The 72,089-nt window shown below is 38.6% G+C and overlaps 1 protein-coding gene across 1 annotated transcript; it reads left to right on the top strand.

Moving 5' to 3' along the window:
* Window positions 1–21,155: 21,155 nt before the first annotated feature.
* Window positions 21,156–71,476, top strand: Elovl2 (ELOVL fatty acid elongase 2). Its single transcript, XM_026384628.2, has 8 exons — window positions 21,156–21,184; window positions 55,695–55,758; window positions 59,623–59,810; window positions 62,644–62,721; window positions 66,245–66,416; window positions 68,582–68,706; window positions 69,166–69,300; window positions 70,845–71,476. Exons 1-8 carry the CDS (start codon window positions 21,182–21,184, stop codon window positions 70,968–70,970), a joined length of 891 nt encoding a protein of 296 aa, XP_026240413.2. The 5' UTR covers window positions 21,156–21,181; the 3' UTR covers window positions 70,971–71,476.
* The last annotated feature ends 613 nt before the right edge of the window (window positions 71,477–72,089 follow it).

Genomic DNA, 72,089 nt, shown 5'->3' with positions numbered 1-72,089 from the left:
AGTACCAAGAATAATATAGTGCTCCCTCAGCAGTATATTCATTTCTATGGATGCCTTTACTTAGGTGATAGACCCTAGAGGTTAAAGACATGGACTTTGGAGTCAGAATGACATGGGTTTCAACATCTGCTCTGTTTCTGATTAACTGTGTGTTTCAGGCAAATTACTTCACCTTTCCAACCCTCAGCTTTCTGTGTATAAAAAGGGGCTGACAATACCTAGCTGGCTGTGTTATTATAATGATTAAATGACATAGTAGGGGCCAGGAGCATAGCTCAGTGATAAAACCCATGCTTAGCAAGCATGAGGCCCTGTTCAAATCCAGCATAGAATTAAAATCTTTAAAAATAGTTGAAAGGAGATAATATATACAGACAACTATTAGTTAGCTTTCTGCTACTGAGATAAAATACCAGGGAAAATAAACTTAGAATAGAGAATATTTATTCTGGCTTATGATTTCAGAGGTGTCAGTCCATGGACGTTCGGGCTTCATTGATTCTGGGACTGTGGGGACGCAGAGCATCATGGCAGAGAGCACATGGTGGAAAACAGCTGCTCACCTGTGGTGACCAGAAATCAGAGAGGAGAGGGAGGGAATGAGGGAGGGAGAGAAGGAGAGAGGGGGGGGGGGAGTAAAATCTACCCTTCAAAGGCATGTCCCCAGTGACTCATCTCTTCCAGTTGGATCCCACTTCCTAAAGGCTCTACCCCACCTCCCAGAAACACCATCAATTGGGAACAAGTTTTCAACACACAAGGCTTTGGGGGACATTCCAGATCTACACTGTAACAAATGCTTACCATAATGCCTGGGCAATAAAACTGCCTGAGAAGGCAGCTGTCATTCCATCATATGCATTACCAAAGGCTCCTGAGACTGAGACCATGAGCATGACATCACAAACTTTGAAAAGTATACTATTTAGGGCTGGGGATATGGCTCAAGTGGTAGCGTACTCGCCTGGCATGCGTGCGACACGGGTTCGATCCTCAGCACCACATACAAACAAAGATGTTGTGTCCGCCGAAAACTAAAAAATAAATATTAAAAAATCCTTTCTTTCTCTCTCTCTCTCTCTCTCTCTCTCTCTCTCTCTCTCTCTCTAAAAAAAAAGTATACTATTTAAAAACTGCCTAACGAGAGAGGAAAAAAACCATAAGTCAAAAGAAAATTAAAAGACTTATAACAAATGGCATTGCATTGGAACTTATAGAGATCCTGATGCAAACCAACTGAACAATGTTATCTGATGAGGAATTATTATTAACTCTTAAAGCTATAAGAATGGTATTGTGGTTATGATCTTTAAAAAAAAAGTCCATATCTTTTACAGATCTTGATACATCGACAGATTAAAATGTATAATAACGTAGGATTTGCTTCAATATAGGATAGAATGGGGACCATGGGAAACAAGGGTTTTTAGTTGGTACTTTAGCTGGAGACTAATTGGATAATAGACTAGGTGGATGATGAATAATGATGAATATTGGTCAGTAGCAAAAAAAAAAAAAGCCTTTTTTATCCCATCTAGCATACAATGAACACATTCTAAATATTTTCCATGAACACTCGCTGGTTGCAGGTGTTTCCTTTTTGCTTATACTTCAGGAGGTCATCCTTCTCTTCCTTACTCTATCTACCAGCTACTGCTCAAGGGGAATGTTTCTTCCACTCTACAAAATGGGTGCAAGGGAGTTAGGCATGTGTACGTCTATGCAGCAGGCTGAGTTAGGGTTTGGATCTTGAGTGTCCCCAGAGGCCCAGGGGCCAGAGACTTGTTCCTCAGCTTGGTGCTGTTGGGAGGTGGTGGACACTTTAACAGGTGGGGCCTACTGGGAAGTTTCAGGTCACGGTGGGTGTGTCATCAAAGGGGACTGTAGGACTCTCATCTTTTTTTCTTTCTTTCCTTTTCTTCCTGGCCATGAGGTACGGTGCTTAATTCTACCATGCACTCTCCATAATGGTCACCTCGCCTTAGGCCTTAAAGCATCAGGGCCAACTGACCATGAGCTAAAACCTCTGAAGCGGTGAGCCAAAATAAGTTTTCTCTTTATAAGTTGATTATCTTAAGTATTTTGTCACAGTCATGGAAAACTGACAATTTGATAATGAGCGTCACTTTAAACCTTCTTTGAAGGGACTCTAGGGGAAGTTGATAAAAACATTAAATGTTCCTTAATAGCCGCATTAATTAATGGATTATCTCACCAGTTTTATTTTCTCCTAAGGCTAAACAGCAGGCTTCTGATTTCATCTCACAAGAGAGTTTCAACTTGCTGAGACCAGAAACAATACTTTGGCCATCTATGTGCATCCCCATTTAAAGGCTTACAGCCAAAGAGCAGTGACTCATTTCAACTGAGAATTACATACACTCACACACACACACACATACACATACACAAACACAATACACACACACACTTATTCTCTTTTGCTATAATACACCATCACTTTTAAAATTTGAAGGAAGAAAAATAGGCAAGGTTTTTCTTTTCACTCAGTGAAAATGCTAGTAGATCCTAGATATCTGAAATCGTGGCAAGACAACCGAAAAGGAGGCCTAAGATAGTTTTTATGAAACTCTGTTAGTTAAATGTACATGGAAAGTTAAAAGATAAGCCCTGGTATAAGAAGAGGCAAAGTAGACTCTATCTGAATGTACCTACCAGGAGAAAAGGAATCCATGGTGTTCACCTTCATACATTTATCTGCCGCAGGTACAGCATTTGAGACAAAGAAGAACTGAGAGAATTCATTGCTGGAAGACTTGTGCTACAAGAAATAGCCAAGGAAAGTCTACAGGCGGGGGAATATGATGGTGGGCATAAAGTTGGATCTATACAAAGAAATGAAGTTAAATTGGTTAACCTGAAAGTACAATATAGAAGTCATTTTCTTTTAAATTGCTCCAAAAGATAATTGATTTTCTAAAGGAAAAAACCCAGAAGTAATAAATTGTAGGATTATGACACACATAAAAGTAAAATGCATGCCAACAATAGCACAAAAATAAAAATGAGGAAGTGGGAATATACTGTCATAAAGTTCTTATGCTATTTGAGAAGCAGTATAATATTATTTGAAGTTAAACTATGGTTACAGATTAGGGAAACGTATGTATATAGAAGACCTATGAACTTGACACAGCTGACGTTGGCTAAAAACAACATTTCATTCAACAGGAGCAGAATACACATGGAACATTCACCAATGTAGGCCATATTCTGAACTAAATGAATAAATTCATATTCTGAAATACTTCCACAGATTTTAAAGAATAAAAATAATACTATGTTCTCTAACTATAACAGAATCAAACTACATGTCAATAAAAAAGAGATATCTGGTAATCTGCCAAATATTTAAAAATGAAAAAGCCCTCTTCTATGTCATTCATTTTGAACTGAATAAAATAAAATTATAATATATCAAAATGTATGGGATGTAGCTAAAGTTAAAAAGGGGAAAAATGTAGCATTCTGTGCTTATATTAGATAAAATGAAAATCTATATTGCTATGGTCTGAATATTGGTCACCCGACACCCGGCCCCGTATCAGACTTATCTGTTGAAACCTAATGACCTATGTGATGGCATTTGGAACAAGGCCTTTGAGAGGAGGCTAGGTCCTGAGGGCTTTGCCTTCATGAACAAGACATAAAGGAGACCCCAGTGAGTGGACACACTCTGTCTCCTATGTGAAGGCACAGTGAGAAGGTGCTATCCAAGAGATAGAAAGGGGTCCCTCACCAGCAACCAACCATCTACAACTTCCTTGATCTTATCCATTTCTGTTGCTTATAAGCCTCTCAGTTTAAAGCATTTTTTGTTACAGCAGCCCAAATGGACTAAAACAGCCGTCTCAGTTTCTACATTAAGAAAAGCAACTTAATTCAAAGCAAGAGATGGAGGGGGGAAATCAGAAGAATAGAAATCAATGAAATTAAAAAGAAATATATATATATGCCAAAAGCTGGTTTCTTGGAAAAACTCAATAAAACTGACAAACCTTTAGCCAAATTAACAATGACTATTAGGACTAAAACTACCAATACTAATTAGGAACAAAAGAAAAGACATCACTGCAGATCCTATAGACATTTAAAGGACAATAAAGTAAAATGACACACAACTTAATGCCAATAATTTTGACAATTTAGATAAAATGAACAAATTATTTGAAAGATACAAATTGCTGAAATTCACTCAAAAAGAAATAAATGATCCAAATGGTCTATTAAGGACATTGAATTTATATTTTAAATTTTTTCTAACAAAGAAATGTTCTGGTTCATATAAATTCAGTGTTTTGTAATGCCAAATGTTTTAAAGAAGAAATAATTCAACACAAGTCCTTCCATAGAATATAAGAGCAGTCTACCCAACTCACTTATTGAGGCCAGCTTTATTCTGATACCAAAACCAGACAAGACATTATCACAAAACAATATTGTTAAGATGCTCAGGAATATAGATGCAGAAAAAATCTCAATAAAATAGTAGGTGAAACCCAGAAACATATAAGAATGATAATACTTCATGTCCAAGTGAGCCTTCATAGGAAATGACAGGTTAATTAAACATTCAAAAGTTAATTAATGAAATTTGCCATATCTACAAACTAAAGAAGAAAAAATATAAGATTATCTCACCAAATTCAGCAGCATTTATGACAACAATTTTTTAAAACTCTCATTAAATTGGGAAAAAGGGAACTTTCTCTACATGATAAAGAATATCTACAAGACAAAGGAACAAAAAACCTACTATCATTGAACTTCATGGTGAAAGACTGAACATTTTCCACCTAAGCTAAGGAACAGGCCCAGGATGTCTGCTCTCACTACTCTTAATCAGCCCCAGAATGGAAGTCCTAGTCAGCATGAGGAATCAAGCAAAGGAAATAAAAAGCACACAGATGGGAATCTAGGAAGAAATACAACATTCTCTATTAACTGACAACTTGGTGGTATATGTAGAAAATCTCAATCTGTGAAAGAGTTTCTAGAACTAGTAAGTTCAGCCAGGCTACCAGATTCAAAATCAATATAAAACTCTATGGTAATTCTAGATAATAGGAACGAAACAAAAATTTTATACTTCTATTCATAATAGCACCAAAAAAATGACATACTTGGGTATAAAGCTAACAAAATATATGCAAGATGTGCTTAAAATTATAAAACACTGATGAAAGAAGTAAAAACAAATGATGTAAATAAATGGAGACATGTGTCAGTACTGAGAGTGGGAAACTCAATATTGTTAAGATGCCAATTCTCCCCCCAAAGGACTTAGAGTAAACAGAATAAAACTGTATTAGTCAGATTTCCACCACTAAGACAAAACACCTGACAAAATAAAAGGATGAAAGGTTTATTTTGGTTCATGGTTTCAGAGGTTCGCTCCATGGTCAGTTGGTTCTGTTGGTTTGGGACCTATGATGAGGCAGAACATCATGGTGGGAGATGTGTGGTGCAGCAAACTACTCACCTCATGGTCAAGAAAAGGAAATAAAAGGCACACAGATGGGAATCCAGGAAGATTTCCACCACTGTAGAGAGAAAGGGGGTCGGGGTCCCAATATCCCTTTCAAGGGCACCACCCCAGCAACCTCACTTCCTTCCACTGGGCCCCACTTCCTCAAGTCTCCACTTCCTCCCAACAGCTGGGGACAAGGCCTTTAGCCCAGGGCCTCTAAGAGACATTTAAGATTCCAACCATAACAGGAACTTTCAGTGAGATTTTTCTGGTAGAATGTTGTCAGGCAGATTTTAAAATTTATATGGAAAAGCAAAGGAGCTGGAAAGGCAGAATCATTTTCAAAAGCAAAATGGGAAGTTTACAAAACTTGATTTTTATTTATTTATTTTAATTTGGTGCTGAGGATCAAACCCAGTGCCTCATAAATGCTAGGCAAGTGCTCTACCACTGAGCTACAACCACAGTCCCAACATGTACTCTCTTAAATCTGAACTTATTGAACAAGATTATCTTTACAAACAATGCAAATATGCAGAAAACAAACAAACAAAAAGCCAACTTCCTTAACTTAATAAAAACTTGATTTTAAAAGAATTATCATATGGAAACAAAAATCCAGACAGTGTGATACTGGTGAAACAAAAACAGACACATAGGTTGAAGGAACAGAGTAGAAAATCCAGAATAGACCCCTACCTGTATGGTCAATCGATTTTGGACAAAGCTCACAGTCAATTCAAAGTGAAAATGGTAGTCTTTTTAACAAATGATACTAGAATAACTGGACAGCCATATGCAAAAAGAAAAAAGCAAAGGAGAAGAACCTTGACCCATCCCTTGCACCATATACAAAAACTGAAAATGAATCATATTCTAGAAGGAAAAATAGGAAGAAAATCTTTGTGACCTTGGAAAGGCAAATGTTTCTTATACACGACACCAAAAGTAATAAATTATGTCATGCAAAAATAAATAACTTGGTAATAGATGATGACAAAGAGAAAGATGCATTACCATACAGAGTAAAACAAAGCATTTTAATTTGTTGAAGCATACTGCAACCCTTAGCCATTTGTGTTAGTTTTTCAGGGAAGCCACTATTTAACCATGCACTCATATATTTTACAGTTACATCATGGGCCACTATTTGTGTATATTTATTTTACTAGCTGCAGGAGAGAAAAATATAACAGCATAAGTTTTTTTTAAAGGATCCAGCAAATTAAATAAAATGCCACGACCTTTACTTCTCTCTTGTAGGTTTATTTTAAATTATCACATTATCCTGTAAAAAGGAATTTTCAAATGGCATGTGATTTTTCCATTCTAATAAACTTCTTCAGAATACTATCATAAACAAAAGAAAAAGAAATAACTTGGGCTTTATCAAAAATTTGGAACTTCTCTTTGAAAGGTACTGTTAAGAGAAAGAAAAAATATACCGTGAATTAGAAACAAATATTTGCACCATACTTACATGATAAAGGACTTTTCTCCAGAATGTAAAATTCAATAAGAAAACAAGTAACCTAATAAAAAATGAGCAAAAGATGTGAAGAGATTCTTTTTTTTTTTTTTTAATAAGAAGGCTTTCTATGAACATATAAAACAAACCCCTACAAACCCAGTGCCTTACACACATGCTAGGCAAGCGCTCTGCCACTAAGCCACAACTCTGTCCCCAGGTAGATATTTTTAAAATGTGTCATTGTGCTTTATTTACTTATTTACTTTTCTATTTGATTTTTTCTTTTTTCTTCTAGTAAGGGCTACTGACCTGTTCCCAGCCAATTTCAAAGGATGTGAGTTTTTTTTTTCAATTGTTTGTGTAATAAATTCAAAAGGTATTTCCACTCTTGCATATATAAGTATGCTCTGAATGCTATTACAACAGAGCATGCTAAAGTTCCAAGAGACAGTCTGGCTACTGAAAACAGCTTACTTAGTCTGGATGATAAAAGTATATACAGTCATCAGCAGAAGTTCATTTAGCAAGGACCAAAGCTACTTAATACTTTGTAGAGTCTGATGACGGGATGAGGGTTGGGTTTGCAGGATAAGTTCAAAGTTGAGTGCTGAAAAAGACCTTACTACAAATGTGGGATCTCTGGTAGCTTCTATGTATCAAAGATCAGGAATTTAGTGACTTTGGTTCACTAAAAACAGTGCACTATAAATTCCATTGCCTTCAAAGCTATGGACATTACTATAAAAATGCAGGTGGGCTCAAGTTCAAGTGGAAGCATTAACTTGCTTCTTTCAATAGGGAGACTGAAATGCAAATGAACTAAACCTTACTTCTTTCATTGATACTAAGAGAAATAACTTAAGTGGCCCCACACATCTCAGGCTCTCATGTATGTAAGTTTTCTAGAAGTCAATTCCCAGCTCAGTGATTGCAGCTGATATTGCAATGATTGCAGTTTAATATTTCAGCTGATATTGGGTTTCAATTGGCCCCCAGGCACTAGTCGGGTGGCAAGGTGATTTCCTCACTGTTAGTACCATGTTTGGTGTAATCAGCAGAAACATGGAGAAAATGCTTAAATCTGCAAGACACAAACTCCAAATGCAGCCATGCACTTAACAAATATGATTTTCATGTTTTGTGTTATTTAAATGTTCTATGCCTATATATTTATCTCTATTTTACCTGGAACTATGTGTACAGAGTTTTCTGCAAACATCTCAGTTCTGGCAGGGTGAAGGCCTCAGGAGAGTAATAGCCACATTCGTTTCACAACATTATTTATATAAATGATATCATTAAAATAGGATATCAGAGACTATTTTTCTATTAGTGAATAAAACAATATACTTTTCAAAGACCTTTGAGTCTAATAAAATTCTTTTAAAATTGTCACAGAAACTTTAGGTAGCGTGGGATTAAAAAAATTTTAAAGGACCAGTTTGTCTCAAATATTAATTGAATGTCTACTCTGTGACAGAAGGTATGAAGACAGTCAGGATTAACATTTTAAGTTAAAGCTGAAAATAAGCTGACGTATTTGCAGAATTAATTGCAAAGTTACCTTCAACAGAATGAGTTATAGATTGATGACAGACTATATTTCGCCTCAAAATTACTACAATATAAACTTTTCCATGTAATTAGTTTAAGGAGGTCACCAAACAAGATTTTATTCAAAAAATCCCTCACTTCTCATTCACCTGATCTCTGACCTAGCTCCCCTTGAAAAGGACCAATCACATTAAAGCCTTTTGTTAATTTTTTCCTTTTTCAGAGCTTATGTAAACAAAGAAAAATTCTTTGAAAGATTCACTCTATTTTCAGATAGAACATAAAAGATGTGAAAAACAAGTTGGGCAATAACAGTTAACGTGGCACTGTTGATGTTGGCAGCAGGTGTGAGTATTTCCAAATACTACTTATTCTTGACCTAACCTCATATCTAAATTTTGGACTTGCTCTCTGCATTTTTACTTTGTTAATGAACCATGTGTCTGCTTTGTGACTGGCAGTTTTCTCCACTCTCCTATACAAAGTGTTCCTATAAGTAACCAAAGAGTACACATGGGAAAGTTTCTCTTTAGAATGTTCTAGCTAATAGCAAAAGGAATGTAGAGCTAGTAGATCATAATCCTGTAACTCATAATGAACTGGTGGATGGAAGCATTGTACACCACCTGTTGTCTAGACACCTCAAAAGAGACAATCAGGTCTACTCTACCTCCCAATAGGAAAAGACACCACCACCTACTGAAGTATTCTTGCCAATTTTTTTTTTCCTAACGTGATTCTGATCAAGCCTTACACAGCAAGTTACAGTCACCAATGTACAAAATCACAGAGGTCAGAGGCACATGTTAAAGTGTACTGCAAGGAGGCCATCAGCAAAATCCAGATTGCTGGAAATTCTGCAGTGCAAACAAGTTGAAAGAAAATAAAAAGAGATGGAAGGGACAGGTGTAGAAATCAAAAGAGACTTGAAAGATGTATGAAGCAATTGCAATAAAATCAATGGTCATAAAATCATAAAAGTTGTATACACAATGCTTGTGTTCAATAACATTAAGAAATTATAGTTAATTTTCAAGGTATTATAATGGTATTATGATTGTATTTTTTAAAAAGAATTTCTGTTTTTAGAGATACATACTAAAATGGTTATGGGTAAAATATTGTATTTGGGGTTTACTTCAAAATAACACAATGAGGGGAAGTAAATAGTGATCTAGATAAAACAAGACTGGTCATGAGGTGTTAACTTTTTAAAGAAAGATGTTAACTTTCTTTAAAGAAAGGTGTTAACTTTTTAAGAAAGATGATGGATGCAGTTGGGATTCATTATTATTTTGTCTACTTTCGAAGTATTCCATAATGAAGAAAAATATAATCACTGAAAGGCTCACACTTTATCTGCCCCTCTAGATTTTAGTACTGATAACAAAACAAGACCAGCGACATGAACTCACCTTCTGGATCCTTCAGCAAACACTATAGGAAAACTCCCCTTTCACTGTCTCTCGGAAATGAATTTACAGATCTATCAAGGTCAGCTTTAAGCCATTTGGACAGAGTTATCCACCCAACCCTTGTACCAATGCTATGCGAATCTCTTAGAGTCACTGTGGGCCCATTGTATAATCAATTGACCCCCAATAAATGCACAAATGATCCACAGAAAGTGTGTTTCTCTGCCAGGTTTATGTGGATTCCTAAACAGCATAGGATAATAATAGTCCTTGGATTGAATACTGGCTCTCCCAATCTCCAACTGCCGAACTGTGTGACACTGTGTACATTATTTAACCTGTCTGAGCCTCAGGGCCCTCATCTGTACAATGGGACTAGTGACTGAAGTATTGTGAGGATTAAATAAGCTACCGTTGCCTGGTGTAGTTAGACATTCTGTATGTGAGTATCAGACTTGAACTAAAAGAATAATGAGGTCATGAGGCTGCCTGCAACTTTAATTTTAGGATCCTTTTAGGATCTGTTTATCAGACATCAAAGAAGATGCTTAGGGCTGAGCATGGTGATGGACACCTATAGTTACAGTGAATTGGGAGGCTGAGGCAAGAAGATTCCAAGAAGATTCCAAGCAACATAGGGAGACCATCTAAAAATAAAAAAGCAAGGAGCTGGGGATGTAGCTCAGGGGTAAAGCGCCCCTGGATTCAATCCCTAGTATGTAAAAGAAAGAAGCAGTTAACGTATAGTGTCTAGCCATTTATATATTTGGTTATGTGTACATATGTGTTTTATACATTCATTTAAACATATGAAAATATTGGTACTGTGCCAGGTACAGTGGAGCATACCTATAATCCCAGCCACTCAAGAGGCTGAGGCAGGAGGATCATGAGTTCAAAGCCAGCCTCAGCAAAAGAGAGGTACTAAGCAACTCAGGAGATCCTGTCTCTAAATAAAATACAAAAAAGGGCTTGGGGTGTGGCTCAATGGCCAAGTGCCCCTGAGTTCAATCCCCAGTACCACCCCACCCAAATATATTGTTACTTGTTTTCCAGTTACATTTTAGATCCCAGAATAGTGCAGAATAACAGCCTATATATTTGAAATATATAAAATATTTCAAATATTTTGAAAACACTTTCATTGTAAAATTTAAAACAAAAACCTTGACTTTTGTTTTTCATTTTAGTATGTCTTGTAATTGTTTTCTTGATAAAAGGAACTGCTAAGGAGGACATAGAAAATTTAAACAGATCAATTTCAAGCCATAAAATTGAAGAATCCGTCAAAGGACTACCAACAAAGAACAGTCCAGGACCAGACGGTTCTCAGCCAAGTTCTACCAGACCTTCAAAGAAGAATTAACACCAATAATCCTCAAATTATCCATGAAGTAGAAAAGGAGGCAACCCTTCCATACTCATTCTATGAAGCTAGTATCGCCCTGGAACCAAAACCAGATAAAGACACATCAAGGAAAGAAAACTTTAGACCAATATCCCTGATGAACATAGATGCAAAAATTCTTAATAAAATAAAAAAATTCTTAATAAAATTCTTAATAAAAATTCTTAATAAAATAACTGGCAAATCGCATATAAAAACATATTTAAAAGATAGTGCACCATGATCAAGTGGGTTCATCCCAGGGATGCAAGCTTGGTTCAACACATGGAAATCAATAAATGTAGTCGCTTAGGTTGTTGTGACACGTGTGGTCGAAACCTGTGATAACAAAAATGCTCTTCATACTCCTGACCATTATTTGAATTCTCCCTCTCTCTCCCTCTCCTAGAATGTTCATTCACTAATTTATTAAAAAAATAAAATGTTAACTACATTTTTATTTACTGTTTCTTATTTTGTATCCCATTAAATATCAGAACAAATATAAGAATGCACTAGCTCTTTTTCCCCATTAATATAACAAAATATCTGAGGCTATGAACTAAAGTTAAAAAGGTTCATTTATCTCACAGTTCTGGAAGTTCAAGGGCGAGGTGCTGCCAGCTTCTCCTCAGCTCTCCTGAAGACCTCGGGGCAGATAGCATCATGTCAGCTTAGGAACCAAATTCCTGTGGGGCATCATGGCAGGAACATGTGCAAGAGGGGGAATCGAATGCAGGACATGTCAGAGACCCAGACAGCAAAGACAAACCCACATAAATATAGTATCTCATACTAGACAAAGGCTCCATAAACATACTTTGGAGAAAAGCCTCTTCAACAAATGGTGCTGGGAAAACTGGAAATCCATGTGTAGCAAACTGAAATTAAACCCCTATCTCTCACCCTACTTTGAAACTCAATTCAAAGGAGATTAAGAATCTAGACCAGAGGCCCTGCACCTACTAGAAGAAAAAGTAGGCCCAAATCTTCATCGTGTTGGCTTAGGAAACGAATTCCTCAACAAGACTCCTAAAGTACAAGAGGTAAAATCAAGAATCAAAAAAGGGGATGGTATCAAACTAAAAATCTTCTTCACAGCAAAGGAAACCATCAAGAATACGACAAGAGAGCCTACGGAGTGGGAGAAAATCTTTGCCACCTGCACCTCAGATAGAGCATTAATCTCCAGAAAATAAAGTTAACACCAAAAAAAAAAAAAAAAAAACAATCAAAGGAACTGAACAGGTACTTCACAGAAGATGAAATATGATGGGTCAACAAATATATGAAAAAAAATTCTAAATTTTGGCAATTAGAAAAATGAAAATTTAAACTACACTGAGGGGCTGGAATTGTGGCTCAGTGATAGAGCAAAATAAATAAATAAATAAAAGCACTGTGTTATGTCCATCTACAAAAAAGTTTCTCTCTCTCTCTAAAAAAAAAAAAAAAAAAACTACACTGAGATTTCATCTAACTCCAGTCACAATGGTACTTATCAAGAATACAAGCAACAATAAATGTTGGCAAAGATGTGGTACACTTATACATTGCTGGTGGGACTGAAAATTGGTGCAACCACTATGGAAAGTAATATGGAGATTCCTCAGAAAACTTGGAATGGAACTACCATTTGATCTAGTTATCCCACTCTTCAGCATATACCCAAAGGACTTAAAATCAGCATACTAAAATGATACAGCCACATCAATGTTTATAGTGGCTTAATATCCAATAGCTAAGCTATGGAACCAACCTAGGTGCCCTTCAACAGATGATTGGATAAAGAAAATGTGATAGATATACACAATGGAATATTACTCAGTCATAAAGGAGAATGAAATTATAGCATTTGCCAGTAAATGGATAGAACTGGAGACTACCTTGCTAAGTGAAATAAGCCAATCCTCAAAATCCAAAGGCTGAATGTTCTCTTTGATATGTGGATACTAACACAAAATATGGGGGTGAGGAGGGAAGAATAGAAGTTCAGTGGATTAGACAAAGAGGAAATGAAGGGAAGGGAGGGGGTATGGAAATAGGAAAGACAATAGAATGAATCAGACATAACTTTCCTATGTTTATATATAAATTCACGACCAGTGTAACTCCACAGCATGTGCAACTGCAAGAATGAGAAGTTATAATATATAGTATAATATGTCAAAATAAGTGTTATTGTCACTTATAACTAAAAAGAACAAATAAAAAAGTAATTGTGAGGTACTAGTCTAGTCTCTTACACTACTCTCATTCCAAGCAAGAATGCTTCTGGTAAGGAAGAATGTGTGGCTAGTCAACACTCTCTACCCACAGTGTGTCCTCCTGAATTTTTTTTTTAACTCATGCTAGGAGCTGCACTTCATTTTATGCTATTTGCTCACTTTTTATTGGTGCATCACAGTTGTACCTATTGATGGGATGTGTTGTTACATATGTTCTGACATGCACACAATATGCAATATAATTTGGCCAATTTACCGCCCCCCCAGCATGTCCCCGCTTCCTCCCTGCTTTCCACCCCTTATGAATGGCTGGGTTTTATAAGCATTCAGTTGATTTTTGTTATGATTTAAATTTTAGATGTCCCCCAAACGCTCATGTGAGACAGTGCAAGAAAATTTAGAGGTGAAATGATTGGGTTACCAGAAGCTAAATGTAATCATTGCATTAATCTGCTGATAGGTATTAACAGGGCTGAAGCTGTAGGCAGGTAGGGTATGGAAGGAAGCGGTGGTCTCTGGGGCTATGCCTTTGGGGTTTAATTTTGTCTGTGGTGAGGGGGAACACTCTCTCTGCTTCCTAGTGCCATGTCCTGAGCTGCTTTCCACAGCCATATGCTTGCTGCCATAATGTTATGCCTCCCTTCAAGCCCTGGGGAATGGAATCAGTTGTCTGTGGACTGAGACCTCTGAAACCATGAGCCCCCAATATACTTTCCTCCTTTAAAATTGTTTTTTGTCAATCCTTTTGGTCACAGTGGTGAAAAGTTGACTAAAACAGAAATTGGTACCAGGAGCACGGCCACTGCTGTGGAAAAACTCATCTAATTGTTCAGAAGTTTTGGAGCTTTTTGGAATTTGTGGGAGGAATTAGGAGACATTTAGAGATGCAACCTGGAAAAGTTTTAGGTTATTGTAAGCAGAGCTTAATGGGCAATGCTGGTGGGAGCTCCGAAGACCAGAATTTTAACAGGTCAATGAAGAGTAGGATTCATGAGATTTCAGAGAAGAATGACTCTGGTGGAAATTGGACAAAAGTCCATTCATGTTACATTCTGGCTAAGAAATTGTCTACATTTTGCTCATTTCCTGAGTCTTTTTGTGAGGCTGAATTCAAAGGTGATGGACTTCTTTTTTTGTAGGGTAGGGTTCTTTCCAGTTATTCATGACAGTAGAATCTATTTTGATATTTATACAAGCATGGAATATATCTTATTACTAATTAGAATCCCAGTCTTGTGGATGTACACGATGGTGAGATTCACTGTGGTGTATTCATATAGGTACATGGAAAAGTTGTGTCATATTCATTTCACTGTCTTTCCTATTGAGTCTCCTTTATGCCCCTTTGTCTAATTCACTGAACTTCTATTCTTTTCCCTCCCTTTGTGGGTTAACATCCACATATCAGAGAAAATATTTGACCTTTTTTGGGGGGGGATTGGCTTATTTCCCTTAGCATTATAGAATCCAGATCTATCCATTTACTGGCAAATACCATAAAGTTGTTGTTGTTCTTCTTCTTTATTGGGGGTGGGGTGGGGTACCGGGGATTGAGCCACATCAGGGGCACTCAACCACTGAACCACATCCCCACCTCACTGAGTTGCTTAGGGCCCTGCTAAGTTGCTGAGGCTGGCTTTGAACTTGTGACCCTCCTGCTTCAGCCTCCCAAGTTGCTGAGATTACAGGTGTGTGTCACCACACCCTGCTAGATGGTGGACTTCTTAACCTGGCAGAAGAAATTGCTAGACAGCATAGCCTTCAGGTATTGGCATGGATTTGCTGGTGACTTTTAGTCAAGTTTACAGTGATAATCAGGAGCAGAAACAAAGAGCAGAAAGATTTGAAAAATTTGAGGTTTGGCCATAAAATTGTAAGTAAAGCTGGGGCTAAGGAAGGTGTGGTTGTTAAAGACATTACAGACACTTTGCTTTACGACTGGCAGTTTTCTCGACTCTCCTATACACAAATGGGAATCCACTAAATACTAAAAATGTGGCTTGAGGACATTGCAGGAATTGGCAAGACCACAGCCTCTCAGACTCAAGGATGGAAAATTCCTTTGAGAAGAGACCATGGGGGCACCCTGCTTGTACAGGGGTCCTGGCAAGTTGTTTCACCAGGCTCAGCTGCTGAGGCACTCAGAGGCAGCTGCAGCCATGGTTCCTAGAGTTTGGGTAACTACTTGTGATGGTGGCAGATACTGGCATCAACCGCATGGTACTGGACCTGCAGGATGATTGCAGGATGCTGAAATTAGCGGGTCACGGAGGCTTCCATTGAGATTTCAAAGGAAGTTCTGTGATGCCAAAGTGCAGCAGGGTCAGAGTCCCTGTGGGATGCCTCTGGGAGGATAATGCATGGAGATGTGAGGAGGAGGCTGAAGCTGCAGTGGAAACCCCCAAGATTAAGAGATGATAGTAACATGGGATATGTGCCAAGGGAAGCTGCAGGAATTGAACAGAAATAAGCCAGGAGTGGGCTATAACCAGCAGAGCCATGGGGACAGAGCCACCACAAGCCCTTTAGAGAGAACATCACAATGCCCTGAGCCCCAGAGGCTGGATGTGAAGCTACAGAATTTGTTTTCCCAGCTGGACTTCAGATTTGCTTTGGCCCCATCCCTTCTTTCTATGCCCCTATATATTCCTTTTGAAATGAAAATGTTTTCTCTGTGCCTTTGTATATGGGGTATATGTAACTTGCTTTTGATTTTTACAGAGGCTCACGCTGAGAGTTTGCCTTGTGTCTCAGGGGAGACTTTGAACTTACTTGAACGTTGGGGCAATGCAAAAACTGTTAAGATTACGGCGACTTTTGGAATAGACTAAATATATTTTGCATTGTAAGATGGGAATGTGCTTTTGGGGGCTAGGTGTAGAATGTTATGGTTTAGATCTGAGGTGTCCCACAAAAGCTTTATGTTGTGAGACAATGCAAGAAAATTTAGAGGTGAAATGATCGGGTTATGAGAGTTTTGACCTAATCAGTGCAGTAATCCCCCAATAGGAATTAAATAGTTATTAACTGGAGGCAGGTAGAGTGTCACTGGAGGAGGTGTGTCATTGGAGGGCATGCCTTTGGAGTACATATTTTGTTCTTGGTGAGTGGGGTTCTCTGCTTCTTTGTGTCCTGAGCTGCCTTCCTCTACCACACCCTTCTGCCATGATATTCTGCCTCACCTTGGGCTCAGAACAGTGGAGTCGGCCATCCATGGACTAAGACCTCTGAAATCAGGAGTGCCCAATAAACTTTTCCTCCTCTAAAATTGTTTTTTGTTGGGTCTTTTGGTCACAGTGGCCAAAAAAAAAAAAAAAAAAGGCTGACTAAAACAATTTCTGAGCTTTAAGTTTGGTGGAGAATAAATAGAATAAATACACAGTACATGTAGACTGGGGAACTACTATATAGAGTTAATCTCAGACAGAGAAGACACTTGAGAAAGGAAGAGCCTGTGCATGGTGTGTGTTGGAAAGGCTATTGTGGGTCACGTTGAGGAATTACGGGCCCTCCCCTTTCTTGTGAAGGAGGCTGTCCCACTTGATGCCCAGGCTACTTGTCATGTACAAAATGATCTTTTAAAAAAGAATATCAAATTGAATTAACAAATTCAAGTAAAACAGCATCTATGAAAGATAATATGGTAAAGTGAATAAAGTGAATGAATGTGTAGAGGAAAAAGACAGTTGAATGAGTGTGATAAAAAGATGAAAGGAGAAAAAATAATGGTTCCACCAGGTGTTTTAAACTGGGTTTTAAACTGGGGTGGCTGCAGCTGTAGAAATCAGGTGCGAATGTTCAACCCAGACGAGGCTCTTGGGGCTGAGGTTCTCAAGGCTTGGGGCTAGGGGCTCAGGCTAACCACGGTGGTGTCAACAGACACACAGATCTTAATCTCCAGGAGTGGGTCGGAGGGTGTGTCATTACAACTCCCGACTCACAGATCTCTGGCCCCTTTCTGCTCCTCAAGAAAGCCCACCTGCTCATCAAGGACCCCCACCCTGGTCTCTTCATGCCCTTCTGCCTGGCTTGTTTTCATCATTAGTTCTCGACTCAGACATGATCTAATCAGCGAGGCCTTTCCTGACCATTCTACTCCCCAAGTCACTCTCTGTCGTATTATTTCTTTCTGACACGTCTCCATTTAGAATCATGTTGTCTTCTCCCTTCCCATTACAGTCTAATCTTTATAAAAGGAGGGAGACCTATCAATATTGTTCAAGGCCATAGATATATCATCTAAGTTCTAGAGAGATTCACCTATGTTTTTTGTTAAGGGTCAAATAATAAATATTACAAGTTTTGTGGACCATATAGTTTCTGTCACAACTAGGCAACAGGGCTATTGTAGTACCAAAGCAGCCATGCATAGTAGGAAAACAGATGGCCATGGTTGTGTTCTAATAAAACTTTATAAACAAAGACAGGCAATGGGATTTGTCCTATAACTGCAGTTTGCCAACTCCTGCTCCAGAATATTTTACTAGATCACAGTACTATGATATTTTTAAATGAACAAACAAACATAATTTTTAAAAATCTGATGGATATGATATTATAATTGTCTACTTGTTACTCCATCCCAACCAAATGAGCAATATGTTTAGATATTGCTTTTTCATAAACCCTTAGTCATGACAATATTGAGAGAAGGATGTGATAAATCTGTTGGAGGTAACTCAGTTGTGTCAGTGTGGCTTTGTCAGGGTATATGTTTTGTCTTATAATTATTTTTCATTTCTAAACTCTTAGGTGCAGAACTTACTCAGAGTAGAATATGTGGCCAAGGAGGGGATTTGATTTCTGGAATTTGCTTCTACTATTACACTAAAAATACAAATACTCTGGAAAAAAAGTGATAGATAGGTTTAAAGTCATAATAAGTCATTAATAAGGATTTTCCTAAGATTTGTGGTAAAGCATGTCCCTAGCATGTACAGGACCCTCGGTTCATCCTCAGTACCACCAAAATAAACAACAAAAACACCATGCTAGATGTCAAAAGAAGAGATGCTTCAGAAGAAAACCATGCAGAAAAAGGACCAGACTCACAAAAATCAGTTTTCCTCCTTCATAATTTTGAAGAGAGCTAGAAGACTAGTAGGATGGCAATTGAGATGATAAGAATACTGGCCCAGGATTCAAGAGATCTGGGCTTTAAGACAATCACCTAGCAGTTGTCAGTCTTCTCTAACTTCTCTGAGATAGTTTTTTTCACCTGTAAAATATAACATGTACATGAGAAAATATAAAATTTAAAGAGATAAAAATAGAGTCTGATCTTTTTTTAGGTTTAAGATTCTTATATTAATTATGACTTTATATCATAGCACATGATGAAGCTATAATTACGTTATTGTATACACATTCAATATGAGCTAAGAAATACCAGCAGATTCTAGCTTTTATATACAAATAGAAGAGAATAAATAATAAGAAAGAAGTATTATAAAGTTATATTAGTGATGGCATATTAAAACCTTCATATTGATAAATAGGTGGGAATTCATATTATGTCTAATTAAGACCTTTCCCTGTTATATCTAGTTAAGACACTTTCCCAATTCTGTTTATAGAAGTAAAACTGCTTCTTTTCTCTATTTAATGAATAGTGGTGAGAAAAAATACCCTCTGACACTTGCTGTCTCTTGTGTTTCTTTATTGTAGTAATGGGGGAAACCATAAAATAGTAGTTTAAGAAATATAGATGACTTTTTAGACTTCCTTCTTGCCCTGTAGGTTGACATGTTTTTAGGTAATAAAGGCAAAATAATAATCATCAGGCTAAATAGGTAATGGAAATAGAGTAAATTCAAAGTTTAAGAGTTCCTTCCACATTCTAATGTGGTGTGCCTTGTAAGGTATAGGTGACATCAATCAAGATTCTTGCAAGTAAACAGCAGCAGAGTGCTTGGAGGTTTATGTCACTTAACTTTTTTTTTTTTTTTTTTTGGTGAGGTCCTTAGTTCAATCCCAGTGTGTGTATGTGTGTGTGTGTGGGGGTGTCCCCTTACATTGTTAGAAAAATCGACTAAAACTTCCCTTGAGTAGATGATAGTATTATGTTTCTCAAAAGATAGTCCATGGACCACCTCCCTGCATCAGCATCATTTGTGGTTTGTGAAAAATCCCTATTCCTGATCTGTACCTGAGACCACCTGGACTCCTGGGTATCTGTATTGAACCAGACACCCTCTGTAGCTATTTATACACAGTAAAGTCTAAGAATCACTATCTAGAATCCTAACTGTAGAGTATGCATTGGGGGTTTGCTCATCAATGCATTACCAGCTCCAACCACAATGCCTCAATATTTGTTGAGTGAACAAAATGAATAACTGGACTCATTTTGAATGTTTGATTTTGGCTCCCTGGACACTTCTTATAAAAATATGCCTGGACTAAATATAGTATTACTTTTTGATTTTCACTGTCATCAAGTCAATAACTAGTATTTTTTTGCACTGGACATTTTCCTAGAGTTTTACTCCTATTAATTTCATCCTAATGTTATACAGTGTAAGTGCTATTTTATTCTCATAGAGGAGGAAACTGGAGCACAGAGCCCAATAACTCACAACCAATATGTGGCAGAGGTGAGTCTTGAGATTTTTGAGTCTTAGCAAATGTATACCTGTTTATGGTCATAAAGTTATCCATTTCTTATGGACAAATATCTACTTGATGTTTATCGCTCCAACTAAGGGAAACTTTAAAACATGGAGTGATTATGCAAGAGTTAAGACTCAGCCCGGGAACCTGTAGTTACTCACTTTGCTACTTTACAAAATTCTGCAAACAAGTCCTGCGTCAGGTGTGAAATATGAAACGTATGTCACCTCCGTGCACATTCTGAAGCGTGTGGCATTCTCAGCTACAAAACACACGTCGGGCTTTGGGCGCTATATAAAAAAGCAAGTACACATTCTTATGGCCCAAAAGAATGAAAGGTCAAGTAACACAGGTTTACCTTTCTCTAGGTCTTTCCTTTAGCGTGCCCACACTCACACAAAATAAAAATTCCAGGGCATCAGATTCCACACCTTCGGTTCGCAGAGTTGAACCACTAACAATGGAGATCACTGGCAGAGAAGCCCTGGGGCTAAGATTTCTGGAGGACGTGCCAGACCTGCGGGAGCAAGAGCCAATGCCCCTGAACGCGAGCTTGAAAACACTTAGCCAGACTTGAAGAAGAAGCGATCGACTCTCCTCCCCACGGTGGGTTCTCGCGACGGTGGCTTTCATCCGAGGGCTGCAGGTGGGTCCTCGACGGGCTCCGCGATCCTGGAGCAGCCGCGCACAAATGGCGCCAGCTGAGCCTGCAAATCTCCGCCCGACCGGCAGGAGGCGCACGAGGCAGAGGGTCCGCCGCCCGGCGCGCCCGCGTGTCCCCGCGCGCCCTCCTGGCGCCGCCGCCCGCGAGGCCCCCGCGGCTCGCTGAGCGGGGCGGGGCGCGGGCGAAACGGCCCTGAGTAGGGCGCGCCGCGCGGCAGCGGCGCGAGCCCGAGGGGGCGTGGAGGCGCGGGCGGCGTGCGCGCGCCGGGCGTGGGCGCGGGTTCGGGTAAGAGGAGCCGGCGCCGAGCGAGCGCCGGCAGAGGGACGCCGGCTACCCTGGACAGCGCATCGCCGCGCAGCATGGTGAGTGCGGGCCGCGCGCCGCCCCTCGGGCCGCGCTTCCTTTCTCTCCTCCGCCCGCGCACTCGGCGGGAACCGGCGGCGCGGGCGCTGGGGGTTCGACTGCTAGAATCCGCGGCTGTTGGCGGGGCCCGGCCGGGTCCGCGCGGGCGGGCCGGGGGAGGGGGCGGTGGACGTTGGGGCGGGGGCGCGCGGGCCGGAGCGGGGCCTGTGGTCACAGAAACTTTGTCGGGGTCGCTCCCCGGGACCTCGAGGCGCCCACTCGCGTCCAGCCCCCTGTTGCATGCACGCGGACGCCGAGGACCCGGCCGCGCCCGCCCGCCGGAGCCCCCGACCCGCTCTCGCCCACCGGGACCGAGGACCGCTTTTCCCGCGCGCGGGACCCACGCCGCCTCGGGAGATTCTGGGGCCGGGGCCCTAACGGTTGAATCCCTGCGCCCTTCTCGCCTGCACCCGGGGGTGTGTCTGCGCGGCCGCCCTCCCCGGCCGGCGTCGGGTGCTTTGGGGTGAGTGTCGGGGGGCCCTGCCCGGGGGACCCCGCCCGGCCCCGTGGGTAACGCCGGCTCCTCCGCCGGGAGCTGGTCTCCTGGAGAGGGAGGGTGTCCCGGCGTCCAGCGGCCTGCCCGAGAGTTTTAGCAGCACAGCCCGGTTCTCGATACAAAAAGAGAAATGGTGTTGTGCTTCGCACGCAAGAACAGCCCTTGGCAACATGTGAAATCCACATTTGTCTTCCGAGGCCCATCTTCTGCCTTCGCCTCCCTCCACTTGAGGGCTTGTTAAAATTCACTAATCTCCTTTTCCCTACTCCACCTGACCCTAATCAGCCCCAGGTTTTGCCCCCGCTACTGTTTCAGGCACACAAGTGCCACTTGATTGTATGTGAAGTCCGATCACTTTTTTTTCTGAAATTCCTCCTTTCCCACCATGTTCATATTTTGTTTACCTGCTTCATTTTGGTCTTCATTTATTATTTAGCGTGCTGTATATTTTGTTTCTTGTTTATTGAGCATCTCCACCAACATCTAAGTTTCAGGAAGACATTTTTTTTTTTTTTTCACACACACACACCACCAGTGCTGGGCACACAGTAGGTGTTCAAGAACTATTTTAAAAAAAATTAATCCCAGTAAATCAAAATACTTTCTGTTCATGCACAACTGGGAAGCAGCATTCACTTTGTAATGACTGGGTAATCACTTCGAGGATTATCCCATTGACATTGTGATGATGAGAGTCTCTAGTGATGTTTGGGAAGAGGTAGATATTCTGGGACAGTGGGGATTCAATTTTGTGACCCTCAATGGTAAGAGTATAGGTGATCATCTCTTATTCTTGGTCTGTCACTTGATGCTCTTGACATCTTGGCATCAGAATAGACAGGTATTTTAGGGCTAATTGGCTCTCTCCTTTGTTCCAAAGTATAGGTAGGAGATTACTTGAATAAGGGAACAAATTCAAGGGTATCTCCTTAACTGAATGAAAAAGTTGTGAGAATTAATCTAACAGCCAGAATCAAGGATAGGCTCTTCTAAATTTTATCCTATACAGTTGTGCTACTACTTCTTTTGGTAGGCATTTTTCAGTAATGTATCTGAATCCAGATTATCTCACTTAAAAAATGACGCAGGGGGTTGGGGATATATAGCCCAGTTGGTAGAGTGCTTGCCTCACATGCACAAAGCCATGGGTTCACTCTGCAGCACCAAACACACACACACACACACACACACACACACACACAAACACACAAATAATAATAATGGGGCAGGGAGGGAGAAAGATTGGGGGTTGAGTTTATATACAGTGGGTCAGTGAGAGAAACCCTTTTGAATTCCAATAAGAGCTGTATGACATGGTTTGTTCTTAATCTAGGGAGTATGTTATTATAATTGAAGACCAACTGCTTAATGAAATTTAGAGGAGCAAACTTTTGAAAATGATGTTTTTTTTAATTGTGACCTCATACAGGTTGGTTGTTCTGTGTTAACCATCTTGTCCAGATAGGTGATAGAAATTAAAGGTGAAAAGGAAGGGAGGACAAGCCTGTTTTTGAAATCAAAGCCAAATAACCCAACATAAATGAAAGATACCTTATTATTTGGTTCTAATTGATATTTGTTGGAGATTTTACTGTAAGGATTCTGGTCAAAATATCAAGTCTTTTTCTATCCCTTCAAAGTGTAGCATTTTCAAGAAGTATAAGATTCATTTTAAAGTATCCAGTTGGGTAGGCTTAATTTTTTAATCTTTAGCAAATGGTTGCAATTTAACTTAGCTTCCTTCAAAACATTTTAGTCAGTTTGGGCAGTTCAGGTGCTGTCATAGTCTGAAAGGGACTGCTGAAATTTTTTTTTTTTTTTTTTGGGACTGCTGAAAATTTAAGCACATGCATTTCATATCTCTAGTTATACTCAGAAAACAGGGTTCTCCTCTTCAAGGTAGTGCCAGTAACCCATCTTCATTGTATAGTTAGGTATGTACCATTTAACTTGGCAGGTGGAACTTTTAGGAGTAAATGCTGATAAAGGGAAACAAGTGGAGACTTATTTGGTGACTCAACATGATGAAAGTATGCCAACAGAAGTAGCTCATCATAATTCAAAAGTAACACTCTGCCGGATGTTGTGGGGTATGCTTGTAATCCCAGCTGCTTGGGAGGCTGAGGCAGGAGGATTGCTACCCTCAGTAAAAACAAGGCACTAAACAACTCAGTGAGACAATGTTTCTAAATAAAAAGTACAAAATAAGGCATTGGATGTGGCTCAGTGGTTGAGTGCCTCTGATTTCAATCCCTGGTACAAACACATTTGTATTCTTCTCAAATTAGGGCATTACCAGTTAATCACTGACTCTGATAAGGAACCATTTTTAAGAATTGTTAGATTTTCAAAGGCTGTAATTAAACTGTTTAATAACTGGAGAGAATAACTTGTTTTGGAACTTGAGATCTGGTGTCATTCATGGGTTTGCATCTCAATACCAATATTTCACTGTGACCTTGGATCTCAGTATTTTCTTCTATGAAAGATAATATTTTTTCATAAGGCTGGGAGGAACAAATAAGATGTACTTTGTGTCAAGCATAGTGCTTAGAGTGCTCAGTTAATACTTTTAAAAAATGTTCTTATTTTTTGTGTATCTGTTTTTGATTGAGACACTAGATGGTATCTCTTATCTATTTCATATTTCTCTGTCCTTTATGTAATTTTAATATATATCTTAAACATTGTTCTGCATCAACACTGTACAATAGGAACATAATGTAAACCACCTGTAATTTTCTAGTAGTAACATTTAAAAAAAAAGACTAGTAGAATTAATGATGTATTTTATTTAACCCACTCAATACAAGAATCAATGTAAAAAGGTTGATAACTTATTTTACTTGTTTTTTCCATAAAAAAATCTTCAAAATCTGGTGTGTATTTATTCCTATAGCACAGAGCAATTCAGACTAGCCACATTTCAGTTGCTCAGTAGGCACATGTATTTAGAGGCTACTGTGTTGCACAAGACACCCTAAATAGCACACATCCTTCAAATTTACATATCTGCTAGGCCCTTTCCACTGGGGAGAGCCTCACTGCCACCTAAACCCAGCATTGCACAGAGGAAGCTACTCATCTTTCAGACCCTCCTCTCTGTTCCCTCTCATTGCCAGTAATTCCACCAGCTCTTTAGTCTACTGTGTCTGAAATCTGATTCTTGTTCTCTTTTCTTTTATGTTTATTGTCCTAAAATTCTTAATATTCTTGTTCAAAAATTAATTCTTTTCAGCTCTTTCTGTCATTTTTACCTTTTCTACAGGTGTCCAATTTTATTGTCTGTTTTAAATTTCTGCCTCTATTGAAAAATGTAGTTCTCTATATAAATCACTGAACTCTACATTCTATTCTTTACTTAGCCCTTTTCATGTGAAATTATAAAATGGGTTCTGTTTCATAGCTTATTCCTATGCTTAACCTCTTTCCTTTATGAAATATCCAAAGAAGAATACTGAATATGATAATCTGGTATTAAAATGATCCACCCAAGAAAAGGATAAAAATAAGCCACAAAAGGAAAAATGAAATTGTTTATTGAAATTTTATTACCTTCCAACAGGCGTAATAGAACTAATAATAACAATGACTATCACAACAGTGATGACACCCTACATACTTTATAAGAAACAGCACTGTCCTCTTTGCCTGGTGAATGAAGGCACAAAACAGAAAACAGACACTGGACCAAGAGTCAGCACACCCAGTGTCTAGACCTGGCTTTAGTATTTACTAGATCTATTCCCTTGATTACCTACCTGCTAACTGGGTGTTCTTTTCTACAAGATTGTTAAAATCCCAAGGGGCCTGTGCCCCTTTTTACCTCCCTTGGCTGCATGGCTTTTCCCCCCAGAGAGCTGGATGTTTGTCTTAATCCTTTCACAGTCAGACCTGCCCTGATTATGCTGCTCATCAGGTTACTCATTTACATACACTTGAACCTCTTGTGGTTTTTTATTTTTATTTTTTTGATTTTTTAGTTGTAGATGGACACCATACCTTTATTTATTTTTATGTGGCACTAAGGATCCAACCCATTGCCTCACACATGCTAGGCAGGTGCTTTATCACTAAGCTACAATTCCAGCCTCCATCTATGTTTTTATTTATCAAATCGTTTATTTCTTACCTGAATGCAAATTTCCTGAGGCCAGAGTTTTGTTCAGTAGTGTATCTCAAGCACCCAGGTTGTTGCCTGGTGGGGAGGAAGTGGCTAAGCTCTTTTGGCTGAGAAGCTGAATGCCAGCTCTACTGACCTGCTGCACTGCTGTTCTCTTCACATCCCCCATGGTGGTTTGAGAAATGAACATTGGCTTTGCAAAGATACTGTGTAGTTCCTTCAAATTGCAGACACTCTTGAGGCAGTCAATTTTATTTTATTATAATCATGATTCAGCTTAGACACGTTTCAGTAACATAGCTGCTTCATTAATGCACATGTGCCAGTGTAACTTTTAGTAAAAGAGAAAGTGCATACACTCCTACAACTATGTTTACACTTCAGTCATATTTGTGGAAGGAGCCAGGTTATATAATTATAATCAAATGATGAAATCTGTAATTTTATTATAAATTCTTACAAAATTAAAACATGCATTTCCATATTTAAGTTTGCATTTCATGGTATAATTTGTTGAAGGGGCCAGGTTATGTTATTTTTACATCATGAAATCTATAATTATAGCATTAAGTTCTTACTAAAATGAAAAAGTCTCAATGTAACCAAAGATGTGATACATAAATTTGCAGAATAATTTTTACTTTATATGTATTTATAGTAATTTTTAGCATTAGTTATATCTTAAATATCTCATTTTATATTTATTAATCAGTTAAATATTTTCAATGCATTTTTGTACACATTCACTCTTTTGAAGCTTCCATTACAAGAAAACAAATGCTGTATCAAAATATCTCCTTTACAATTAAGAAAATTGAGTTTCAAAAAAGCTAAATGAGAGCTGGGATTGTGGCTCAGCAGTAGCACACTGGCCTTGCATGTGTGAGACACTGGGTTTGATTCTCAGCACCACATATAAATAAATAAAGATCTATCAACAACTAAGGGAAAAATATTTTTAAAAAAAAACTAAATGATTTGTTCAGAGGTACACATACTGTGGGTAGCAAAACCAGGTCTTAACCTTCAGATCTAAAAATGACACCGTTTCTACTATTCCATATATTCTAGCCATTGCCAGCCTAAATATACTCATATAAATTAACAAAGTACTTTGGGAGAATCACTGTGACTTCTCTGTGTAGTTTCCTCCCCATGAATTATAAGAATAGACAGATATTTATGGATTTTACATACATATATGTACATACACATATATATATATATAAATGCTCACATATGTATATGTGTATTATAAATACGTATTATATACATATGTATTTATATATATATGTAATACATACATATACATACATACACACAAACACACAGGTTGGGTGTTCTTTATCTGAAATGCTTGGGACCAGAAGTATTTTGTATTTTTTTTAGATTTTGGAATATTTGCATATAAATAATGAGATATCTTGGGGATGGAATCCGAGTCTAAACATGAAATTAATTCGTGTTTCATGTATTCCTCATATGTACAACCTGAAAGTAATTGTAATATTTTTAGTGCAACTGTGTATTAACTGTGACCTATTATATTAGGTGAGGTGTGGAATGTTCCACCTGTGGCCTCATGTCAGTGCTTAAAAATTTCAAATTTAATTTTAGATTTTGGATAAGGATGCTCAAACTGTAATATGCACATATTTACTTAAACATATTAAATATACAAAAATCTGTTTCCAGTTTGTATGTATAGAAAATGGGACCTACAAGGAAAAAGTGTTGTTTGTAATGGAGGTGTTCATGAACAAAATATGCACATATTAAACTTATTAGAATAATAAATTGGAGCACCCTTAAACTAGACTAATAATTTTCAAGTCACTGTTTTTTAATAGAATGCAATATTAAGACATTGATCAGAAAGAATAGCAGTAGCTTTGCACATACATTCTTATTTCAAAATGAAATTTTATAATTTGGCTTTATTTCTAATACTTTTAACCATTGAAACACATTGAATTTTTCATGTGACTAAGCATAATTTGGTTTGTGAAATCTTTTGAGTTTCACAGATAATAGGACTACCTTATTTCTTCGATAGGGTCAAAAATTTATTGACCATTAAGGAGTTAAAAATTAACTCATGCCCTTAAAGAAAAAGACAATGTGTCCATAATGCAAAAATAAGTTTGAGCCATTTTCAGTGTTCCTGGAAATCCAGTTCTGTTCCCCTGACAGTCTCTGCCTCTGGAAAGTCTGTGTAGTGCTGAGGCATGGCAGGAATAAAGGAAGTCTGTGCTTGGAGCCTCTGCTCCTGTTCTTTTCTTAAATTGTTATAGGGAAGGCAGTCTTGGAACAGCAGCTTCCTTGACTTTGGGACATGAGATTTTATGGCTGTTCTAATGTCAGTCATGAAGTTATGCTTAAGAGGGAGGGTGCTTTGGGCTGTCAGGAAAACTCTCAGTGGGCTGTACTCTCCTCTAGGGCAACCCAACCAAAATTGTTCTTGGGGCCTCTTTACTTCCCTGTCTCCAGAGAGGAAGCCATTATCCTACCTTCCTTTGGCCTTTTCTGCTTTCAGACTCCTAAAAAGAAATGACACAGATCACAAGTCAATCTGAGATTTATTGCCTGAAGTCTTTTTGAAGCTCACAAATGCAAAGAGCAACCAAGCTAGTTTCATTGTTTTGTTACTCTTTCTCTCTTAAACAAGAGCATAGTTATGACATCAACCCCTAACAAGTCCTACCAGTGCCACTAAAATGCTGCCAGGTTCAATTTGCAAACTAGGTTTATTGTAATAATTGTTAACCTTTACAGTTTAAAAAGTCGATGGAAACATCCCTGTATTAATACATTTCTGAAAAGAACACTAATCTTATGAATGCTTGCCTCATATAAGCCAGAACAAGTATCTCTAATAGTCTTAAGCCCTTAGTGTGAACTTCGAAATTAATAGTTTTCATTTGTCCTTCTTTTGAAGGAAAGAAGTATGTTGTCTACATTGTCTTTAAAATTGCTCTTCTTACACATGCAAATACATTGCCTCAATCATTTTTTGATTAGATATATTCAACACTTTGTTCATTCAGCATATACTCAGTACTGCTCATTACAGATTGTGTGTAGGCACTATCAATTTAAAATAAAAGACAGTCTCTGCTTCAAGAAATGTGTAGCAAAAGTGATGATTTGTTTCTTCCAGTGCAGTATACCTCAAGTCATCAGAGAGCCTTCATGTCCTACTCAGGCTACTAAATGTGCTTCCATGTCTATATCCTTCTATCTAATAGAAATACCGAGTCTAATAACATGACTGATTATCATACAAAAAATACAGATTCTATGGCATGGGTAAATTTTAATTTATCATAACAAGTATGTGGTCAAGGCATGCAGAGGACTGGTAACTAAGAGCCAAAATATCAAGGATTAATAAAAAGACAAATCTGTGTGACACCAGAGTACTCGGTAGACCAGGCAATTCAGTGAAGAGGAAAAAAGACAAACCAGTGGTCTGAGAGATAGTATTGATGAGGTAGTGTGGGTTTGAACAGGGCCCCAGGAATCTGACAGACATGTTTAAATGCACATGTGCAGACTGGGCGTAGCCAGACCTGCTGCATGAGAATTTCTGAGGGAAAGGCCTGAGAATCTGTATGCTAGGAATCACCTGCCTCACATTTGAAATCTGATGCTCTAGGAAATACTTTCTAGCCGAATGTTTAGAATATGCTTCCTGAAGGAATTGGGATCAATATTGAATCACAACTGGGTTATATTTTGATAGGCAGGAAAAGGGAGGAGTGTAGGATTGAGCTGAACATCCTGGTTAGAGGAAATAGGTGGGTAATGTCCCAGAAAGTAGTAACAGATGTATTTGAGAGATACTATACAATAAGCATTTTATGGATTAGGTGTCCGCATGGAGCTAGCTCACATGTAGGTGTTCAGTAGTTGCTTTTTGGATATGTAAAGTCGATGTATCACATGGTTATGGGGCTTATACCAGGGAGAGATGAAATCAAGTCAGATTCTGAAGTTTTAGACTAAGATGTTTCTCCTAGATTTTGTAGGTGGTAGAGAATGGTCCAGTTTTTGATATGGAGAGTCCACTGATAGCAGCATCATTCAGGAAGATTAATCTAATTCCCATAATCCATGGGGCTGGAAGGGCCTGGGTAAGGAGGTTATAAGGGTTCAAGTAACATTCTCTGCCTTTCACTTATTTTCATGTTGTCAACTTTTGAAAAAAAATCTTGCTGCACATTCCTGGGTTCAAGTCCCTATTCCATGTATTACTAGGTTAGTTATTTGAACGTCAGTGGTCTCATTTATGACATGTATAATAACTAGCACATAGTGAAGGTGGGTCAGATAGGATAGGACATTTTAAGATTCTCATGTTACACAGGCCAGCTGGTAGTAGACTCTCAGCTGGTGCAGATACCCACAGAAACTGAACCATTTCATCTTTACAATCTTTTCCCCAACCCCTCTATGCCTAAACAGGAGATATTTTAAAACTATCTTGATTAGTGTATATGCATTTATGTTTTTAAAATTCTCAAATCAAATTCCTATGATAATGGATTTGAATTTTAACATGCAGGATTTTTTCTTAGAAGAAAAAAAAAGTAAAAATGATTCATTACCTGATTTCTGATCCTTATCTATAGGATTAATTCTGCTAGAGTAATCAGTGAACAATAGTAATTAGTGAGCATAGTTCATGTTTGTTTCAAAACTATTTTTGTCATGTTCTCACCTATAGATGCATTGGTATTACAAAACTGAATTTTTTTTGGAAAATTTTCATGGATTTGAATAACAACATTGAAAAATCTCAAGAGACCCACATAACCATTAAACCTCAGTGATCTGCCCAACCACTGGCATCAAATTGTCCGTCTTGAGCTTCTTAATCATCTTTAATCTAGTGCCTTAACCCCTAAAAGTTACACTGCAGGAAAACATATCTTCCATTCTCTGTCTTTCCCACCTAAATATGATAAATAATTGGATTTGTGTATTGTTTTGGAAATAATAAAGAGGATGCATATATGCATTTAGCTTCTTGTCTATCAATTTTGAAGTAATGCAATTTGATTACATGTTTAAGTGGATAAATGGGAACAATAAATGAAGAACAGGCAGTGTTAGATTAAGTGGAAAAAGGAGGAAACACAGGGTGGGTGTATTAGCAACTAATAGACCAACTGGACTGGAATGAATTCCTGTGCAAGGGACTGACTGAAGACAAGAAGGGAATATTTTGAACCAAACAGAATGACGTTTCTAGGTCTCTGGTCAAAGTCCATAACTCCCTCCAGTGTAAAATGTTTTCCTGCTTGGTAGAATAACTTTGTTTTATACCCTTTGAATGGAGGGCAGAATTTAAAGATACAATCAGGCATCCCTTGCTGAAGACAAACTAATAGGAGGAGAATTTTTGAACCATATATTTTCAGAGAAACTTATTTAAAAGTAATATTTTTAAGCCCTAAGTCATGTTCTTTTGTACTTTTTATTTTGTAGGGCTTCTGCACACAAATATCTTTGTGCAGTAAGCTGTTTTATAGAAACAGAAAATAAGATGCAAACTACTTTGAGAAAGGCAGAGTCAAGTTTCTGAATTTGGTACATGTTTATAATAATATATGTCGGGGGGGGGCAATGTATTTTTAGATTTCCTATCTCTGGCAATGCTTTCTTAGTTCAGTAAGTAATTTCTTGGTTAAAGACATTTCAGTAGAGTACATGAACTTTGGAGTAATATAGTAAAAATACCAACTAACCATCACCACAACAAAACTGTCATTTTAGCCATTTGGAATACCCAATATCTTAATGGGGTTAAAAAAAAAAAAAACAAAGACAATGAAAATTTTCTTAAGAGTTTATTGGTATTTGTCTTCCTTTCCAGAAGTCACCTTGTTTTACAAGTTTGCAAGTTCCTCTCCTGAGCTAAGTGCTCAAATAGGCCAGTTTGCTAATGTCAGAGGTGTCTTGAATGCTTGATTTATTTGTAATGATTCAAGGGATATTTGATTATCCTTTGTTCATGTGAAAATAGATGGTATCTGCTACTCGAATTCCCTAGATTTGCCAATGATCTTGTACATACGGTAGAAAAAAAATAAGGGTTTAACTCTAGATTTTTGTGGCCTTGTAGAGGTACTATCCAGGTCTCTCTTGCTTTTTGTTTTGGTAAAAACTTTTATTCAAAGTGGTAAAAAAAATATGAAAATTAATTGTGGCAGTTTTTAGAATAAATTCTGCAATTTAATAGTGTTGTCACTATTTTTAAGACCTTGAAGTTTTTTTCATAGCTAAGACCTCAATCTTATAAGGAGCAAAATAGACAAATATTTTAAACATCCTGTTAGAGGTATGACAGAATCGAAGCATAGAAAGTCACTTCTCCAACACATCTGTGGCAGACTAAAACTGGAGTCCAGGTCTTTGACTTTTAGTTCTTCCCTGTTTATAATAGGAAAACATCTTTGGTTTTGCCATAGAAATGTGGAAATTTCTGAATAGACATCTGGATCAGTGAGACAAAAAGAGAAAGTCCGTGTAGATGTGGGACCTTGCTACCAGAGAGGTGGCATTATAAACCAGAGGAGACTGCTCAGGGAATAGTGTTGGATAGATTAAATCTCTACTTGACATCTACAAAATAAATTTCAGACCACTTAAAATACTGAAGAAAAGTGAAGCTTTAAAGTATTAGAAAATATAGGTTATGGAAGGAATAATGTCTTAAATGAGACTAAAAAACATAAATGATGATAGATTTGGACTGAGGCCATACCTGGAAAAGGAAAAAGTGATAGGTTTGACCACATCAAAATAAAAATAAGGGCAGGCTAGAAGAAGGTATTTTCAATGTACATAAACAAAAAAAGTAACACCTAGGATATAAAAATGACTTTTAAACACAAGACAAATAATCCATTAGGAATATGAATGAAGGATATTCAAGACAGCTCACTGCTGGGCGTGGTTACACATGCCTGTAATCCCAGAACGCAGGAGGCTGGGCAGAAAAATCACAAGTTTGAGGCCAGCTTTAGCAACTTAGACCCTGTCTCAAAATAAAAAATAAAAAGAGCTAGGTATGTGACTCATCTGTGTTCAATCCCTAGTATCAGTTAATGAATACATACATGCATACATTCACACATACATAGGTAGCTCACTGAAGAGGAAACTATATTATGTGAGTAAACATTTTAAAACTTGCACAACTGCAATAGCAATATGGAAATGCAAATTAAAACCATGGTAAACACATGGACTTGGCAAAAATTAAAAACAGTAGCAGGTTCTGTAAATTTTTCAGAGCAATGTGAGAATTTTTACAAAAATTAAAAATGCATTCTTTAAACAACATAGCAGCTCCACAACTAGATTTATTCCTAGAGAAATTGTGACTTGTGAACATAGAGATTTGTATAAAGCAGCACTTTTCATAATGACAGAAAATTGGTAACAACCTAAAATGTCCACTAGTAAAGAAATGGACACATAACAGTACAGAGCACCCACGTGGTGGAGTGCAGCCAGCAAACAAGACTGGGGCAGAAGGAGCTACAGAAAGGCCAGTGTGTACGGTACAATGTATATGAACCCAAATGCCCAAAGCCTCTTGTGAGTGTCTGGAAATCTGTAGCAACAGGGAATGCAGACAGAAGAAGGGAAGCAAGGTCCAGGGATGTGCTGAGGGAATGACACCCCTATCCATTGTCTTATTTCTCAGTGTCCAGCACATGACAGATAACTCATAAACATTTTTTTTTTAAAGAGAGAGTGAGAGAGGAGAGAGAGAGAGAGAGAGAGAGAGAGAGAATTTTTAATATTTATTTTTTAGTTCTCGGCGGACACAACATCTTTGTTGGTATGTGGTGCTGAGGATCGAACCCGGGCCGCACGCATGCCAGGCGAGCGCGCTACCGCTGAGCCACATCCCCAGCCCTCATAAACATTTTTTGAATTAATTAATCTTAAAGGATTTGGAGCAAAAATGATATAATTTTAACATGCATGTGTTTGTCTTATTATTCTCTTCATTTCTATGCTTCACATCTCCCCTTCCAAGTTAAAAATAGGTTTGGATTTGGGATCTGCATTAGAGTCTCAGATCAGAATTCTATTAATTAAGAACTGCATCCAGGACAGATGAGCCACAGGGTAGGAGACCTTCTGTTGTTCTGTTAAACCTTAATCCTGTTGTCTTGGCTAAATGAATCGACAGGTTGCCTCCATGCAGCTGTAGAGAACTGATAACACAGAAGGCTGGGTTTGTCATTTTCAACATCTGTGAAAAGAATAAGCCAATTTCCCCATCATGGAAAGACAGAATGACCAAATATAAGCAGTAATAGCAACGAATACATCTGATCGAGTGTTCCTTACTTCCCAGCAGCTATAGGAATCTCTTCTTTGCTCACTCAACTTCACAGCAACTCTGGACGTTGCTACTGTCATTCCCTTTTTACAGATAAGGAAACTGAGGCAAGTCCAGGTGAGAGGGATATAAAGGAATAAGGAGAGCATTTTTACTCCAATTGTACACCATAAATATTTGTTTCCTAACCAGAAGTCAGTTGTGAAGGGCTCTCAGGAACCGGTAGTGTCCTCTCCCTTCTCTCTTTTCATATGCACACCTCATTCCAGTGTTGTTTTTGAGAATTGTATATTGACTATCCATGAATCGCAACTCTCCTTTTTACACCACTGAATTTCCTCTTTTATTTTTATTTTTTTCAAGATGTCATTCTTGACAAAAGCACTAAAGGAGGATGCTTCTCTAGGATGACATTCCCCTTGGAGATAAGTCTGATGGCAGTGGGAGGGAGTGGAAAGCCGTGACAGTGTGTGCCTGCATTGGGATGCGAAAACTTAGAACACTGAGGTGCTATCTGTTACCTTCCATGTCCTGCCTGTCATAGATGCCTTTACAAATATGAGGTTGTTGACTCTTCACAACAACACTGTGAGGTTAGGGTGATTAGCCCCATTTCCTAGATAATAAAGATGCTGCTCAGAGATAATGGTTTACCCAAGATATGCAGTTACTTGGAGTCAGAGTCACGACTGGGACTTGTGTAAACTCCCATTCTTTGCAGTGAACCGTGCTGAATGCCATGCTACCTCTTGGCTATAGCCTGAAGTGACCACTAGACTCAGGTTTGGCTGAAAATAATCACAAAGTGAGTGACTGGCAGGAAGACACAGCCGTCCTATAAACAAGTCGCTCATCATTAGCTCTATGAAATGGGGCAAGTGGCTTTATTTCTCCAAGCCTTATTTTACCAGTCTGTCAAGGGGGAAAGAAAATACCTACCTTATAGAGCAGTTAAGAGAAAGAAAAGAGATAATAGGATGCAGTGTATCCAGTACAATGGCCGGTGTCTAGTGACACTTTCTTGCTACTTTCACTTGTTATTCCTGTTATCATCATCTTCTGTAGTGTATGTAATGAAGAAATAAGTGATGACGGAATTCTAAAATTGGGAAGTTCTTGATGTATTCTAAAATGGAAAAAAATAATAAAGAGTTAGCTTTATGACTGCTGTAGTAGCTAATGTGGAAGAATGTAATCTTTTCCCTGTTTATCAATCACTAAATAAAAATAAAGGAAAAGAAAGCTGACCACCATTGTCACAACATGGAGACGGTTTACTCTTCTGATGGGAACAGTTGCTCTGCACTGAAGCCATTCAATCATGGGTCAGCCTGTTTTTTGTACCTGCTTCTAGTCAATAGTAAAATCTCCTTATAAAGTGACCAAACTAAAGAGCCAGAGAACTAGAATAAATCATGCAATGGTTTATCTTGGCAACTATAGCCAATGAAGCATGCAATATTCTGGATTGACTTTGTTTTATTCTACTAAGGAGTTAAAATGCTATCCAAATCTAAAACTAGAAAATAAATCCCCAAAGAGCAAAAGGCATCCCCTAACCAGTGCGACTTAGATGTAGTTAAAAGGGAACTCTGCCGTCATCATTTGCTTGATTGTAAAGAAGAGAAATCCATGTGTGTTGACCCCCGCCCTGCACTGGCAGAAGTCCAAAGGAGACCATTTGGAGGAAGGTGCCAGGGGAAAAGGTTTTAGAGAGGCCCAAGCAAAAGAATTGGTTATATCAATAGATACACAGTGTTCATATTAGGAGTGATAATATTTCTATTACTTTCTAAAAGTGTTCACTTCCAAGAGCTCTAAAATTGTTTAAAAATGGACAAACCTGAAAGATTTTTTAGCACAAAATTAGGAAGGGCTTTCCAAAAATAAGAAACATTTAAAGCTAGACTTTTTGAGCTGGTTTGGAGGCTCTGGCAGGGGAGCACAGCTGCACCTGTGCCTTGCCCTTGACCACAGTCTGTCCCCCTCATTCTAGCACACAGATTCTGGAGGGATACACGGGGAGAAGAGAGGGGAAGGGGACACCCACCAGCCAACCAGATCAGCCTCATCAACCCTGGTGATCAGTGCAGTGATGGATGTCACAGCCAGATCTCCCCCACACCGAGAACCTAAGGTCCCTCACTGGAGTTTTTCTGGTATGGTAGGTAAATGTCTATCAGAATTGTGGAAATATTTCGATGGAAAGTTGAAATAGATGTTTATGACTCTCTGATATTATAAGAGCTGAAAAACTGCTCATTCACCTGAGGTTGAAAAAAATAACTGCTTTTTGAGCTCTTTTTCTATTCAAAATGATAACTGGACCATGCAGAGCTAGTTTTTATGCTTTTACCTTGTGATAGGCAGTGAATCCTTACAATAAAAATTGACATTTTTCTTTATGTTTTAAAAATTATTTTTCATTAAACATAAGGATGAATTTAAGGAACAGAAGTACTCACACTAAAGATTTTCAGTATATTTTACCTAAAGATAGAAATCTTTTGTTGGTCAAAGGACACAAAATTTCAGTTTGACAGGAGAAATAAGTTTACAAGATCTATTATACAACATGGTTATTAGCTAATAACAATATCCTTGAAAATTGCTAAGAGAATAAATTTTGAGTGTTCTCGCAACAATAAATAAAAGAGATGTGAGAAGTGCATGTAATTAGCCCAATTTAACTGTTCCATTTATATTTGAAATATACATATTTTAAAACATCATGCTGTACACTATTAGCATATATAATTTGTATTTATCAATTGTAAATCAAAAGATGTAAATCTCTAAGGTTAGTTAATCTGCTGGGTGTAATAATATTAGTAATCTACCTGGTTAAAGTTCATATGAAGAAATCAGGTTGCATTGTATAGACTGGTAAAAAAAAAAATTCTGTTACTACTTTCTATGTGCTGGATACATAAAAAGCTAGAGACCCAAGTTCAAAGGCAGATTTTAACATCATTAATCCAGGGATCATGTTGGAATTACATGTGAATAACAACTCAAAAGTATACTTATTTTACTGATTCTAAAATGTAGTGAGACGCCTTGATGCATAATTGATGTTCTATGAATCTTTGTCTTCATAAAATCTTTGTTTCTAGGTATATGTCTCAATAGCAGCTAATTCATTCATCATAAAAAGGATGAATATATATACACACATATATGTGTGTATATATAAATAAAATTGAAGTCCAAGACCACAAAACTTGTTATTTTGACTTGCCAGACCCAAGTTAAGAATGTAGATCTCTTAATGCATATTCTGGTGCTTTCTGGCTTATGATGATTATTACTAACTTTGTAGTGAAACATTAATCTTTTAGCCCTTAATCCATTTTGGTTAATATAGGACTTCTAATTAACATATCAACCCTGAATTCCTTCTATATTCTGACATTTTGCTAAATATATGCAAGCTGCTCTTATGGGTTTGACATAAATTTGCTTTATGCTAAAATATTTTAAGATGAAATAACTATTTCTGGCATGGAATCAAATAGCTTTCTTTATTAATATATTTAAGTGACTCTTCAATTAGAGAATTCTATGGACTGAGGGATAGCAAACTAGAATGAGCCTAGATAATAGGTGAAAATCAGCCTGCATCTGTCTAAGAGATTGTGGTAAGGTTCTCTATCACTTCCCACTGCTACCATCATAATAAGTTTCTGAGACTTAAATCTCCTTACTGATGAGACGGTGGACATTAAAAACCATTAATAAGCAGCTGTTTCCCCACCACTCCTAGTCTGTCAGTGAAACAAAGGAGGTGCTCTCCTGCAGCCCAGCCCAACCCAGCTTGCCCATCCTTGTAGCTGAGAGGAGCCTTTGGATGTCCTGCCAGGAGCTGCCTTACTGTCTCTTGATGGCCATCCCTGTGTGACCTGCTAGGCTTGCTACTGGCTGTGTCCGAGTCATTTACCCTTTCAACCCTGGGCTGTTTTTTAAAGCCATGCAAATGAGTTAACCAGACTTTATCCTTTAAAAGCCAACAATAATTTAAAACAAAAAAATTGATAGTCTAGCAACTCCTTTGCCTTTTTTAATAAATCTAACCCCAATACACATTTATTTTTTACATAGTTGATCAGGAAACATAGTCTTTACTTACAGGACTAATTTGGCCGCTATTGGAGAAACAACCAAAACCACGGACGAGGCTGAGACCACTTGCAAAGTGGAAGCCATGCTGTCGTTAACTGTCATAACTCCTGTGTTGCTATGTCCATTTCACCATCCTGAAAACACCCGCTGGAAGAAAACTCCAGAATGTTCTCAGCTTGCCTGTGCACACCTGTGATCCCCTTACTACTCACTAGTGTTAGTGCATTTATCCTTTCCCTTCTGTAGGTTGAAAGGAAAAACACTAAATCTTGCACAGCGGCATTAACTACAGTAGTTAACACTCTCTATAACAAGACATCTCTGAAAGCCATATCTGAAAAGAAAAACCAAATCATCTTTGGGAGCTAAAAGGCTAAAACTAGGCGAAGACTTCTGCCAAGAAAATATTCTAAGAATTATGAAAGTAATTGTTAGAATATTTTTGTTTATTTTATAGAAACCAAGTACTTTCTAATGGACAAGGGAACAGATTGAGTCATACCTGTACACTTTTTAAAGTTAATTTGGGAGTATTCTCTTAAATTATTTTGATGTCCATGGTTGCGCTTTTCTGACTGCACTTTGATTTTTATTGTACATTCATAATTATTTCAAATAGGCAATTATTATTTTTAAAACTTTCCTTCCACCTTGTTAAAAGTTACACCGATAAGCATTTAAAAGAAGACCTTGCTGGTGTGCAGTTGAACTAAAAAATGGTCAAACGAATGAAATGCCTAAAGCAGCCCAACTCATCACACAAATCACTGAATTTTAACTTCAAAGGCTACAGATTTGGGTCTCACTAATTTCAGGTTTGTCTTGCCTGGTTTTTTTCTAAATTACTCATCAGTCTTATGTACACTAGATACTGGCATCATACATGAAGCCAGAACTAGGTTAATTTGGTCATTATGAATTTTACATTATTTTCAGTAGTAGCTTCAAAAACTTATATAAGAATGGATGGCCATAGGGTTGGCAGCTGGGGGTGGAGGATGAGGACCAGGGGAGTGGGCATAAAGCTGCTTTTACTTCAGAGTTGATTAAGAAAATAGAACTTCTGCACTCTGAAGAAGGTGGGCTGGAAGTTACGGGAGGGTGCTGAAGCCTTACAAAGCCATTTTTCTGTGCTTCTGTTGCACATTGCCGCTGCTTCACCTAACAAGGCCACTGGAATCTTTTGGCAGGGGTGGGGGGCATGGAACAAACTTACTTCTTTTTTTCTGAAATTTTTATAACAGGTACAGAAGGACTGTAAAACAGTTTCTCTCTGTTGGCAGGAAATCCGAACAGATTTGTCCTTGGAGTTTAGGTACAAACTCATGCTTTTCCTCCCGAACCAAACTTGCTCTTCAAAAACCCAATTTAAGCATATGTGGTGGTGCATGCCTGCGATCCCAATGACTTGGGAGGCTGAGGCAGGAAGAGGGAAAGTTTGAGGCCAGTCTCAGCAACCTAGTCAGACCCTGTCTCAAAAATGAAAAAGGCTAGGTATGTGCTTGGTGGTAGAATGCCTCTGGGTTCAATCCTCAGTAATACAAAAAGAAAAAAGAAGAAAAGAAAGCCCATTTAGGTCAAGGCTACTTTTTTCAAATAGGCAGTTATTATTTTTAAAACTTTCCTTTCACCCTGAAAAAGTTAACACAGATAAGCTTAAAAGAAGACCTTGTTGGCATGCAGTTGAACTAAAAAATAGTCTAATGAAGAAAATGCCTAAAGTTACTTTTTTACTTGGGGAGGAGTACTAGGGATTGAATTTAGGGGCTCTCTACTACTGAGTTACATCCCCAGCCCTATTTTGTATCTTATTTAGAGACAAGGCCTCACTGAGTTGTTTAGTGCCTTGCTTTTGCGAAGGCTGTCTTTGAACTCAAAATCTTCCTGCCTCAGCCCCCAGAGCCACTGGGATAATAGGTATGTGCTATCGTGCTTGGCTCAAGGTTACTTTTCAGAGTTTTTGTACTTCTTGTTGCAAAGAACCTTGTTGCAAAAGCCATGGTAATTTCATTTTTGGTGATTGTTGAAACTTTAGAGTAATTCTTCCTTTTTGATGAGTCTTTGTGCTCTGTCTAGCAGTTTTGAGACTGTGGAAGGGAGAAGAGGCAAGAATAGAAAGAATGGGAGGAAAAAAAACTCATTATCATTGTCTCTTTAAAACTTTAAAGTAGGAAAGGGCCTTGGGGGTCACTTTATTCAATAATTCTTTTTTTTATACTGTAATTACAAAAAGTTATGGTCTTAGAGGCCTACTAATAGCAGGAATAAAATGTTTCTTTAGGGAGCATTTTGAACTACAAAATGCTTTCTATTCATTAGAAAAAGGGTAGTATTCTTAATAGCTGCCATTCTGACTGGAGTGAGATGAAATCTTAAGAGTAGTTTTGATTTGCATTTCTCTAATTGCTAGAGATGATGAACATTTTTTTATATATTTGTTGATTGTATATCTTCTTCTGAGAAGTATCTATTCAGTTCCTTGGCCCATTTATTGATTGGTTATTCATTTTTTTGGTGTTAAGATTTTTTAGTTCTTTATATATTCTAGAGATTAGTGCTCTGACCTGCATGTAGTAAGAATCTGACCTGCTCTATCTACCTGCATGTGGTAGTAGGCTCTCTATTTACTTCACTGATTGTTTCTTTTGCTGAGATGAAGCTTTTTAGCTTGAATCCATCCCATTTACTGATTCTTGACATTCTTGTGCTCTAGGAGTCTATTATTAAAGAAGTTGGGGCCTAATCCAACATGATGGAGATTTGTGCCTACTTTTTCTTGTAATAGACGCAGTGTTTCTGGCTTAATTCTTAGATCCTCAATCCACTTTGAGTTTTGTGCATGGTGAGAGAGGTCTAATTTCATTTTGTTGCATATGGATTTCCAATTTTCCCAGCACCATTTATTGAAGAGGCTATTTTTTCTCCAATGTACATTTTTGGCTCCTTTGTCAAATATAACTGTAATTATGTGGGTTAGTCTCTGTGACCTCTGTTCTGTACCATTGGTCTACAAGTCTATTTTGGCCCAAAACCATGCTCATACATTGCTGGTGGGACTGCAAATTGGTGCGACCAATATGGAAAGCAGTATAGAGAATCCTTGGAAAACTGGGAATGGAGCTACCATTTGACCCAGCTATCCCGCTCTTTGGTCTATACCCAAAGGATTTAAAAACAGCATACTACAGGGACACAGCCACATCAATGTTTTATAAGAGCACAATTCACAATAGCTAAACTGTGGAACCAACCTAGATGCCCTTCAGTAGATGAATGGACAAAGCAAATGTGGTATACATACATAATAGAATATTATTCCGCATTAAGTGAATAAAATCATGGCATTTGCAGGTAAATGGATGGAGCTGGAGAATATAATGCTAAGTGAAATTAGCCAATTCTAAAAAACCGAATGCTGAATGACTTCTCTGATTTAAGGATGCTGATTCATAATATTCTGTGTGTTGGGGGATGGGAGGATTAAATTAACTCTAGATAGGGGAAGGGGGGAGGGAGGGAAATACAGGGAGTATAGAGGTAGGAAAGATGGTGGAATGGGATGGTCATCATTACCCTAAGTACGTGTATGAAGATACAAAGGATGTGACTCTACTTTGTGTACAACCAGAGATGTGAAAAATTATGCTGTATATGTGTAATATGAATTGTAATGCATTCTGTTGACATATATAACAAATTTTTTTTTAAAAAAGGGTAGTCATTACCCTTTCATTAAAGTGCTCACTTAGCAGGAGTCAAAACAATAGCCAAGTAGATTATTTTTTAAAATGGGGATCAGAGCCTTATATTTACATAATATTCTTTCTTTTTTTAATTAAATTAATTAATTTACTGTATCTGTTTTGCCATCCTTGGGATTGAATCCAGGGCACTTTACCACTGAACTGCATCTCCACTCCTTTTTAAATTTTATTTTGAGACAGGGTCTTGCTTAAGATGCTGAGCTTTGCTTTGAATCTGTGATCTTCCTGCCTCAGCCTCCTAAATTGCTGAGATTACAAGCATGTGCCATTGCCTGGTTAATTTTCTTCATTTTGACACAATATCTTGGCAAAGGCATTGGCTTAGTTACATATGGTGTATAGCTTGTAATAGATAACTTTTGTCTTTACTCTTCAGCCTGTTTGGGGAGACCGTGATGACTGATGGTTGAACACTGATGAGTGAACTTAGGTGAATTAAGTTGAGGTCCCAGAAGGTGTGTAAAATAACATGAACTTAAAATATCTAAAATTAACTTGTCACACACTCTATCCATCATAAAGCCAAGGGGGATGTCCTTCCCATTTTTGTGCATACACAGCTTAGGCTGCAATTGCTGTTGATGATTTTTTGTTGTTGTTGTTGCTGTTCTCATAATGGCTGCTAATGGTGTTCAGTTTGACTTGATATTGTCCAGGTTAAAATGCTAAGGGAGAGGTATGAGTTTTTTTCCTTTACCTCTTAGAAAAAACTTTACACAGTGAAGAGTGGTACAGCTATCACTTTCGTGATAATATGCTGCCAAACAAAGAACTGTTGAATAATGATTTCATAAATTTCCATATTGGTTGGTTTAATAGAAATGTGTAACCAATCTGTCTATATGCCTCTCATTTTGTCTCTTGCTCAGTATAGCAGTAAAAGAATACACCTTTTAACTTACCATAAATACATTTAAGTACTATTTAGTTTTAGAATATATATACAAATAATATAGATGTGAGCATTGTTTTTTATTAACTTTGTTTAATTTATATATGACTTATATTTTTTTCCAAGAAATCATTTAAAAGGTTTGCTTTGTTTTCATATCCAAAAGGGTACCACTTGTACATGCAGAATAGCCAACCTGCTTCCCCTCTGGTCAGTACTTGATAACCAGAGCACATTCGAACAGAATCTCCTTTCATTGCTACTGTTAATTGTGAAAGAGCTTTATTCTTTCCCCATGTCCCCAAATTCAGAAACTGGTACAATTCCAAGTTGTCCTGAGTACAGATATCTGTTTTTGGATTAAATCTCCAAGGAGTTTTATATTCACTCACCACTTCCTGTGGAAGTTTAAATTGTAATACTTATAAATATCTTGAATTGCAAACTTAGCATTCTTGGCTTTTTTGCTCTTTGCATATTTAATCACAGAATAACTGTTTAAAATTTTTTTAATCATGAAATTGAAACTTTGTTTTTCTGTTTAGCAGATTTTATTTTATTCAGTTAAAATTAAGGCAAGTTATTTAATATCTTTCAACCCATAAAGTTCAAAGTTTTCAATGCTGTAATTATTTCTGTGAAATTGACAACAGTTGCATGAAAATACGTTGGAAATCATTATATTAATCAGCATTATTATCATAGTTGTATATAATCTCAGATTATAAAATTTTATATTATATACTGAAAGTTTTTTATATGTATTCCACATCTAAGACAATGGAACAAAATGTTATGAGATAAATGTGTTTGGATTTTATTCCCATACTCTGGAAAAGAAAGCCATAACTTTCAAAAGGACTGGAAAGAAATTAATTCATTGTATTCGTTTTTAATGATATGCATTTAGTAAAATATCATTTTCCTTAAACTTGGTGAATATACCTGTATAACCAATGAATTAATTCACAAACCGTTGAAGCCTTGTGTGAGTATATTTTAAAGGTGTTCAAAATCTGTTCTTATGATTTAGGTATGTTTATATCATTGACCAAGCACTGTTCTGTGTCCATTGATGCCTTGTATCTATAGCTTATGTTTCACCAATTCTCCTCCCACTCCTCATGAATTTCCTGCAGTGTTCTCCACCCTCCATCCACTTCTTTTCAGGAGTGCTTCCTGGTTGCTCCTGATGATTCTGGTCTGTTATTTCATGACACCTGTGGGGCAGTCATCTTCTCTCACTCTGATCTCCTTTGCTGGACAAGGCATCGTCCCTTGAGCACTCACCCCTGCATCTGTGGAGAGCTGACTACCTGTTGAGCACTGCTCCATGCAGTGCTATTGTCTCACTGAGTGTCTCCATGTCTGCTGGGCACTGATTTCTCTCTAGCTGAACAGGAGCTGTGACACAGTGGAGCTCTGCACATACCAGACTTTATTCTGTGGAGAAGTTGAGGAGAATGCCTGTCTCCTCTTTTCTGTTCTGTTAGATTGCAAAGCCTCTGTTTTGCAATCCAATATTTTTGTAAGTTACGTGTGCCCTATTTTTCATCACTGCTTTCTCTCTGCCTGGGATCTGTGAAGAATCCAGGATATTACCTCGACTGCATTTCACATGACTTTACTCCTCTCATGTCCAGGGCTTGGTTACTGCCGCAGTCCGGCTGCAGCAAAATAACCGGGGGGGTGACGAATAACTTGTGCACGTTGATACAGTAGGAATGGGAGCCATTTATTGTAGGGCAACAGAGCTATTTATACATTTTGCACAGCTTATCTTAATTAGCATAAACTAGATACATCAATCAACCAATAAGGAATCTCCACACTTAATGGCTCACTTTTGTTACTTCTCAAACCACTTCCTCTGACATTTTGCCAGGCACCATCCAGACTTGTTTACGAACTCTAACATTTCTCTGGCAAAATACCAGGTGTTATTTTTGACTTATTTACAGACCTTAACAATTCCCCCTTTTGTTTAATTTAAATAAAGACCATAGTGGTTTTTACAGAAACACCATAAATAACCTGCTACAAACAGAAAGTGAGGATACAAAATGTAACAATACCAAGCCAACTTATGGCTCCATGCAAGAAGCCCTTGGAAAAATTATACCAGCAATGACACTATTAGCAAAGATACCGAGTTACAATTTGTTGTACATTACAGTTTGTTGTCTCAGTCCAGGTAAAGCAGTGTCTCAATAGAATAACTCACAGTCCAGGTAAATCACAGTCCAGGTAAATTCTGCAGGCAGCTAGCTTAAATCACAGTCCAGGTAAGTTCTGCAGGCAGCTAGCTTGATCCGAAGTCTCGTCCGCTTTTCAGCCGAAATCTCCTCCGGTTTTCAGCAACACTGGAAATTCTTCCACCCTCATTTTCACTGGCACTGGGATGAAGGCAGGAACTCCAGATGGCTAAAGAAAATCTTGTAGCATTCTACTAAGAAAACAACTTTTTGAACAATTTAGTACATTATCTCAAGGTTTTTTACATTTGAAATAAGCCTTAATAGTGCTCATTACTCATTAGCTTCCTGGTGTGGGAGAACCATTGTAGCTTAGTTATTGGCATTGAAAATGACCAAACATCAGGGACGCTGGTAGCGTCTTCTGCCAGCTGTAGTGTCCCAGGCATCCCCGGATGGCCCTGGGGAGTGTCCCGGACTCAAACTGCTTCCGGGCACAGGGAGCAAGAACCTGCGAGACTGTGCCTCCAGGTCAGGTCTAGATTTGGGCTCCCGGCAGTGGAAGAGCCAGCTGCCACCGCTTGGAAAGTATTTGCTGCACCATGACCCGCTCGAGCACGTAGCAGCCGCTGCAACAATTCACGCACCCTCCGGTAACGAAAAGTATTCAGTAATCCCCTTTTGCTGTAACTTTTTTCCTGATAATCCTTCTTCTTCTGAACTTTCTTTTTCTTTTTCTTTCTGACTAGAGTTCTTGGGCTTTTATCAACACATGCCCTAACTATTCTTGGTTCCACTGGGGTGCCTCTTTCCCTTATCAATTTACTTTTCACCCCTTCCATATTCTCATCATAAAGACAAAACAATACACTGAGACAAAACAAGACACAAACATACTGTATCAATCTTCTCCATTTTCTCGAAATGGCCATTTTTCCTCTCTCTTTCCTTTCTCGCCCTATCTGTCTAGGGACGAGCGGATTGCCTCCTTCCTATCTATGGACGGGCAGCTTTTTTTTTTTTTTTTTTCGTCACTTACCCCGGAGTGTCCCAGGGCTCCCCTACGGGCCACCATCTGCCACAGTCCGGCTGCAGCAGAATAGCCGGGGGGTGACGAATAACTTGTGTAGATTCATGCAGCAGGAATAGGAGCCATTTATTGTAGGGCAACAGAGCTATTTATACATTTTGCACAGCTTATCTTAATTAGCATAAACTAGATACATCAATCAACCAATAAGGAATCTCCACACTTAATGGCTCACTTTTGTTACTTCTCAAACCACTTCCTCTGACATTTTGCCAGGCACCATCCAGACTTGTTTACGAACTCTAACATTTCTCTGGCAAAATACCAGGTGTTATTTTTGACTTATTTACAGACCTTAACAGGTTACTGAGGCAGTCCTGTCAGTATCTGGCTGCTGCACCAGCGAGCCTCCCTAGGACCAGCTCCTCTCAAGACATTGCTCAGGTTCTTGTGCAAAGTGGACTCTCGTGACAGTTTGTAGAGTTATTCTGCAGGCAAGAGGCAAACCATCTGCAGCACTTGGCCACATGTGGCAAGACCAGAGGTCAAAGGGCATATGTGCCTTCTAGTAATTCAGAAGTCTGCTGTTTAAAACATGGAAATTAGTGATTTTTAAACATTGGTGTTTGTTTCTTTAAAATCTAGAATAAAAACATTTGGGGGTATGGAGATATGGTAGAGGGCTTGCCTAGCATGTATGAGGCCCTGGATCCATTTCCCAGTCAATGAAAAAAAAAATTTTTTGATTAGGGTTTTACTAGTTGGTGATTTCCACTGAGTCATGGTCCCTTAGTATTTTTTGTATCACTACTGTCTTACTCTCCAATTTAAAAATACAGTGATACTTTGCCAAAGCTTTTCCAGTGACTCTCTTCTTTTTGTTCCCCACTACTCTTTACTTGTCAAATATATGTTCATACACACACACACACACACATATATATTCATACATATTCAATCCTGATAATCCTCCAAGCCTGTTAAAGAAGAGCATTGTCAAAAGGAGTCAAAGGCGGACCCTTAATGTTTTCTATCCCATTCCTGGTGTGATTCTGGCAAACTCATTCTTTCATTAACAGAGGCATTCCAAAAATGTTTCTTTAAAATTATTATGTATAATAGTAAGAAGCATTTTTACAAAATCACAAAAGCATGGGATATAATTTGCTCCAATTTAGTCCCCAGAACTTCCTCCCCTCTGCCCCCAATCCCCTGCCTCTACTGATCTTTCCTCAATTTTAGTTTAGGTGGGGTTTTTTGTTTTTTGTTTTTTTTTTTTGTGGGTATACTTGATGTTGGGATTCATGGTGCTATGTTCACGTGTCTACATACAAACGTTTGGTCAGATTCATTCTACTGTCTTTACTTTTCCTGTCCCTCCTTCCTCCCCTTAATTCCCTTCATCTACTCTAGTGCTCTTTCCTCTATTTTGATGAAATTCCCTCTTCCTTTCTCTCTCTCTTTTTTCCAACCTTATTTTAGATTAGTTTCTGTGTATCAGAGAAAACATTCAACCTTTGGTTTTTTGGGACTTGCTTATTTCACTTAGCATGATAGTCTCCGGTTTCATCTATTTACCAGCAAATGCCATCATTTCATTCTTTTTATGGTGAGTAGTACTCCATTCTGTATAGTACCACATTTTCTGAACACCTAGTATGTGCCAGGCAAAGAGGGTCTTGACTGGTTTGTGCGGTGGTGAGTGGCTTGGGAAAACCAAAATACAGCTGGGAGGCATCCAAGCAGAAACAAGAACATAAATGCCATGGCACACAGAGGATGCATAGTGCATTGGATGGATGTGTCTGGAGCAGAGCACACTGAAAGAGGTCAGAAAAAAGGGGGTGAAGGTTATTGAATTCTGCAGCAGTCCGCCAACGGAGTTAATACAGTGACTTGATTTTCTAAAAGCTTTCATATTTTATGCTAAATTAGAAAAGTAGTTCCTTTTGTAATGTTCAGATGAGTACCAAGGAATCGCGGTTAAGATGCCTAGTGTGTGTGTTTATATTACCTTAGAGCGGTCCACTGAGCAGATGTACTTTCCTTCCACTGAGTTCTGTAATTTTTGTGTTATATTAAAATACTGGTAATAGTATCACTAACACTTGTAATAATAGAAATAATGAGGCTGTTACTGAAGTAGGTTGCTTTGGGACTCTTTGTAAAATTTTAACCTGTTTTATTGTTAACAAAATGGTAATCTGACACATACTCAGGATAGACTGCTGTTTCCCTTGAGGGAAGCCCTGACAGGTTGCTTTTATTAAAGGCAGGTCCTTCTCTTGCTATGGGAATGGAGCTGTGGCTCACCTGGATTTTTGTTCTCTTGTGGTGTTAGTGGGTAAAGCAGAGCGGAGACAGTTGTTAAAGGGCCCTCTTGATCTGTTCTCCGAGCATCCTGGTATTGAAATGTTGTGGGTGGACAGCTACTGGCTTTACTGATCTTTTGAAGGTAGTTGGATTTTAGTAGCTTAGAGTATGTGATTTGAGATTCAAGATTTAACCAAATGTGTGCTGATTACTATAGAGAATTGGACTGATCACTAATCTGTTTGTATCAATACAAAATAATAAAATATTTGATGGAAATTTAAGTTGCTTGTCAGGTACTTAGTCAAAAATTTCTAAGTAGGGTTATCCTTTGTAGACATTTTATATGATATCTGTTTTATCAAACCAACCCATTAAAAATTGATTTTCTTTTCCAACTCGAGGAGAGCATTGTACAACTTTCCTGTAATTCCATTAATTTTCTAGATTTTAGTTGTAATAGTTCAATTATGTAACTGATGTATTGATAGTGAGTTACTAGAGGTGATCATCTGGAACAGTTTGTGTATTGTGAAAAATAATTTTTTTTTACTTGGACACACATGCTAGGTAAATAGGTATACTATTTATTTATCTAAGCCAAATCTCCTTAAGTCAAATTTGTGCTTTGTTATCCAACTTCACCATGGTTTCGTTTCTTGGAGAAAGGCGGTCCTTGAAGTTATAGAAAGGCATTCCAGAAGGCTATTTTTCCTTTTACCTAGACTACTCAATTTCATTTTATTATTTTAATAAAGGTGTCAAAATTTTGAAATAAACATGTTAAATTGGGAGAGGAGACAAATATACGTCTTGGAATTTGAATTGATCTTGTCAAGAGGCAAAAATAAGGTGGAAATGAAGATAAATTCAATAGCAATAAAAATTTAAATTGCCATATAGTTTTAAAAGTTTATTTGGAGGAGTGTGGTAAGGCTTGAATTGTATAGCTCACATGAGAAAACCTTGTGGTGCTTATCAGCAGACTGACACAGCATCTGAATCCAGTCCTATGATGCTTTAATAGAAATATTATGACCTGATCAGGAGAGACACAAGTCTTATCTCCCTTCCATGCCACCAAAAGGAAAAGAAAAGGTATATGTATTGTATGTGAAAAACTGTGTGTGTGTACACATATGTACATATATATATTTATTCATAGAAGAAATTGTTTTCTTTGCTCTTTGGAGGAAAGAAACGTCAAAAGAGAAATTAAGAAAACATGGGTCCTGTTGGCTCTGAGGGTAAACCTAGCATTGTGAGTGCTTAGAGTCATTCAAAATACATTAGAAACCAAATTGACATATATGAGAATGTTAATAAGGTACCCAAAGTAATATGAAAAAAGGAGCAGATGAGTATTGTGAATGTTTAGAAGAAGAAAGTTTCATCAATTCATTCAATAAATATTAAATACCCTTTGTGGTTAGTCATTGTTCTCCGGGATTTTGGTGGAGGACCCAGGCAGTAAACAAAACAGCCAGTGATAAGTTTGGTAATGACAAGGGCTAGGAAGAAAAAGTAGAGCAGGTCAAGAGATGGTCAGTGATTCTACAGCACAGGTCCAGACCCCACAAGCAGGTGCCATCTTCCTCCTTGGAACTGGACCCATGAGAGATGACCAGGGAGATGTGTAAGGAGCTGTCATTTGACTAGACCCTAAATGAGATGAAGAGCCACGTGGGAGGGCAGAACATAATAAACAAAACTGCAGTCATCATTTCTGGCCTTTGTAAAGTCTGTTTATCCCCTAATTGAAATTGTCCTGCCGACTCAGTTACCCAGGAATATTGCCAGACACTGCAGCCCAAGGAAGGAAGGTGAGCCCTGCTGGCTGTCCCATCTCCTGACATGCTGTCATTTAGCCCTGCTTAGAGACTTCCTCTGACACCCAGGCTCTGGAACCTCTCCATCTAAAGGCATGAGAACCCTGAAGGAGGGTGCTGCGCTTTAGTTCAAGCCTGATGTGGCCACAGTGCTCTTGAGCCTGCAGCTCAACATCTGTAAGTCAGGAAAGATTCCCAGCTTTTAAGGCTGTTGTGAAACCATGGATGGTGTACCTCAAATGCCCAGCACATAATAAGTGTTTGATAAAATAGTAGCCAGTATTACTCGCCATATGGTTCACTCATTTGTATTTTAAGATGTGATAACCAAATGTTAAGTGTTCCTCTGATTTTTCAGGACTTAATTTAGACCAAGATTTCAGTTTTGGAAATCATTCTGTAAGACACACAACAATTTAGAGTAGTTGTACCCCCACCCATTGCCTACCCTCAACCTAACTTCATTCATTGCTCTCTCCAGAGAACACTAGTGGGAAGGTGGGGATATGGAGTGAGTAGGTCCCCGAAAGGCAGTTCAGAGTGTCAGTGTAACATGTGCATAATATACACTGTCAGGTCATCTGCATGGCAGCCAAAGAATTGGATGTGTTTGTGTCTGTTCACTTATCAATCGTCTGAGCCTTTTAGTTTCAGTCACAAATGTGAACACATATAGTTTCTTCAGATACTTGAGGGACTGGCTGGGAACAGTCTGCCAAAAGAGGTCTCAACTTTTGACAACCATCCTGAGCCCTTTTACAATATAAAAGCCTCATTATGTTTGGCTCATAGTGTGACTGTACTCTAAACTGCCTCCCTTGTCCCTGAGAGGAGCCACATCTTCTCCTCTGTCTATACAACTCAGCCTTGACCCTAAGCCATGACCTGGGAAACTATTAGGGAGTGACAGATTAATCCTAATATGCTCCATTCCTCAGCTGGCTGTCCCAACTCCTAATGTGCTGTCATCGAGCACTTCAGACTTAGTTCACTATGAAACACAAGGAAGAAAGGATTTGGATCCATGTCTCCTTTTACATGTAAGAGTCTGTTTTGTGATCTTGATGCTTTTGCTAATTTTAAAAAGCACTGAGTTTGTGCTGAGGAATTGCTATTCTGGTTGTCTTCAAAATGTATAAAACTATCAACAAAACCGAACAAACACTGAGCTCTTGAATCACTGGTTTTTTATATACAACACAATGTCATGGTAGACAGATGCTAAAGACAAAGAATGGAGAGAGAAGAAAGGAAGGAAAGGAGATGGAAGAGGGGAAGGTAACAAAGGAAGTGAAGGAAGAGAGGAAGGAAAGACAGCTCAATCTGGGGTCCTTTAGAGATCAGAAGCGGCACAGCAGGGTTTTGTAGTGGGGTTTGTTTTAGCCTTTCCTCCTGCCTTGGCTTCCGTGAAATGGCCCTTGATCCTGGTGGTTAAATTCTGACTGCAGGGCGGCCTTTTCTGAAGAAAAGGTGGGCTGTTGTGGTGTTCTGGGTGACCCCAAGCTCCACGCCTTCAGTTCACAGACATGAAGTGGCCTTGCATTGAAGACTTGGGGTAATGTTGACCCGGCTGATACAGTTAGGGTGGGAGTTTCATTGAGCATCATGGTGTCAACAAGTAAAATGTGACCTTCCTGGCTTTCCCGTCTACCACATATCCAGAAAAGGTGATGGCTGACACAGGAGTGTGTGTGTGTGTGGGGGGGGGAAGTTACCCATTTAGTTGCCAGGAAGACTGTCCCACCTCCAAGCAGTCTTCTGCTAGCAGAAGGAACAGGCATAGGATATCAGCCAGGTGTTAAGCAGTGCTGCTTCCTGGGGTAGGGATGAGATGGCATAAGAGGTAGTAGTGGTGGTGCTGGCAGAGACAGGCAGTCGTGAGTTAGGGTAGCACCTGTGTTAGGGTGCTCTGCGTTATGGCTCTTCAGTGAGATCCATTTCGATTGCTTTTGATTTTCTCTAAATTCTACTTTCCATGTGGAATCACTTATCTTTAGTGAAGACATCTTTAACATGCTATATAGTGCAGTTCTGCTGGCTACCAATTCTCACTTAAGCATATGTGCAGATGTCCTTAACTCTTATTTTTGAAGGATATTCTGGTTTCTTCCTTTGCAGTCCTTAAGCAACCACTGATCTGCTTTTTGTCACTATAAATTATATTTTCTAGAATTTTATAAAAATGGAAATATGTAGTATATATTCTTTAATCTAGCTTGCTTCATGCAGCATAATAATTTTATGCTCTACCTGTCTCATTATATGACAGTTCCCAACTTACCACCTGTTGGTGGACATTCCGGGTTTCTATTTTTAGCTATTACAGAGCTGCTATATTTTAATACCAGTCTATGCATGGAAATATTCTCTTTTTTCTCTTGGGTGGATACCCAGAAGTGGGGTGCTAGATCATACAGTGGGTGTATGTTTGTTTTTACTGCCAAACTGTTTTGAAAGTGATTGTTCTATTTTACATTCCCACCCACTGTAAGAAGTCATCAGGGACACATCCTCCTTGCTTCCATCCTTTCTGTTCCTTAGCTATCTATTGCACACAACCACAAACATGGAACATGGACTTTTTTGTTGGGGCAAGGAGTTTTAGAAGTGTGTTCGGGTTAGTTGGTAGAGTGTCCTGAGGCCTTGGGATCTTGAGACAGTCTGGAGAGGAGACATTGTGCCCATGGGTAAATGTGTTTCCTTGGGCAAAATAACTTTTTTTCCTGTGTGATGGGGTATATCAAAGGATGACTAGAGAAGAGTCCTCAAAAGTGTAGAGCTCGGGACAGCACTTGTCTTGCTCAGTTCTGAAGGCAGGACGGTTCCCCTACCTTCTAATCTATCTTGTTTCTAACTATCTTTAAAAACCTATCTCACTCTTCACTCCTATATCTTTCACCCTGACAGTTGGACTCTCCCTCAATTTCTTGCTATTCACCTTTCTATATGCCTCACCTTCCCAATTATCTGTATGCTTTTGTGCCAACCACTTCTATGTCTTCAACTATCTGACAGACATATAAATTCATTAAAAATGTTGAATGAAGCAGAGTATGAAGTTGGTTTTTCTCTGTTCCTGGATTATCATGCTAATCTTGAGTTGCCCGGCATGCTTTTCCATTTGCACAGGTAGAACTTGCACATGTACGTTGTTATTTTCCTGTCCAAGCTCTACTGCATCATTCTTGGCTGTGTTTGTCTTCAGTTAACTAACACCACAAAATTCTGTGTACTTTGTTTATATTTTACTCACCCAGTGTAACCTCCTTACTCGCTATGTGAAATGACCCAGAAATCCAGAGGCAATTTTTACTAGGCTTCTGATTTTCCTGCATTGGCTGTATTTGTTTTCCAGGTTACTAGAAAACCTGGCGATGAACATTTACCAAGTGAGTGGTGCCCGGTGTGCTTGTCCACACACCTGTCTCTCCCTGGTGTGCTCTTTCTTTCCTCCATCTAGACGATGGAAGAATATTTCAAAATTCAGCAACAGCTTTATCTCTTCCCGGAAGCTTTCTCTTTGGCGGAGATCTAAATTAAAGTACTTTTCTGTCTTCTTATAGTACATCTCTGTAAATCTCTCATAATATTTAAGTACTGGCACTGAGATTTTCAATTTACTTGCTGGTTAGTCTTTCTAGACTGAAAACTGGAAAGACAGGAACCGTGTCTCATTTGACTTTGTGCTTTAGCATCTAACATAGTACTGGCTTGTGGCAATGCCCAAATAACTGGTTAATAAATGAATACATAAGTGAATGAAAGAATGCCCTTTATATTCATCTTTTTGCATTTTCTGCTTTTCTTCATATCTTTACTTCTTTTGTTTCTACTCTTTCACTTTGAATAAGTTTCTGCAAGTTTATAGAGTGAGTTTTGTGGCCTTTTAATTAGTTTTACTAGCTCTACAAATTTTGGAAAATGGATTTTGAACCTTAGCAAACAAACTAAAATGTTAAATATTTGTTCACAGACATGGCAGTGGAAGATTTCATTGGTATCTGCTGCATGGGCAGGTACATCCTTTAGGTTCTTAACCTTCTCTGTTGAGAATCATGGGCCTCTGGACAGATCTGCCCATTCCAGCAACCACACAGATCCTGTGCTGTCACACTGATAAGTTAGGTAACTGACCTTTCTCAAGTCAGGAGGGCTCCCTACATGGAAGCCAAAGTTTAAAGTATTGTCGAGAAACTTCCAGGCTTGATTTAGCCAAAATAATTTTTATAAAGATGTTATGAAATAAGGAAAACAAAGTCATTAATGCCTTGGTCAGCAGTAGTAGGTGCTAGTAAATGTAGTCCCATCCTCCCTCCCAGGCTTCCTGAAGTTCCCAGAGATCTAAATTCCCTTGAAATTTCTCTCAGATCAAAGACACGAATCCAGAACAGGTCCAAGTGGCTAATGCCAGTTGCACTTGGGCAGATCCTCTTTTCAGGTGCCACCAGAAGATTTCTTCCTCCTCTCTGGCACTTATGCTTTGGTGTCTTGACTGCACTCCAGCTATTAAATCTAGAGCTTGCTCTGTGTGAACTTCCTGAGGCTGCCCCATTTAACCCACAGCCAGCCAGGGACCAGTCTGCTGGCCCGAGTCCTCGTTAGCCATCCTCTTCTGGAAACACTGGCTTGTGCTCTTTTCTTCCCTTTGCTTAAGGAGGAGTGTTAGACCTACAGTGTGTAGAGGGTCAGGGACAGTGTAACAGCAGAAGTGCATGGATCAGAGGTAGATCAAATTGACAGTGGCCAACTTAAGATGCTTAGCAATATTCATCCCCAGCCAAGAACAGTTAAGATGACAGTAATTAATCTGGTGCACCCAAGTGACATTCTTTACCATAACATTAAGTAGTTGCTTAAAAAAAAAAAAAAAACAAAAAAAAACTTTGAAACAAGGTTAAAAAAGATTAGCTGTAGTACACAATTTCCTTACTTCAAAAAGTCCTCTTTAAAACTTAGATTTGGCCTCATGAAATATAATGCAGCTTAATTTCCATTTAAAAAATGCATTTATATTCTTCATAAGACTTTCCCTGTTGCTTACACATAGCTCCTCAGTTGCATCAGTGGTAGTTGCTTGTGGAACAGTTGCATTCCAGAAGTAAAAGGCATTGAGTTTAAATGCAACAAGTCTGTTTTCCAGGAAATGAGAAATGAAAGAGATTGTTTCCTTCCAAGTCTCTGCAAGCTTGTGAAAGGTGAGGCTGCATTTCCTGTTTAAGTCTTTGCAGTCAACACTCCTTGAAGCTGGGCCCTTGGAGACTGTAACTGTGTTGGGGCAGTAGCATTTTGAGAGTTGAAAAATGAATAACCTTAAATAATGTTTTCTTTCTCTCTTTAGGAGCATCTAAAGGCCTTCGATGATGAAATCAATGCTTTTTTGGATTATATGTTTGGGCCTCGAGGTGAGTGAGCTCTTGAGAGCAGGAAAAATGCCATTTAATTATAGAAAAGGATTATGTTGTCTCTGGTGTCTTGAAAACAGTATAGCACCCTCACCTTTAATGTCCTCCGAGAACATCCCACAGGGCCCGTTTCTTCTCCTGTTCGACCTCACCTGGTACTGGAGTTCTGGGAGCAGGAAGCAGGAACACGGAGAACGACATGCGGTGTTTTCCTCCAGTGTCTCTGTAGCTTTTCCTCTTCCCTCTCCATTCTTCACTGCCCGGTCATCTGTAGAATTCCTGCCTTTAAGCACGGGTGAACTTCTCTGCCCCGGTCTTTGGAATGAGCTTGGAAGTCTCAATCATTCCTCCATCACCAGCAATTTAGACTGTCATAGCTCCTAACAGTCTCTCTCCTTGGAATCATTCATGAAGAAGCATCAGCTGGGATAATATTCTAAAGATCCAAATCCCTACTGTGTTGTATCTTACAGTTCATCAGTGTCTTTCTAGTACCCATGTGGTTGGACCAAACTTCTCGTCATGGACAACAGACCCTTGAATGATGTAGCCCCAGCTGCTGGGCCAGCTCAGTGCCAGTCTTCCTTACTCAGCTTTGACCCAGGCACTGGAAACATCTTTTAATTCCTCAGATACTTACAGTTCCTTTATGTGCTGTTCCTTGAGCATGGACCTCCTCCCTTCTATTCCCGTTCCACTTCCCAGTCAGGTTTGCTCCTTCTCACACTTGAGATAGATACCAGTGCCCTTTACTCGAGGCTCTTTCCTCTGTGGCGGCTTCTTGCCAAGCTTCCTTCTCGGCACACCCACTGTTAACCCACAGCAGGTGTGCCATGCTGTGGGGTAACATTCGGAAAGGAGGGCTGCGTTTCTGCAGGGCTTATCACAGTTCTGGGAATGTAATAGCACTAGATATTTTGCAAATGAATGAATTCTAGACAAAATGTTTTGTTCCACTTGAGCCTTGCTGGTTCACAAACCTGTAGAAAATCTATTGTTCTCTCAAGTTATTTCCTCAACTCTGTTAGGTGGAAAAGGAAGGAAAACTTCCTTTTTCCCCCCCTTTATCCCCCTTAGATATTGTTTTGATCCCTCTCAACCCCCAGTTCTATACAGGCTTTGTAAACTGTTCCACGTTAATGTGATGATTTATATAGTTGTAATGATACTCTGTTGGAGTAGTGGCTCACGCATGAAATCCCAGTGACTTGGGAGGCTTAGGCAGAAAGATCACAAGTTAGAGGACAGCCTCAATAACTTAGCAAAACCTGTCTCAAAATAGAAAATAAAAAAGGCTGGGGATGTAGCTTAATGGTAAAGCAGCCCTGGGTTCAATCCCCAGTGTGAAAAAAAAAAAATTATACGTGTGTGTCATGGATTGTTTTTTTTTTTTTTTAAAAAAAAACTTTTTCCATATTCTCTCCTCTTGGTGATCCCGTGGGTAACCAGGACAAAGGATCTGTCTACGTACCTACTTTCATGTATTCCATACCTTGCAGGTCTAGTGGGTGTAAAGGAGGTCAGGGTAGAGGGTGCAACCTCTTGCCTAGGCCTGCAGGATACTGGGAGGAACTATGAATTAGGTGACTTAGGTGACTGGCTTTCTACTGGGCACATCCACTGGAGTTAAAAACGTCTCTGAGCCAAGTTCACACTGAACTTTGCTATCAGTAAGATCAGCATGATGTGGAGTTACGTGGATATGAGTTCTGTGGAGGAAAGGACTGCATTTGTTTTCTCAGCTGTGACAGTTTGTAATGGAAGCTCTCCTCTGTAGCAAGGAGATTGTACCATTGACAACTGAATCACACATCCTCCTCAGTGACAGGGTGCTCAGTATCTCAGTGTCAAGAATCCTTTTTCCTTCCTCAAATGGCCCTAGCTTAAATTGCCTGGCATGAAACCTATTAAGCTTCTAGGTGTCCCGTCTTCTGATTATGGACACGTGGTATCAGTACCTGACACAGATGTAGAGCTAATGTTCTCAAGAAACATTACATTTGTTCCCATGTTTTTATTGGAGCATTATGACCATTCTTAAGAACTGTAGCAAAAATTTTTAGATACAACATTTTTAATAAGACCTGCTCACTGTCTCCTAGTACATATACTAGAGTTGGAAAGGTAACAGCTTTCCAATTATTACAGATGTGCTAGCTTTAAGTACTAAATTAGATGTGCTCTTTTCCTAGAGCTGCTATAACAAAGTACTGCAAACTAGAAGGTTAAAATAATAAATTTATTCTGTTTTAGAAGCCAGCAGTCTGCAATTGAGGTGTTGGCAGAGCCTCTCCCCACCTGAGGTGATAGGGAAGAATCTCTTCTGTGCTTCTCTACAAGTTTCTGGTGGTTGTTGTCAATCCCTGGGGTTCCATGGCTTGTTGATGCATCATTAGCCTCTGCCTCCACATGATTTTCTCTTCTGTGTCCCTGTATCCAAACCTCCCCCCTTTAGAGGACACCACTCATCCTAACTCAGTTACATTTACAAAGACCTGTTTCCAAATTAGGTGACATTCAGATACCAGGAATTAGGGCTTTGTCATATCTTTTGGTGGATACACCACCATATAGAGATAGTATGTTACTTTTCCTCAAAAGCAAACTGGGAATAATATCACCTATATAATAGGATTGCTTTGAGAATAAACTAATGCAGGCTTCGGAACAGAATAAATGCTCAGTAACAGTTATAGCCATAATAAAATCTTATTATGTAAATGAGGAGCTGTAGTTATGAAAGAGTAGGAAAAAGCTCCCTTCAGAAGGCAGGGCCTTTTATCTGGGCAAGAAAGGATGACTTTTTTAAAAAAGTTTTTTTAGTTGGATACATTTTTACGTGGGTGCTGAGGATCGAACCCAGTGCCTCAAGCATGCAAGGCAAGTGCTCTACCACTGAGCTATAGCCCCAGCCCACATTTACACAGAAATGAACACCAGGAAGTGGCACATAGAACAGGCTTTGGTTATTAAGAGGGAGGTGGGTGAGAGTTATCTTTATTGCCAGTGGGAAAAGCGTACAGAGTAAGTAATGGCACCGGTCTCAAGGCACTTTTTCCAAAAAAGGGTGCCTTCTTTAGGACAGGTGGTCTAACTAAAGGTTGGTAGATAGAGTGGGAAGAGGGACTGAGACTAGGGGAGTTCATCAAGGAAAGGGCTTTGCCTATTGGCAAAACCAGCTCCTTAAACTGTTTATGGAGAATAAAAACAGTATGCCATTTTTATAATTCTAGGTCTTTAAACAAAAAGAGCAAGTCATTGTGTCTACAATTGTTAACAGTTCTATGATGAAGCTATCACATGGGCTTTTTTCAGGTTTTTAAAGATTCAGGGCACATGATGTACTCAGGCTCTCACCTCCCTGCTGTTCATTCTTCCTTTGTTATCTTTGGCTGTATTATAATCCCACTCCTGGTTTATTGTATAAATGATTCTAGGCAATGTGGTTTTTAGAAATTACAATAAAAATGTGCCTTCTGACTATCTAGATTTTCCCTATGGGGGAGGTTGTGGATGTGTAATCACAGCCCTTGTTTTACTTAATAATGGCCCCACTGTACAAGATTGGTAGATTCAAATTTGCCAGAATCACTAAAAATAATCCATGCTGAGGTTGCTAAAACCTAAGAATAAATCTATCCATGAAATTGTAAAGGAAAAAAGTTTTGACTATGGTATGTGGTGGTAAGTGCTTAGTGAAAATGAAAAAAGGCATTAAATTTGTGTATCGTAAAAAACAGTACATGGCGTTCATGGGTGATCTTGGATCGTACCCCTCAACGGAAAAATGGGGGAAATGCTGTATAAAAAAATGTATTGCTAACCAAAACCTCGTTCCTCGGGATTCTGTGTGCTTCTTTTCAGATTCCCGAGTCAGAGGGTGGTTCATGTTGGACTCTTACCTGCCTACCTTTGTTCTTACTGTCATATATTTGCTTTCAATATGGCTGGGTAACAAATACATGAAGAACAGACCTGCTTTTTCTCTCAGGGGAATCCTCACCTTGTATAATCTTGGAATCACACTTCTCTCCGCCTACATGTTAATAGAGGTAAGCATCTCTGGCCAAAGCTGGAGGCCCAGTCAATTTAGGAAGCAGTCACATCTGGCCTACCAGAATGCTCCACAGTTGCTGTCATTACTGTTAAGATCTCAAGAACTTGTTCCAGCATTTGACATGGTTCCTTCCCAAAGTTCTGGAAGTCTTTGTTTCTAACTTGAACTTTTCTTATTCCATTTTAGGCCTATTCTTTAATCCTTAGTCTAATTGCAATTTGGGATCATTTAAATTTGAATGGGCCTTTAAAGATCATGTGTTTTTTTAACCTAAGTATTTTTTTTAGATGTCAAATTCAGTTTCACTGAAATGCAAATATACATGCATATAAATGTTATGTGTACACATATACATGCATACACCTACCCTTAAAGAATGCAACCACATCTTTGTCAGTTGTCCCTCAAGACTGACTTCTGGAGGGCCAAGCTGCAGCACGCACCAGACCCAAGTTATACATGACTGATAATGACCAAAACTTCCTGCTGTGTTTGAATTAAATCCTTGCCTTAAAATAGAGGTTTTCTCATCTGGAGTTTATTCTGTGTCTTATTCTAATATGCGGAATTAAACTCAAGTGTAATTTGAGGAACATTCTCCCATTCCTTACCCTTTTTCGAGAGAGGGTCTGGCAATCAAGTCTTCCTGCCTCACCTCAGCCTCCCAAGTCCCTGGGATTACAGATGCACTTCACCACACCAGACTTCTAATATGTGCCATTCTAATAATGTATAATAGCCATTATCTTGAGTGGAATGAATCTCTAATGAAATTTTAGGGATCAGGAAAGCCATGCTGACAACTCTAAAATCCTAATTTTACCTGGTACTGAAAAAAGTTTTTATTTTGGATTCTTTACAAGATGAATTTTAGTACACTAGGTAAGTTTGCATGGTAGTGATTTATGGTTTAGTTTCTCTGTGTAGCAAAGAAAGACTGTCCCTTAGACAAGGTAAAGGCAAGTTGCTAGATTTGTAAAAGCAAACTGAACTGAACTGAACTTGGATTAGAGCAGTGGATGAACTCTAGGGATGTTCTGGAGTGATTTAGTTTATACCTGCCAAGGCTAACCCTATTTGACAGACTTGTTTCATTTTCTTCAACATAGCCGTCCTGCCTCACACTGGATCATTCTGTGGCTTGGCTGCTTATTCTGCTATGAAGGTAGCTCTGACAGGTGACACATGGATGGGATCAGCCTGACTAAATCTGGTTAAAGCAGTCTGTCATAGAGAACGTGCCCTGGCTTGCTCCATGACTTTTTTTTTTAGCATGGAGAATAGCGATTAGAACTCTATGCTACAAAACTGCAGCCTAACCATAAATTTTTAAGTCAATTATTGTACACAAAGTTAAACAGCTTTCTTAGTTTGAAAAAAATGCACCAATGTGAAATTGGCATATCCTCTAAAGTAGTCCCTAGATCTGTCTGGCTTGTCACTGTTCCCAGGTAAGAACAGGAGCTTACAGCTCTGGGATTTGTTGAGCTCTATTACCAATCAAGTCATTTCCCCATCAGGAAAATCCAAGTCTTGCTTCTTTCACTGGATTTGTTTGTCCTGATAATCTTTAATTATGGTAACTGAAAGGTGTTTTCTTAAAGGGAAAGAGAATCATCAGAACAGTGAAAAAAAGACAAAGGTTCTGAAACCTTCTAAATGTTAGTAGTCCATCTCTTTTTAAGGTTTAGTGTTTTAACAGATCTATACCTTTACAATCTCTAGGACAGCAGGAAATATTGGGCCTTTTGTCTGTTATACTTTGTGGAATCAGAGCCAAATGTTCCAGAATCTTGCATTTTTACAGGGAGATTTTTTTTTTTAAGAGAGAGAATTTTTAATATTTATTTTTTAGTTCTCGGTGGACACAACTTCTTTGTTTGTATGTGGTGCTGAGGATCGAACCCGGGCCGCACGCATGCCAGGCGAGCGCGCTACCGCTTGAGCCACATCCCCAGCCCCTACAGGGAGAGAATTTAACATTTTCTTACCAGGTTGAGAAAGAACAGTGATTTAGGAAGTTTGATCTTTAGTCAAATGGTTCTCCCACCTCTAGCCGTGTAACTCTGAACAGACCATTCATCCATCAAGTACTGTAACAAGGTATCTGGCAAAGACTCTAGACACAGAGGAGCTGGAAGTAGCATAGGTTTTGCAGAGCTCTGTTTGTGGTTTTTGTTTGTTTTGCTTTAAGAGTAAGAAGATTTTAACTAATCATGAAACTTACCAAGTAGCATAAATACGGTGAAGAAAATGGTTGATCTTTAAAATGACAATAGGTATATATTTCATGAAATTATACAAACAACACATTAAATTTTAGTGGTTTCCTTACACTTTGGGTGGGGGGCAGTACTCAGAATTGAACTCGGGGGCACTTGACTACTGAGCCACATCCCCAGCCCTATTTTGTATTTTATGTAGAGAAGGGTCTCACTGAGTGGCTTAGCACCTTACTTTTGCTGAGGCTGGCTTTGAACTCATGATCCTTCTGAGTCACTGTAACTATAGGCATGTGCCCGGCTTTCCTTACTCAATTTTTATTCAATTAATTCTACATCTTAGTTGTTGAAATAGATGATTACACAAAATTTTGTAAAGAAAACCACTGGTTTCAGTTTAACCTCAAGAATTAAATCCCTTGATAATGTTTAAGGATAGGGTTGGATTAAATACAAAATCTGGGACATTTGTACTCAAACCTTGAATGGTTGCCAATAATGTGTGTAATACACTCCATTATTGTCATGTATGTTAAAAAAAAGTGGGGGGGAATTGCTTCCAAATTCTTATGTTGAACCAACCCTCCTTTCTTGATTCCTTGACAGCTCATTCTCTCCAGTTGGGAAGGAGGCTACAACTTACAGTGTCAAGATCTCACCAGCGCTGGGGAAGGCGATATCAGGGTGAGCTGTTAGAAACAAGACAACCATCTGTTACCATTTCTCACTGAAAGGAGAGGAGGCTCTTCCTCCACATGTGAGGGTGGGCTGGGATGAGATAACGGGTTCCTGTTCCAGTAGAAATGTTTGGTAACAAAAATATCTTCTGAATGTTCATCTGAAGGATACTGGCTCAATAAACCATGGCACATCCACAGAATGGAACAAGGGCATCTATGTTACAGAATCATCTTGAGGTTGCTTTGCTGGCAGACCATGGTTATTGTATAGCACCTATAGTCAAGAGATTATGTGTATTTACTCATATTCTTGAAACAATGGCAGGATAAACCAAAAGCTATTCAAAATTGTTTGAGAGACAGAGGAATAGGGATGAAAGCTAGAGTCGGTTATATTTTGGAACCATTAACTGTTTTATGTAATTATAAAAAGAAAGTAAAGCATCTTCCCCCAAAAAATTTAGAAACAAATCAATGAGTATACCTTAAGTATACTTATTAAGTAAGGACATGGCCACTTAAAAGCTTTTGAGTGGATGTCCCTAATGAGATACCTTTAGAAGGATTTTTTGTTGCTATTACTATTCTGAGACTCTTACAGGGACATTTTAGGATAAAATATGTAAGTTATATAAGTAACTAATATTTGAAACAAAGAAAAGACATTTTTAAAAGTTAAACTAAAACCCAGTAACCATACAAATTAGAAATAATAAAATTATACTTCTTAAAAAATATTTGCTTTGTCTATGACAGCCCAGGGCAGTGAGCCATGCTTATCCAGAAGTGCTCTCAAAATATAATTTTCTACCCCAAGGAATGAGGGTTCTTAGAGCCAAGTGGCCAAATTCCAGTTTGGGGCAGAGAATGTATTTCAGGTAAACCCAGGACATCCAGTGACCCAAAGCAAAGAAACATTATAAGCATCATGACATGAAGGGGCCACCTTAAAGGAATGCCCACTGGCGATGGGACACTATATAAAAGAACATTGACTGGGATGGACTGAAACATACTAAATGTATTTTTAAAATTGGAGTTTAAAAAAAATCTTATGAAAGTTGCCAGACCATCATTTTGCATTTTATATCCAAGTTTCCAAAGAGATGAAAAGGGTAAATCTTTGTTGTAGGAAAAAAAAAAAAAAGCACCAAATAACAGAAAAATTGCCGTTTTGTAGCTCCTACATACCCGAGCTCACTGCCCCTCTGAACATCACTGGAGCAGCGGGGAAGTGAACTTGAAACAACAGAAATCCTACCTGGCAGACCTGCATGTTGATAAATAATGGTCTACACCCCAGCCCCTGCCAAAGAAAGTGGTAGGAATTAGAATCGAGAAAATGAGAGTCATACTGAAAATTCTTGAAATTCAGTGATGAGTAGCTAGTTTTCATTATTTGGTATATTTACAAAAAAATAATTAAAAATCTAATTGCAAGTTAGAGATATGGCAGAGATGGTTAGAGAAAATAAACATCCAAGTCCAAAATATGAGGAGTTCTGTATAACTGATGGGAGTTTTAAGAAAAAGATATGGGGAGTGGGGATAAAAGGAAGGAACAAGATGAGTAACTTTAAGACCATATCAATAAAATTTCAGTGTGGACCTTGTTTGGATCCTGATTTAAATAAGAAAGGCTATTAGAAGATATTTAGAAGTAAATTGTATGGATAAGATAATGACTCATGGTTTGTTAAAATAAAAGTTCATTAGGAATATTTATAGATAAAATGATGTCTTGAAATTGCTTATAATGATCTACCGCACCCCACAAAAATGCTTTAGGAATTGAGAAAACTAAAATTGGAGTCATATTGAAAATTCTCAAAGTTTAAGGATGGACACAGTTATTCTTCCTGTATTAGAGAATGTTTGAGATTTCTGTAATAAAAGACTTTGAGGGTTATCAATAAAAGATGATATGTTTTAAAGTAAGATGTAGGTTTCTCTATACCCATTTTATTTCTAATGTATTATTACAGGCTAGTGCATATTGGGAAAAGAGTCTGCTCAAAGTTGCCATTCTAAATGTATTAATATTTCTGAAGGCTAATTGTTCCAGACATTAAGAAGAATGCCACTATCTCATGAATGTCTTGAGAAGTAGACAGTATAGCATGATAATCTAATTTCAAGATTCCTATTATCTAACCTCTTCAAAAATGTTTAAATCACCAAGCTCCTTTTGCGGAAGCTAGAGCAAAATAAGGGGAAAAAGTGGGGGGCCAAGGGGGGGTCAGATATTATAGGAAGATCAGTGGAGGAGGGACTGGAAAAGGGAGGAAATGCAGAATGAAGTGGATAAAATTAAGCAAGCATGTATGTCACAAGTGAATTCCCCATTTATCTATAAAGCACCAATTATAAGAGGGGCTGTAGCTCAGTGGTAGAGCACTTCTTGCCTTGCACGTGTGAGGCACTGGGGTTCGCTCCTCAGCACCACATAAAGATATTGTGTCCATCTACAACTAAAAATATTTTTAATAATAATAATAAATGCAAGACCAGTAGAGAAGGGGAATGGGGGTGGGGAGGGAAAGAGGAGGCACTGAGGACTGAAATGGACAAAATTCCATGCATGTATGTTGACATAAACTCAACAATTAGGAATAACTACAATGCATAAACAAACACATTAAAAACAAAAAACACCATGCTCTTAACTAAGTAATGAGGTATTTCTAGGTAGATAAGACTATGTAAAGGGCATTGGAAGGAAAGCAAATTGGTAATCATGACCTATCAATGTTAGTAAGGACAAAGTACTTCTTGACTTTTAATCTCTTCCTCTCAGAGGCATAAATGATGTAGTCAGACTTTTTTTTAGGTAATATAATGTTTGAGAGAAACAGGTACATTAGAGCACAGAAGAATTATAATTTAGTATAACAAACAGTAATGACCTGTTGAGAGCTACATACTGCACAAGTCTGAATGAGACCGTCTCTGCCTCTGAGTTATATGCAGTCCAACAGTAGGTTCACAACACTTGCTAGACTTTAATGGTGGTTGATTATAGAGATGTAGGCAAGTAATTTAAGACTATACATGAAGCCACTGGTTCCACCTAAGGAAAGGAAAGGAAAAGATTGGGCACGTTCCAGAGGAGGTGGTGGCATTGAAGGAGTATTAATAAAGGATGACTAAAACATGACTGACCTGGAGGTAGGACAGGAGTGTTGGATGCAGGAAGAAGAGTCCTTGGCACTCGAGTAGGAGAATGCAGATGACTTACATGGTACCAGACTACAGTGATGAGGAATCCACTTAGTTTTGTAGGTGCCGAGTGGTAGCTTGGACACATAGGTATTTTGGGAAGAAAATCCGACTTTCACTTGAGCAGGGTATACTGCCTAGAATGAGGAGAAACTGGAGGCAAAGACTCTGGACTAGCAGTAAGTAGTCTGAGAACAAGACACACGCTGGTAATGCACAGGTGGTGTATGGAAGGCAGGATGAGCGGTAGGGCTATGCAGGGACATTTTCACTTCTCACACCTTTCTCCCCTTTTTAAATTTTTATAGGTAGCCAAGGTGCTATGGTGGTACTACTTCTCCAAATTAGTAGAGTTCCTGGACACAATTTTCTTTGTTTTGCGAAAAAAGACAAATCAGATCACTTTCCTTCATGTCTACCATCATGCCTCCATGTTTAACATCTGGTGGTGTGTCTTGAACTGGATACCCTGTGGACAGAGTAAGTTCCCTGCTGGTTTCTGGTCTTATGCCATGGCTCTCACAGGCCACCCAATAGGGTGGGGAGTGGGGCTGTGGAAGCAGGTGCTCACTAGTGGCCTTTGAATTTCTATCCTTTGATGCTGGCAAAATCTGAATGTAATTTTAAGTTTTAAAAATATTTTCTTTCCCATACACCAGATGTCAGAAGGCAGAGACACACACCCAGCCAGAGCAGACCAACTCTGGTATAGGTTCTGTTTGGTTCCTGTGGAAAGTGGCACCTTCAAGAGTTACCACTTGGTTGTGATATAGAGTTATTTAGCTCTTAGGGCTTGTTTTTACATTCTGAAAAATTAAGATAACATCTTTGTGTGACCCACTAGAGCAATGACTTTCAATTTTGTTAACTGAGAACTGCAGTACAAAATATATTTTATTTCACAATCCAGCCCACTTATTCATATTATGTATTGTGTGTGAAACAAAAATTTCATTAAATATATACGGTGACTTTTTTTTCTTATTAAAATCAGGGATTAAACCCAGGAGCATTTAACCACTGAGCTATATCCCTATCCCTATTTTGAGAGAGGGTCTTGCTAAGTTATCAAGAATGGCTTTAAAAACTTGCAATCCTCCTGCCTCAGCCTCCCAAGTTGAGGGGCTTACAGGTGTGCACCTCACTTGGCCAACTGTGGCTCTTCCTGATATACTGTGGTATATACAATTTTTTATGAAACAAAAATTTCAGGTAACAGTATTTACTGTGGGTTTTTTTTTGTAAATTCTATTTCACTTGTCAAAATACAAAAAGCAGACAGTTCTCTCTGCACTGACTTCACAGTTCATTACTGCATCAGTCACAAACTGCAGTTTGAGAAGCACTGAGCTGGAAAGAACAGGAGTTTCTATTTTATAATGTGTTATCCCCCCAATTTGAAAATATCCTATGAAAAATCAGAACAGGTAAAATTTAAGAAAATTCTTTTGTTTTACAATTCAATGTCTTTGTGGAAATAGAAAACAATCCCAAGAAAATTTGGAGTGCAGATGTATGGAGCCACATCCTGGTATACCCACTGTGAGTTAAAAAATTTCATAAGTCAAAAACACAGTTAATACAACCAACCTATCAAACATCCCAACAGCAGCACAGCATCTGGCAGTGTGGGTTGTTCCTCCTGTGACCCCAGGGTTGCCTGAGAGCCGCAGCTCCCCAGCATCATGAGTATTACAGCACATACCACTAGCCCCCTGGCTAACACTCAGAATCCTAGTTGTGGTTTCTACTGACTGCATCACTTTCACACCATCATAGGGTTGAAGTAAAGCTATCAGGTCAGGGACCACTTTATATCACTGACTGAAGATGCAAATAAAAACTAGTGTCAGGAGGGAAACTGGTAGGGATGCAGTAGGCAGAAAGGAATGCTTTCCACACTCCTCCTAGACAGAATCTACTTTTTTACAAATTTGATACTTAAAGAAGACTATAATAACTATCAAAGGAGAATTTCGAAGGTTAGTATTTTTTATCAAGTTTCATTACAAATTAGTACCTAAATCTTAAATCATTGTGTAAAAAGTCCTATAAATAATGTGATAGTTTCCACTCAAGAGTATTATAAAAACCTTAAGCAATGATCATTCACTAATTGATAGAAATAAAAACTCAAGTAAATATCACTAACGTGTCTCCTGATACTCACACTATATCTGTGTTTTCTATGTAAATCCAAGTGTCATAACAGCTTGTGCACCCTGGACAAGCACTCTTTCCCTGAATGATAACCTGCTGCCCACAGGAGGCTTTTTCCCATCCAAGGTTTAGTCAAAGTAAAGATAGTTCTGGTTAAGAGGAACTCTGCCTCTAGCTCTAAGTTATCTGCCCCACCCCCACCCCCATTAGCTATTGTAATGACAAAGAGATAGTTAAAACTTTGCAAATAAGAACTGGGTGGCACTCTGGCTGAAAAAGTATCCCAGTTTACTTCAATCCAGAAGTTTCTGCCAAATCTTAGGGCAATAGCACAATAATTGGGAAATTTATCAGCATGAAGTTCATCATATGATTGTCCTTTACCTATTAATTTTTAGTTATTACGCACAGGAAGAATATCACTAGACAAAGGAGAATGAACAGTCTTATTTTATAAAATAGTAACTCATGCTATACTTTCCTAGGTTTCTTTGGACCAACACTGAACAGCTTTATCCACATTCTAATGTACTCCTATTATGGACTCTCTGTGTTTCCATCCATGCACAAGTACCTTTGGTGGAAGAAATACCTCACACAGGCTCAGCTGGTATGTCACTCCCAGCTCTCTCCATATGGCTCATGGAGGAGTAGGAAGTAGGAATCTGTCTTTTGGACATCAGAGGCCTCTCTACATGTGATGAGGATGCCTATTTTTCTCTAAGAGCCTTTAAGAATTATTTTGTGAATTAAAATGTTTGTATATATACAATTTATGATGAGAAGATCCTTGCTCTGAAATAGATGAATATTTTTTAAATTATAAGCTAAACATTTTTATTTAAATAACTTTAGCTGCTGCTTCTTCATAAGAAACTTATATTGGTAATTATATAACATTGCCATTACTAAGTTCAGATAGTTCCTGGATAGGATAGAGGGCTGCCTCAGCATTGTGCTTGTTTCATTCCTGAAAAATGTAGAGCATGACAGGAGTTGATCTGACTGAGGAGGTCCCTGGGCCCGGGGGAGCAGAACTCGCTCACTCTGGCCCTCTGTGCCCCTGCAGGTGCAGTTCCTGCTCACCATCACCCACACGCTGAGTGCCGTTGTGAAGCCCTGTGGCTTCCCCTTTGGTTGCCTCATCTTCCAGTCCTCCTATATGATGACACTAGTCGTCCTGTTCTTAAATTTTTATGTTCAGGTATGTGAAATAGAAATATTTGTAGCAAAACACAGCATATGTGCACTTTGCATTATATGTTTGTAATTTTACTGATTAAATATTAAGCAGATGCTTGTGGATGAATTTAGATGATGGGTTTGTAAATGAAAAAATAAAACTTGCATTCTGATTTCTCTCCCTATGGCCTCCTACTCAAAGAAGAACCACAGTTAATAGTCTAGGGGGTATTCTACTAAAACTCTATGTGCATTGCATTGAAAAACATTTATCAGAAATACCGAGTTATATTGTTTGCATCATGTATTTGCATTCTGAAAATTAATCAGGTGTGAGACAGATCTAGGAAACTTACATGAATGGAGAAAAATGGGACATTATTTTTTAATATATCATAGTGTTATAGATCATTTGGATAAAATTCCTTAAGGCCAATTAGTGTGGAAAGGTTACACTGGCTTTTTGTTTATTAAGTGTCATTTTCTTTTTAACAATTAGAGCTTCAAAATGCAATTTCAAAGTGACTGTTTTGCAAGAACCTATGAAAGCTATGACAGAGCATAGGCCTCAGTGGGTTGTAGATTTTAAATTGCACTCCTTTGTGGGCTGGGGAAATGGAATGCTTCCTTTTTAAAAAAAAAAAAAAGGCATATTTACATTCAAAACAGTACTTCAGAAATTGTGTTCATTTGCGGTTTCTTTTGAACAAGAAATGCTCTTATTTTTTAGTTTGGTGAACAAGAGAACTCATCATTGTTTTAAGCAAATAGAGTCCATCTGGAGGACTAAACCTTTGACATCTTTTTAGATTTTGTGTTTCTGAAATTGGACTGACTAGGCTTTGTCTCTTAAGAAATAATAGTCGACAGACCCAAACAAAGCCACACACACACACACACAGAGGAGTGTTAAAGGAAAGTGGGGAGTTTGAGGTGCTGGATATTAACCCTAGGCAGGAAGTAGAAGCCCAGCAGCGGTAGATAATGGCAATGGAAGCCTGAGCCCCACACGCTGGCTCAAATCAAATCTCAGTCCTGACGCTGAGTCTGTAAGTACAGTCTTGACTCTTAGTACTATTAGTAGTAAAAATGAGATGATAGTTATCATAGAAGGAAGGCTATGCCCAGCTGGGGTTATGCTCAGTGGGGAGGCCCGGATTCCAGCACCAAAAATGGAGGATACTCTGAAGCCAAATCAATCCAATAACCCAGTTGTTGGTCTTTTAGAATAAAATAGCACTTTTTCATTTGAGGTATCTTTTTAAAAAATTATATCCTTTCCAAGTAAGAAACTAATGCAGAAAAATTTCAGTGCTAATCCCTTAATGTGGAAATCCTGACCTAATATAAGATGAAGGGAACCTCTCATTAACATCACACATTTGTCTTGCTTTTACCCTGTTTTTAACGAGGGGCTTAAACATGGTCATATTTCAAACACGAATTCCTAGGAGAAAGTACAGTGCCCAAGAAATTCATGGACTGTTTTAACCATATGCAGCCTTAGAGATAAGGTCTTACTAAGGAATTTTTTTTCTTTCTCTCCTATATATACACACCCAACAGACATACCGAAAAAAGCCAATGAAAAAAGACATGCAAGAGCTGCCTGCAGGAAAAGAAGTCAGAAATGGTTTTTCCAAAGCCTGCTTCGCCGAAGTGAATGGAGTGATAAGCAAGAAAGCCCAATGACAGAGTGACAGGGAACGCATGCCTGGCATCAGCCCAACAAGTCCGCTTGTTTTAAAGCAAAGACTGAATTGAAAGTTGTATGTTTTAGCATAAACTAATTTCTTCTGAGTTTATAAAATCATTTGTACCAGAATGTATTAATATATTGCTACTAGGTTAATCCATTAATGCTTTGGTCAGCATCGAGGCGATGCTGGACCCTGAAACTTCAGAGCAGATGCCCCCTCCCTCCGTGCAGACTCACCCTTCCTAGGTGCACTCTGTAACGCCACACACACGTCCAAGGCCAGGAGGTGTGGGGCACTGTCATTCATGGCAAGTCTTCAAGTGGAGTGTTGTTCAGATTAAACTGTCAAACAAAACGTTGTATTGTAAATATCGACATGATCTAATATGCAGTAAGCAATAATCGTCAGTGCACAAAGGAATCAACCACAGAAAATATTAAAATGGGATCAGAAAGTGAAGACAAAAATCTAGTCAAACCTCTCAGGCCAGAGCCTTGTTTATCAAACTGTCACAACCACTTCTGATTCTAAATTAGTAATCTGGCAATGAAATTTGTTAATCTTTTGTTTAATCTTAAACTAATCTTAAAATTATTTTGAAAAATTTCTGCGAAATCCTCATTTCTCAGGGGCTTTGGATACAGGAGTCTCCCTGTTTTAATTTGGTTTCCTTAACAATTTAAATATTCATGTCCATCTCCCTTGTTAGCTAGCCTAGGTTAGTAAAGGTCTGAGCTCCAGACTAAAGCTGTCTCCCAAACTGGCTGCTTGTTTCTTTGTGAAGAAGGACTGCAGTCCAGCCCACTCTTTTCCTACAATGTCTGTGCCACCGGAACACTTACCATCAGAATTCACAGAGAAATGGGGGTAAGTCAGACTTGTCTGTTTTTTGTGAGCCTATTCATGAATATTATTCCAAATCCTTGCTATCAATCTTTGTAGGTTATTTAAGTATTTGAAAATAGACAGAAAACACTGTCATAGTTTGGAAAGGCTCTGGCTCTGAGCCACAGGCTGGTGATGAGCACAGTGACAGTGCCAGTTTGGCAAACTCGACACATCCTTTCCCAGCTCAGCACTGATCTCTGAGAACAAGCACAAAGGCCAAGGC

The sequence above is a fragment of the Urocitellus parryii genome, chromosome 8, assembly GCF_045843805.1.
Source record: "Urocitellus parryii isolate mUroPar1 chromosome 8, mUroPar1.hap1, whole genome shotgun sequence".
In the NCBI taxonomy this organism is placed as follows: domain Eukaryota; kingdom Metazoa; phylum Chordata; class Mammalia; order Rodentia; family Sciuridae; genus Urocitellus; species Urocitellus parryii.
This window is presented reverse-complemented; position numbering and strand designations above follow the sequence as displayed.

Excerpts from the sequence above, each read along its gene's own strand:
- Elovl2 (XM_026384628.2), top strand. Across the intron at positions 68,707-69,165 it reads ACCTCACACAGGCTCAGCTG|GTGCAGTTCCTGCTCACCAT; the intron begins GTATGTCACTCC and ends GTGCCCCTGCAG. Across the intron at positions 69,301-70,844 it reads TCTTAAATTTTTATGTTCAG|ACATACCGAAAAAAGCCAAT; the intron begins GTATGTGAAATA and ends CACACCCAACAG.